The sequence below is a fragment of the Mus musculus genome, chromosome 8 (genome assembly GCF_000001635.26).
Source record: "Mus musculus strain C57BL/6J chromosome 8, GRCm38.p6 C57BL/6J".
Lineage (NCBI taxonomy): Eukaryota > Metazoa > Chordata > Mammalia > Rodentia > Muridae > Mus > Mus musculus.
This window is the reverse complement of record NC_000074.6, coordinates 26,647,613-26,719,701: the sequence shown is the minus strand read 5'-3', so window position 1 is coordinate 26,719,701 and position 72,089 is coordinate 26,647,613. Positions and strand designations below refer to the sequence as shown.

At 45.2% G+C, this 72,089-nt stretch overlaps 1 long non-coding RNA gene across 5 annotated transcripts; it reads left to right on the top strand.

The window, feature by feature from the left end:
• Nucleotides 1-21,067: 21,067 nt before the first annotated feature.
• Nucleotides 21,068-56,401, top strand: Gm32098. 5 transcript variants are annotated; one of them, XR_870280.2, is made up of 6 exons: nt 21,919-22,035; nt 22,423-22,489; nt 47,915-48,131; nt 49,319-50,267; nt 51,498-51,618; nt 53,554-56,401. It is a non-coding gene; the product is annotated as a predicted gene, 32098 (long non-coding RNA). The 5 variants fall into 5 exon arrangements; XR_870279.2 differs by having other exon boundaries at nt 47,915-49,086; XR_870278.1 differs by lacking the exon at nt 21,919-22,035 and adding an exon at nt 21,068-21,147 and having other exon boundaries at nt 47,915-50,267.
• Nucleotides 56,402-72,089: the final 15,688 nt, after the last annotated feature.

Sequence of the window (72,089 nt, the reverse complement as noted above, 5' to 3'; positions counted from 1 at the left end):
TTCAACCCCAAGCCTTTTCTCTTTAGAAGTTAAGCATCTCAGGGATTTTGTTAGACTGATGGAAGGTGATTAGCACTCACACCAAGCATTTATAGCTTCTTATAGATACAGAGAAGAGGGATAGATAGGAGAGGATCATACAGAGAATAAGTTCCTGTCCTTGGCCTCAAGGGGTTCTGAAAAGGATGAAGGAAAAATGCAGGTTTAGGGGGGATAGGGCATCCATTGCTAATATTTTATTGTTGTTGTTAAATGTTAGTTTAGGAATAGGATAGCTGACATGTGGCTGGTGCTCATCTACCATCCGTTGATTATTCATATAAGTTCATATGCATATACTCCTCGTGTTCACATGATGCAGAAATGGATCCGTGGTGATCTGTGAAGGTGAATACAAAGGATGCTCGGGTTGCATGACAAAGAAGGTGAGGGCTGAGACGAAGAGGCCACTGGGTGATGGCTTGGCACATCTCAGGGTGGGCCCAGGAGAGGGGCCATCTGCAGTGTTCTTGGCTGCCTGCCCTTCATGTCTCCTTTCCCCATCCCCTCCCCTCCTTGTCCCAGTGGCCAGGGACTGAAAATCAGCCAGAACAGCACTGGAAGAGCTCTGCAGACGAGATTAAAAGCAAATCAAAGAAGAAAAATTGTGGCTCAGTTTATGTCTTCCTAATTAAAACCCCGCCAGTCTCCCTTCTTTTTCTTTCCAGCTAATGTTACACTAACGAGCTGAGTTTAGTGGCATTTATGTAGATAAAAGTCCCAATGATTGATCTCAATGGCTTGTTAAAATTAGTTTCAGTCCACCATATTGATTTAATTCCATTGCTTGAAAGTGCTAATTAATAATGATAATAAAAGTGTCTTGGCCCATTATTATCAGTGGGCAGGCGGGGCTGCAGGGGCTGGGTGGGTGGGGGGAGACTCTCTAGATTTAGTGTCACTTATTCTGTCTCAGGGTGGCCTTTGAAAGCTGGCAGAGGGGACAGGAGACTGGAGGTGGGGGTAGATTCCTTGTTCAGATACGAGAGGTCCTGGTGGCTGTGTATGGGGCTGTACCCTAAGTGACTGTGAGCATGAATGTTAGTGGAGGATCCCTCACTCCCTCTAGGGCTGTAAGGGGGGCTGGAATCTGAGTAGTCCGTTAAGGAGGTCGACTCTGTGGGGAGGCAGGGTCAAGTGCACATTGTTAGGGGTCACTGGTAAATAGCAAAGACCAGACTGGACTACAGAAGCTGAGCCGTAAGCTGGGTCCTACAGATCCCATTCTGCAGGGAAAGTCAAGATGGAGGGAGTCCTGGCAAGAAGGGCAAGTGCTCAAAGGTCCAGTGGGTGGGGAAGGAGGCTGCACTGTTGAGAGCCGGTGGGAGGAGCCCACCGAGTCAATGAAGGGGAAGAAGAATCTTCTTCAATGTTAGCCAATTTATTTAGCTTTAATGGTGTCTCCTCACCTGAGAGAAAGCCTTGTGTTCCTGGAGAGATTTCTGTCAGACTCTTTTATCTCACTGAAGGGAAGAAGTTTCCGGGAGGAAACAGTGCCTAGAAGATGCCACTGTCCCAAGGTGGTGCCAAAGGCCCTGGATAGGAACTATGACTGGCAAGACTGAGAAGCAGGGATGGAGGCCAGCTGTTCTCAATCCCAGACCTTTGGAACTCTCCTCCAGAAGGCTTGCTAACACCTATGTGTGTACATATAAGATACAACATGCGTCATACATTTCCCTAAGTTCAATCATCTTCATATTGTTTGCATTTTTGGAACAACTAGAGGCCTGTAATTCTTCCTCTCATGAACTTTTAGCCATCCATGGAGCACAGACTCTATTCTCAGAGAACCAGGAAAGAGTGGAAGGGGATGCCCCAGGAAGGGCCCAGGAGATGTGGTGGAGAACGTGGGACAAGAGACAGGTTAAAGACAGACAGTCTCAGACTGTAGAGCTCACATGAGAGTCCTTGCAGAGGATGGTGAAGTGACCTTAGTCCTTGACTCTATAGGCTCTGACCAACTAAGAACCATTTTTTTGTGTAGCTATTTTCTATACTTATTCTGGGCTTGTCTGGCAGGCAGAATTCTGTAATACAGCTGCTAGCTTGGGAAAACTGAGGATCATAGTCTTAGATGAAGTATCCCAAAGGGTCCATCTGATGTGCACATTCCTGGAGGTGTCTTTTATTGAACGATATAATGAAATGCCCTCCTTACTCCCTCAAAAAAAATATTACTAACTGAAAATTCACACTACAGAGTGCAAACTATATGTGATTTACTCTGCTGTTAGCTCAAGCATAATTATATGCAATAATTATACTGTGAAGTTCTATATTAATTATAATCCATCCTCATTAAAGAATTAACTAAACCATGTGTAGCTGGTGAAGGGGATGAGTTAAGATGACTTACTTAGTATTTTCCTCCTGTTGGATTAGGTATCCTCTCCTCCTATGTTAGCTTTCCACAGGTGTAACAAATGTCTGGGGTAAATCAGCCTTTTATAAAAGCAAAGACTTATTGTAGCTCGTTGCTTTGGTGTTTTGGCTACTGTGGTTACTTTGAATCTGTTGAAGTAGCATACCACAGTGGGAGGGAAAGCTAGAGAAACCTACTACCATCATGCATTGCTATCAGGAAGCAGAGAGAGAAACAGGAAGTAGTTGGGGGCTCCATTATCACCTTCAAATACATTTTCCCCGGTGACTTGACTTTTTGCTAGGTCTTCCAGCATCTCACACTGCTAGCTGGGTACCCAGCCTTCAGTCTGCCGTCCTCAGGGATGGATGCCTATATCCAAACCATGGCTGGTGCTTGATTTGGTTTGGGTTGAGATTTTGTGTTTCTTGGATGAGGAACCTCATTACTGCCTTATTTAACTCTGCAAAGTTTACTTTATCTTTGCTGCCGATGCTCTGTAGGAGGGGTGCTTGCTCCAGTTTGATGGGCCAAGTGCGAATTGCCAGCTTTACTTAATATGGGCTTTCTGTTTGAATGCTCCTCTCCGCCTCCTCCCTGCCTGCCGCTCCTGGATTCATACATTTTGCCCCACAGTGTGAGGGGTTGAAAGCATCCGAGCTCAATTCATTTGGGGGAAAGCAATTTCCAGATTGAGTCCAAGCTTAGAATAGATTGCCTATGGTAAAAAATATGGGGATCCATATGCTTCCTTGTAACACTGTTAAGCATCCCCCTTGCTTCAGCTCGGGAATATTACCGTTAACTATTTCGTGCACACTTGCATGGGGTAATCGTGTGTTTAAGCTGGAACACGGATCCTGGTATGAAGTTTGAAAGTAACTCGTTCATTTCTCTGTTGGTAGATAACCACCACTTATGCTTTTTAGGGTTTAGAGATCCCCATGAAATGTTGGAAAACATAACATGCAACATTATGTCACCCCCTGACACACACACACACACACACACACACACACAGAGAGAGAGACACACATACACACACACATGGGTGCGCGCGCCTCCCATTGCATATTGTCATTTCACTCTGCTTTTTCTTTGTGAAGTTTCCCCTTCGCATCTTCTCTTCCCTTTGATCTTTCCTGGCAGATGTTGACACTTGACTGTGAGGTTGTCTTTGTTGACTCTAGGACAGAGACTAGGTGGGGAGAACTGGAAGAGCATGCCCAAGAGAGACTGTATGCTGGCGCAGTGCAAGTTTTTCCTGTTGAGACTCCTGACAGTAGGAGATGCAGGTTGTGCATGTTGCTCGTGACATAGCTTTGTGACGGCTGGGTTATTAAAGGTTCTTGTGACTCCCATGTGTCATCTTGGAACAGGCTGTCATGGCTCATCTCGCCTGACAGTTAGAGTACACAGCAAGACATTCCATCGAAAAGCTTGGCATGGTCGTCAGATAGCCTCGAGTCTGAGGTTAAGAATCTCTGACCAATGGCATATTAAGGGCACAGTGAGGACAATGATCCGGTGCTGGGAATGGACACTCTCAGGGCCAGCTTGTGGGGTTGCAGAACCATTAGTTCTCAGTGCAGATGGTGGGGGGTTAGGGAAAGGCTTGGAAGGGGCATCAGGAGGGATTGATTTCAAGACCACACCCACTGTGGTTCACTAATGTGGAAACTGTCCTTGTTATTAGATACATTGGGGCACTTACTGGATGGGAAACTGGAGACTAAACACAAGGTCAGGAGTGTGGTAAATACCAACAGAGAGAAAGTGTGAGTCCAGACAGCCAGTGCTCTGTAGCCAGAGCAGAAAGGATGGGGAGGGACCAGCTGCACAGCAAGGTCAACCTAAGTTGATGGCACAGAGTTATACATAGGTGGGCAAGGATAACTGGCAGTTGAATCCTATTGACTTCAGCGATGGGTGAAGCAGAAACCTCAAGGAAGCCTACAAGAAGAGGAGATACTTTAGCCTGGGACCCTATTTGGCTTTGGTTATGCACATACCCCTCTAATAATACTGCTCTTGGCAGGCTAATTATTTACCTGCATAGTCTACACACACACACACACACACACACACACACACACACACACACACACACACACAAAACCACACACACACACCTCACAAACAATGCATTCCCCAAGCAACCCCAGAAGCTCTTTCTGTCTTGAGCCACACATACTCTCATTTCCGAACAATGGTGTAGATTTCTCTGCTCCCAGTAACAATCAAACTAAGACAAATGTTATTAAGTATATTCTCAGTGTATCCGGGGTGAAGAATGGAAAACCTTACCAAGTCTAAACTGGTTTTGAGTGCATGCACAGTAAGGCAACATGTGTCCTTTAAGTGAACTTTTGGGGGAAATCCCCTATATACCATCTTGTATCTTTATTCATTATGGGAAGGGCTATGAGCAGTAGGAAAATGATTACATCTCCTAATCTATCAATCAAAAACAGAGAACCACCCAAACCACGCCCCTCATTTACCAGCCACTTTCATTTAGACTTCATAAAAGAGACCCCAGCTTGCAGGCTGGGACCCTTGCTGATTCTTGCTGACATGGCCTACCATGGATCTTGAAAGCAAATGTCTCTACAGACCTGCGCTGTCACTTTGCTGTGGATAGAGTTAGCTCGATTCTCCTGCAAAGTGGTGTGAACTTTTGTTTTCAGTGTTTTGGGTAAGAGGTCAAGAACATTAGTATTGGAGGGGTATGGCCAGTACTGCAGCTCAGCTGGTTATGTACCCAGGAAAGGCCTCTGTTATACTGACTAGGTATAGTTGGGTCAGGAGACGAATCTAAACAAGGTTAAGACGTTATGTAGGGAAGAGAGAAGAGAAACACAGTGTCCAGCAACTGGGGCTATGCCAACAGGCAGGCAGTGGCATATCATATTGTACATGTATCGCCCAACCCCTACTTCAGTGACATTATATTGGTAGGTTGCTAACTTGAACCTTCCCTCAACTGAGAGTACTCATACCACAGGAAAGTGACAAAGACTACAAACCACGGGCTTCCTCCTTGGAGTTTCTGTTAAACATTTTCTGGTCCTTCACATTTCTAGTAGCAAGATGGAATGTTGGTTGTGCTTTATTCCATGATACTATCAGAGACGTGGAGTAAACCTGAGCACAAGTCTGTGCCTCCTGAGCCAGGGGAGGGAGATGCAGGAGGGAGAGAGGAGAGGGGCTGGCACCAGACCCAGTACTGCCCGGAGTGTCACTGGAGGTGTGCTAACGAAGGCCGCTGAAAGGAGCCGTCAGCAGTCCCACTTTTAGCCCTTTGGCCCTTTGCTTCGCTCCGGTTGGACACTTGTCACAAGCTGTTGGAGAGTGAAAATGGATATGGACCTGTTGAAATACAAGTTGGGGCAGCGTGTGATGAACTTCAGCATTTCTGCCCTTTAGCATCTGGGGCTATCCTGAGCACTGAAACCTGAACACCTGCACCTCTCGTCAATGTACAAGGTGGAAGTTCAATGAAGCTTTGCCTTCCTTTACTGTCAAAAAGTTGAAGTTAACTGAGCATAAACAAATTGCCTAAAGGAATCTGGGACACGTCTTCTTAGTGGTTTGTGATGAAACAATTTAAAGACTATGAAAGAGTTCTATGAAAAAATGTAGACATACTTTCAATAAGAATTTGAAATCACCACCCGTCATGGTGACACATAGCTTTAATTCCAGCACTCTGGGGGTGGGGGTGAGGCAGAGGCAGGTGGATCTCTACGAGTTAGAGGCCATCTTGACCTATATAGCAAATTCCAGGCCAGCAAAGGTTACAAAGTGAGACCCTGACTCAAGCATACACTGACTCAAACTCAGACTCAAACACACACACACACACACACACACACACACACACACACACACACACGCTGTTATGGTTTCTCTATGTTCAGCCCAGGGAGTGGCACTATTAGAAGGAGTAACCCTGTTAGAGTAGGTATGGCCTTGTTGGAGTAGATGTGTCTCTGTGGCCTTAAGACCCTCATCCTAGCTTCCTGGAAGCCAGGATCTTGCTAGCAGCCTTCAGATGAAAATGTAAAACTCTCAGCTCCTCCTGCACTATGCCTGCCTGGATGCTGTCATGTTCCTGTCTTGATGACAATGGTCTGAGCCTCTGAACCTGTAAGGCAGTCCCAATTAAATGTTGTTCTTATAAGAGTTGCTTTGGTCATGGTGTCTGTTAACAGCAGCAAAACCCTAACTAAGACACAGGCACACACATGCACTCACTACACAGAGGGTCATGGACAGCATTTTCCTAAGTATGTGTTTATCCAGTATGGGAAACATGTGGTTTCTTAAAGGGCTTCCTATGCAGTTAGCACCAAGGTTCTGATGACCAGTGGTTTCACCTATAGACAACACCTGGAGTTCTTAATCCCCAACATCGATCACCATCCTGGTGTATTGATGTTCTTTTTTAAAGATTTTTTTTATTTTTATTTTATGTCTGTGAGTGTTTTGTCTGCACTAGATGTGTGTGCAACATGCATCCAGTGTCTATGAAAGCCATAAGAGGCTGCCAGATCCTCCAGAAATGGAGTTACCAGCAGTTGAGAGCTGCCATGTGGGAACCTGGAATTCAACACTGGTCAACTGCAAGAGCAGACGGTGCTCTTCATTACTGAGACATCTCTTCAGCCCCCTTTTGCGTTAACGTTCTATGGGATAGTTTTGGAAAATGGTAACACATTGAATGGATGTTAGGTTAAAATGTCCATCAAACTACACAGACAGGACTAAAAAAAAACAAAATTAAATAAATAAAGAAGATCGCAAGCCTGAACCATGGTTAGCAATGATGGCAAAAGATGCAAAAGATGATTCTATTTTGTGTACTTTCCAGAAAGGCTTCAATTTTTTTATATTAGTATATTATTAGTATATTAAATAATTTTACAAAGATCTCTGTATAAGAAAGTTTATAATGGGAGTTTCAGAGTGTGTTTGCTTTTCTTTTGATGGATTAATGTTTACAATTTGAGCCTTGCAAAGCACTGGGTTTCATTATGATATCGTTTTACACCATTGTGTTTTGATCTATTCACCCATCCCTGTTGTGCATGTTTTCTACAAGAGAAGAAAGTGTCCGTACTGTTGGATATATGATATGCAAAGAGTATGGTCCCTAATAATTCTCATAGTGTAATGAAAGTTTCAGAGTATGGACATGAACTTGGCAAAAAACAAAACACAAAAACAAACAAAGAACAAACAAACAAACAAAAAAACCAACCTAGATTACCACTTCCAAAATGGAACAGAATGTCCTCTCTCACTACAGATCTGAGTTTGTCATTTTTGACTCTGTTGTGACTGTAGGCTCTGAGACTAGAAAAGGAAGGAAAAGTGCTCCTAAGTAGGGCAGGGAGCTAACAAGACACATGTGGTATAAAAATGCAAAGGAGAATACTGGGCATGGACAGATACAAGGGGTGGGGAGGAAGTGAACAGGGAAGAGGAGGAGCAGCAGCAGCAGGGGGAGGAGGAGGAGGAGGAGGAGGAGGAGGAGGAGGAAGAGGAGGAAGAGGAGGAAGAGGAGGAGGAAGAAGAGGAGGAACAATGAAAAAATATATGACAATACCACAATGCAATTTATTACCCTGTATACTAATTTAAAACAAAAACGAACGAGCCAGTAAGTGACTAGGTAATATTTTAGGGTGGGCCAGGACCTCATCTCTGAGTGCTGTAGCTTCAATAATCCCCCTGGCAGCTCCACAGCTAGGCACCTGGTTATTCCCCATCTCAGAGCTGAGTGTACAAGCCCGAGAGCTCAGGTGACCCGTCCTCTGTCTCCAGAGCTGGGGTGGCACTCTTGGCATCTGTCTAGTGCTGTCCCTCCCTCAAATCCCCCTACTGAGGGAGTCTTCCATGACAGAGGTCACCTTAGACAAAAAAAAAAAAACTATTCCTGCCCATGAAAGCAACAGTTTGGGTTGGTAAGTCAGAGCCAAAGAGATCTTTCTTTCCTTTTGGCCATATTTTCCACCACGTGGAGAAGGTCAAGAATGGAAGAAGGACAGAATCTCCGCCCAAGGGTACAGGAGTTAGCCTGGCTTCTTGATCTCTTTATATACTCTGGCGAGACCTTTTATAGCTTCCTTTCAGTATATCTTTTTCTTATTTTTAACTCCTCTTTATTCTCCTCTCCTTTTGTGTTTCCTTTCAAAGGGGCTTTAGATATGTTTTTCTAATAAAGTTTTGCATTGCATTTATTTTTGTGTGTATATGTATGTGAGTCTGTCTGTCTATTCATATGTTTATCTGAGTGTGTGTGTGTACGTGTGTGTGTGTGTGTGTGTGCGTGCGTGCGTGCGTGCGTGCGTGCGTACGTGCGTGCGTGTGTGTGTGTGTGTGTGTGTGTGTGTGTGTGGCATAGGCCAGAAGACAATTTTCAGGAATAGTCTCTCTCCTACCACTTGTGTCCTGGGAATTGGACACAGGTCATCAGGTTGAGCAGCAAATGCCCTTAATTAACTACTGAACCCCAAAAGAGGTTTTACAAGGTTGATGGTAGGGTACATTTGAAAATATTTTTGGATGAGGTTCTATTCCAGGTGGGCTGCATCCTCACTGACAATGTGACCTGCATGAGTTACTTTTCTTGTCTGGATGACAAAAATGCCCGTGAGAAGAACTTAAGGAGAGTTTATTTTGGCTTTCTCCGAGGGTTAAATCCATGGCAGCTTGGCCCCGTGTGCATAGGCAGAACATCATGACATCAGAAGCAATTGTCAAGGAGTGTTTACTTTTGGGCTCAGAGGAGATAGAGAGCAAGCATACAGGAAGAAGCCAGGGCAAGTAAAACCCTCCAGTCGTCTCCCTCCTCCAACTCTGTCCCGCCCTCCCCTGCCTTTCCCTACATCCCAATAATGCCATCACACTGTGAAGCCATCAGGTATTAATTTGTTGATTTGGTCAGAATCCTTATGGTCCCACTGTCACTGAAAACACCCAGGGGTGTGCTTTACTGATCTCTTAGGCATTTATTAATCCAATCGAGTTGACAATTAAAATTAAGCCTCACACCAACCAAGCTTAGAAACTGGTTTTCTACAGCTGAGGTGCCCAGAGGCAGAGGGCTGGACTGAGAGTGTACTCGGGTCACTTCCTCTTGCTTTGCCTCCTAGGGTGTTTGAGATATCGCATGTCAAAAGCAATATGGCCAAAGCAAGTTGTTATGTAGAAGGAAGCTACTGCTGAGGTGTGAGAGACATGCAGATGAGCTCAAACAACCCAGAGAAGAAAACTGTTTTGTTTTGTTTTTATTAGCTTTAAAAGTCCACGATGCTGCTGAGACAGATTTGGATTTGGTGCGTTCTTGCTGCATTTTAGTGAGCACTGTGTGGGGTCTTCATTCTTCAGGGAACTTGGAGAAGAGCAGCGGGTTCTGGATCTAAATGCAGGGTGCCTCTCGCTGGCCTGAAGCTGATGTTTAGGTCTCCTCAGTTCTTGCTCCTTCCTCCCAGGCCCTCCAGCTCTTGGATTCTGATTCTGTAGGTCTGCACTTAGCCCTGCAGGCCGTGTTTCTGTCCGCATTATGGACTGCTACCGTGTAGCTGCAGAGCTCATCAGTGTCTGACTAGTATGTCATGGCACTGGGCACTTGCTGAATGCATGCTGTTTAACTCAGTTTCTCTTTCAGCCATCAGGCATGGTATCATATTGCACAGGACAGAGTATTGGGCTGTCTCGACTGATCTGCTTCCAGGGTGTGATTCTCTCTGTGTGTGCCAGCTTTTTCCAACTGGGGCATGGGTGTTCACCCCCTTCTCACATTTTATTTCTACCTGTGTTATTTAGTGGACCATATCTGACACTTTCTCTCCTCCTTTCTAGTAGGCTGAAAAATTTATATTGACGATACTACCGAGCTTCACTGGGTTATTTTGGATCAAGGGCACAATTCATGAATGGATCTTCATGTTAATCTAAAAACTCAGTTCCTGTGCATAACCTTGGATCATTGATGAGTTTTGTAGAATGTTCCCCCCCCCCCCCGGAAGCCAGAGCCTCTCTGAATGATAAAGTATCCAATGTGGTAGCTTGATCATTGGAAATAATAGAGCCAATGTTGTTGCAGAAGCTCCAACATACTCTTTGGTCTTATGGTCCAGTGTGCTTGCCATCGGTAGTTCCACTCTGCTCTCTCCCCTTCCCCAAAAGAGGAGTAAGAGGGCTACCAGAAAGGCCTCCCACCCAGCTGCGCAGCCTCAGCATGCAAGGACACCTGTGGCCTTGTCACCGATTGTGAGGTTCACCTGGTGCTGCTTACTATTGTCACCATCAGTGTGAGTGTGTGTGTGTGTGTGTGTGTGCATGTGTGTGTGCATGTGTGTGTGTGCATGTGTGTGTGTGCATGTGTGTGTTTGTGTGTGTGTGCATGTGCACATGTGCATACTTGGATGCACTTGAATGTGGAAACCAGAGGAAAACCTTGGGTGTTGTCATCCCTTGGTAACCTTGCTATTTTAGAAGGGGGCTCTCTCCAAGGATTGGGCTCATGTCCTCTTGATTGCAAGGCAAACACTTTACTGACTGAGCAGTCTCCCTAGCCTTGTTATAACTTTTAAAACAACACTACTGAGAAAAAGATCTGAAGACCAGGGGTTTTTCTTGACCACTGGAAAAAATGGCATGGTTCGAAAGTTTCTGAACCTCAGTGTCCTTCCTTTGTCCAACCATATGATATATGTAACCATATGATATATGTAACCATATGATATATGTAACCATATGATATATGTAACCATATGATATATGTAACAACCATATGATATATGTAACCACCATATGATATATGTAACCATATGATATATGCAACCATATGATATATGCAACCATATGATATATGCAACCATATGATATATGCAACCATATGATATATGTAACCATATGGTATATGTAACAGGGCATCCTGTAAAATCATGGGGTGGGGGTGTTGTCGAGAAGGCAAAACACTAATAGAAGCACTAGCTGACAGAAACCTGTAGCTTCAGGTATTAGTCTGTGTTAGGCAAATCATAATTGTGACAAGACTTGAGTCAATGCGGGGGTCTCATGACAATTTCTACCAAAATAATTGAGGTATCAGCTCTTCTGTCTCCTGTTCTCTCTCCTTTCCCAAGCCATATGGATTCTCTTTTAGGTGACTTTTTTTTCCTCTCTCTATTGCCATCCGGGTATTCTACCTTGGAGCTGCTATGCTTTCCTGGTTTGCATATCCCTGGGGGCTCTTTTTAATGTAAGATTCCCGCAGTCTGCCAACAGACTGGCCAGCTGAAGATGTCACCTTTTAAGACTCCTCCCCCTTCCCCCTCACCATTTCAAAATCATCTCCTGCAACCTTAGCATCTGGTTTAGCACTCAGGATGCTCTGTGTTCTGGTTCCCGATAGCCTTTCTAGCCAAACCCTGGCTGGTCCCTGGCTTGCCACAGTTCCCTACCATCCTGGACTGGCTCTGTATGGTCCTGCCTCCAGGGCATGCCTGCCAACTCCACCCACTTCTCTGCATCACTCACTCCATTATCCAGGTCCTACTTCTTTTATTTTTTTTTATTTTTTTAAATTTTTATTAATTTATTTATTATATGTAAATACACTGTGGCTGTCTTCAGACACACCAGAAGAGGGCGTCAGATCTTGTTACGGGTGGTTGTGAGCCACCATATGGTTGCTGGGATTTGAACTCATGACCTTCAGAAGAGCAGTCGGTGCTTTTACCCGTTGAGCCTACTTCTAAGGCTCTCGTTCTTACAGGATGCTTCCTGAGCACCTTTAACAACAATTACTTTCTCCACTCACTGGAGCAGCGAGCCTCCATTTGCCATCCTAAGTGTTGCAATTTACTGTTGGGATTTGACTCCTCTATCCCTCAACTAGATGGTTAAGTTCTGTGATATCGGAGGTCATTTTGTTGGCAGTACCCAACCCAGTATAGATTTCTAATAACTTTTTGATGGATGAAGGAAGGGTATTCCTACTTTCCCTCTCAAAACAAAGAGGAGAAGGAGGAGGAGGAGGAGGAAGCAGAGTGGACGATAAAGAGAACAAAGTATAAAACAGTAAGAGAAAAACCAGCCTTGGTCACAGTCCTTAGTAAAAGAAAATTTTTATGGAACCAATCTCTTTCCCTCTCCCTCTCCCTCTCCCTTTCTCCCTCTTTCCTTTTCTCCCTCTCTTCCTCTCTCCCTCTCCTTTCTCCCCCCCTTTCTCTTGTGTGTGTGTGTGTGTGTGTGTGTGTGTGTGTGCGCACGCGCACGCTGAGGATTGAACCCAAAGTCTTATGTACCCAAGGCAATTGCCTTATCACTGGCCCTTTACTGTAATAAAACCTGGGGCTTTGGTGTCCCATCTAAGATTTTTTTTCTGGGACTCTGGTTAAACAATTCAGATCTATGATCCCCAGATAGCTGGGGGAGATATCCAATAGCAGGGCAGCCAGATCATCCGGCTACAGAGAAGTCGTGCGGTATTCATTACTATTAGGAACAATAATAACGATTACAATGATGACATAATAATAACCATTACAGTGATGATGACCAGAATGATGACAAAGAACGAGGTGTCATCTGCTCGGCCTGTCTCCTGAGCAGCAGACACTCACTTTTTCTTTCTGCTAGAGCAAGCCCTGTGGCTGACAGTATGGCACATGGTCCCAGGTCCCTCAAGCCATAGAGTCTGCAAGGGACCAGTCAGCGACCAATCAGGAAGCTGGCAGACAGACTTTAGACTAACCCAGGGGCGGGGAAGTCATTTCCAGTCCCTTTGGTCTTGACTGAAAACAAAGAGAGGGGCCCTGCATTCTCCTATAAACGATAATGATAACACAATTATCATGCAAAACAAAAATTAAGTTTAATGGTGCAAAGCCAGTGTGTGCTGGGGAGGTAATTCATATTAATTATGTTTGGATTAAAAGCTTATTTCTTTTGTTAGCATCTGCAAGTAGAAACTTAGCTGTTAAAAAAAAATTCACATATAATTAGGGCCTCTTACGGAGGAGCAGTGTCGAACTTAATGGGGCATCCCCACTCTCTTCAAGCTTCCGGAGTATGGTAATATTTCACATTTTATGAAACACAGAAGAAATAAATTACAGGTTTAATGATAAGAACTACTTGGGCTCATAATGAAATCTGATTGGCCAGTTAATCCACTGAGACCCTCAGATGTGAACCATCCAAAAGGGGTAAAAATGATGAAAAATGAAATTAAATGGAAAACCCTCCCTGGCAGCCTCTTCCGTGAAGGCTGAGGAAGTGGAGCAGGGAGAAGCCCTGGGGGTGGGGAGGGGGGTGAGGAGGAAAAAGCATTTCCCCAGGTTTGGGAAGAGCAGAGTGGGTGTGTGTGTCGGGGGAGATATGGGGGTGTGTGGGGGGGTAGGGGGTGGGAGTGGGGGAGTGATTCCTCCCCTCCCCAGGTTTCCTGTTGTAAAGAAGCCAGGGAGAGCTGCTCAAAAGGAGGCTGAGAGAAGAGAAAGGAGAAAGGAAGGGAAGGATATCTCCAGGTGAAGAAACTCCCAGGACTCCTGCAGAGGCTAAACAGCATCAGCAGTCAGAAAGACAAAGGCAGAGTGAGAAGGCTCAGCTGGGCTGGGGCTGGGCTGAACTTATTCCTCCAACCCTCAGGAACAAGGAAATACTATGTCAGGGAGAAGGGAAAGGCCTCTTGGTTCTAAGTGCACAGGTAGATGTGGCTGTGGTATCTTTGAGGACTCAGCAGAGGGCATGAGTGTGTGTGCGTGCGTGCGTGCGTGCGTGCGTGCGTGTGTGTGTGTGTGCGTGTGCGTGTGCGTGTGCGTGTGTGTGTGTCCCCTTTATTCTCCACAGGGCCCTAGATGGAGGCTAGCCTCCACCAGGTACAGCTGCAGCGGGCTTTCCATGTCTCAGGGGCACAACAGAGAGATTCAGGTCTCCACTTCTGCTACAAGGTTACTTTGCTTGATAATCTGAGGATAGGGCTCTTCTCGAAGTCTGTTGTCTCATCTGCACACTGAGGTTGTTGTAAATCATAAATGAGAATGACGTATAAGAATTGCAGTCATACAGTGCTTCAGAAAATGGTAACTCTATCAAGGATGCTATAAGCATGTGGAAAGTTTGCTCTCCTGGGTCTTAGCCCATACACAGAGCCAAAAGAGGAGGTGGGTGGTGGGGTGGGGGGAGGGATCTGAGAAACAGATTTGTGAGACTCAGGTGTGTGTGTGTGTGTGTGTGTGTGTGTGTGTGTGTGTGTGTGTGTGTGTATAGGGAGCAGAGGATGGTGAGCATCACAAGTCTGAGGCCATTCTGACACTGTGTCAAAACCACAAAGAAAACACACACATTCAAATGCCTCCTGACCCTCAGGTCGGGGACCATGCCCTCTCCGGCCACAGCATACTCTTCCCATTTATTCAGGATGTTCATGAAAGACCCATATTTGACACAAGTGATGAACCATGTAGAAAGCAGGGTGGACAGGCTTTTGTCTCTCTTGGCACTCAGTTGGTTGCTTATCACCAAGCATATGGCTGATGTCTGCTGAGGTGGTCTACCTGGAACCTGGAAATAGCATTCATTTATGGGATGCTTCCTACCCGGTGAATAACGACAAGATTGTACATAGCACCAATATAAAAATGTGCATGCCTTATCAGTGAGTGCACACCATGTGTGTTCTTTTGTCACTGGGTTACCTCACTCAGGATGATATTTTCTAGTTCCATCCATTTTCCCAAGAAGTTCGTGAATTCATTGTTTTTAATGGCTGAGTAGTACTCCATTGTAGAAATGCACTACATTTTCTGTATCCATTCCTCTGTCGAGGGACATCTGGGTTCTTTCTAGCTTCTGGCTATTATAAATAAGGCTGCTATGAACATAGTGGAGCATGTGTCCTTATTACATGTTGGAACATCTTCTGGATATATGCCCAGGAGTGATATAGCTGGGTCCTCAGGTAGTACTATGTCCAATTTTCTGAGGAATTACTCAGAAAAACTGATTTCCAGAGTGGTTGTACCAGCTTACAATCCCACCAGCAATGGAGGAGTGTTCCTCTTTCTCCACGTCCTCACCAGCATCTGCTGTCACTTGAGTTTTTGATCTTAGCCCTTTTGACTGGTGTGAGGTGGAATCTCAAGGTTGTTTTGATTTGCATTTCCCTGATGACTAAGGATGTTGATTATTTCTTTAGGTGCTTCTTGGCCATTAAGTATTCCTCAGTTGAGAATTCTTTGTTTAGCTCTGTACCCCATTTTTAATAGGGTTATTTGGTTCTTTGAAGTCTAACTTTTTGAGTTCTTTGTATATATTGGATATTAGCCCTCTATCAGATGTAGGATGTAGGATCTTTTTCCAATTTGTTGGTTGCTGTTTTGTCCTATTGACAGTGTTCTTTGCCTTATAGAAGCTTTGAAATTTTATGAGGTTCCACTTGTCAATTCTTGATCCTAGAGCATAAGTTATTAGTGTTCTGTTCAGAAAAATTTCCCCTGTGCCCACGTGATTGTGGCTTTTCCCCACTGTCTTTTCTATTAGTTTTCTATTATATAAGTGGATATTAGCCCAGAAGCTCCAAATACCCAAGATACAATTCACAGACCAAATGAAGCTCAAGAAGAAGGCAATCCAAAGTATGGATTTTTCGGTCCTTCTTAGATGGGGGAACAAAAATACCCATGGGAGGAGATACAGAGACAAAGTATGGAGCAGAGACTGAAGGAAAGAAGACCATCCAGAGACTGCCCCACCTGGGAATCCATCCCATATACAGTCACCAAACCCAGACACTGTTGTGGATGCCAACAAGTGCTTGCTGATAGGAACCTGATACAGCTGTCTCCTGAGAGGGTCTGCCAGTGCCTGACAAATACAGAGGTGGATACTCTCAGCCAGCCATTGGATTGAGCACATGGTCCTCAATGGAGGAGCTAGAGAAAGGACCAAAGGAGCTAAAGAGGTTTGCATCCCCATACAAGGAACAACAATGTGAACCAACCATACCCCCAGAGCTCCCAGGGACTAAACCACTAGCCAAAGAGTACACGTGGCTCCAGCCGCATATGTAGCAGAGGGTGGCCTTGTTGAACATCAATGGGAGGAGAGGCCCTTGGTCCTGAGAAGGCTCAATGCCCCAATGTAGGGGAATGCCAGGACAGGGAAGCAGGAGTTGGGGTGAGGTGGGGAACATCCTCATAGAAGCAGGGGGAGGGAGAATGGGATGGGGGTTTCTGGAGGGGAAACCAGACAAGGGGATAACATTTGAAATGTAAATAAAGAAAATATCTAATAAAAAAAAAAGTGCATGCCTGGGTGATGTGGTTTGACCATGAAGACTGGCTGGCAGGTGGGGTGTGAGGGATATGGAAGATTACTAAGAGATCATATTAAAAGATACAACATCTGTAGGCTCAGACTGTGGCTGTTACATCCTGATGGAGCACTTGACTTCAGGGTCCTTAACAGTTGTATGGATCCCATGAGCTTCTGGGAAACTCTCACAGTCTGTGTTCCAGGTCGTCTTGGGCAGCTCTGGGTCTCCTTGAAGCAAGGTCCTTTGTTTCTCATGGGTCGGTAGTTTAAACTTCAGGATCTTGTGGGTTCCTCCACCACGGCACAACTGTGGAAGCAGATACAGCCCATGAAGAGTGCTCAGTGCAGGCACTGACGCATGTGGCTTTCTCCATAAGTGATAACTGTCCCTTCTCTCTAGGGAACTCGCCACGGGCTCAGCTAGAAATGCCAGGAGCTCCCACATTTGAATGCCTGATGCGTGGGAGGATGAGTTGATGGTTCTACGTGGTCTATCTTGTCTTCCTCTCCCACCGATACCTTTTTAGCAGGGGTCACTTTCCCTCTTAGCTGAAGAGGAAAAGAAGGGAAGACAGTGATCTTTTTGCTCAGGCAGTGGGAGGTGTCTGCTCCGTTTGGAATTCTCCCTTCTGGGATTAGAACCACAGTTTCCCATTATTTTTCCTTATAGGTAAACTTACCAACTGACATATGTTTATCTACCTTTTATGTATTTCTTCTCTAGGATACCTTTCTTGCTTGTTACACTCCAGTCAACATCAGCCACAGTGTGTGTGCGTGTGCCTGTGCGTGTGTGTGTGGCAGTGCTTGCAGCTCGAGGCTTTAGCACTTGAAAGGATTTCTTGTCTACCCTGATACACTCACTACAACATCATGTGGCTTCTGCTATCAATAAAGGAACACCCAGCCCTCTCCCCAGCCACTCTAGGTCTCACAATTCTGCTTTTCCTCAGAATCACCACTATCTGAGAGTCCCCCTGTTTGTTTAAGCATCTAAATTAAAAAAACATAAAGTTTGCCCTTCTCTCCTCTGTCTGTCTGTCTGTCTGTCTGTCTGTCTGTCTGTCTGTCTGTCTGTCTGTCTTTCTCAGTCCCTCTCCCTCTCCCTCTCCCTCTCCCTCTCCCTCTCCCTCTCCCTCTCCCTCTCCCTCTCCCTCTCCCTCTCCCTCTCCCTCTCCCTCTCCCTCTCCCTCTCCCTCTCCCTCTCCCTCTCCCTCTCCCTCTCCCTCTCCCTCTCCCTCTCCCTCTCTCTCCTTCTCTCTCTCTCTCTCTCTCTCTCTCTCTCTCTCTCTCTCTCTCTCTCTCTCTCTCTCTCTCTCCTTTCTCGCTCGCTCTCTCTCTCCCTCCCTCTCTCTCTCTGTCTTTTCTCTCTCTCTCTCTCTCTCTCTCTCTCTCTCTCTCTCTCTCTCTCTCTCTGTCTCTCTCTCTCTCTTTCTCTCTCTCTCTCTCGCTCTCTATTTCGCTCTCTTGTTCTCTCGCGCATGCGCGCGCGCACTCTTGCCTCTTGCTCTCTTCCTCCCTTCTTTCCTTCCTTCCTTTCTTGTCTCTTAGAGGGTGATTACCTTATTACTTAATTATATTTTAAAGTCTACACCTATGAATTAATACATGCTTTGTATTTTCACTCTGTCCCAGGCAGCCCAGGTGGGGATAGCAACCAGGATCAAGCTGTCTCCTGGTCAACTGCCCCCCTATGCCGGGAGGGGAGCCTGAGACGAGGAGACCGTTCGTGGAGTGACCTTTACTTCAAGGTTTCCCTCTTGAACAAACTTGTCTCTGATAGGACTTGGGAATTATAGGAGGCTGGATTTGAACCCTGGCTCTGGTTTCTTCTAGTCACATGACTCTGGGAGATTTACTTGAGCCCTCTGTGCTAAGTTCTTCATTTGAAAAAATAGCCCTAGAACAGACCGTACCTCAAAATTGTCTTAGAGAACAAGTTTAATTAATGAGTACAAAGTGCTTACAGTAGCGACAGACTCATGGTGAGTGGCACTGTAAGCAGCTTGTTAAATAAGTGAAAGAGATTGCTGATAGATTTCTCATATGAATTGTACGCGCCGTAGAACATACACAATATTCTCCCCATACTACACCTTCCTGCCATTTCCTGTGATATTGGGGACTTTATTTCTTTCCTCTTTGCCTCTCATTTCCTTTTCCATTTTCTCTCTTCCTATGGCTTCTCCCCTTGCCTTTCATCATCTCTTGTAAAGTTTCCTTTGGTCAGATCAAATAGTTGATGGGACACAGATAGAATTTGCCTTGAACCCCAGAGCTTCATGAGTCTCTAACTCACTCAGCTCTCATAATAAATGTGTAAGATGGACACTGTTTTCCCCATCTCATGGATTTGAAAAATATCAGCTTTTCCAGTACACGGCCTCCTGTTTCCATGGCTGTGTGGGGTCCTCTTGTGTCAATGCCTTGTCTTATAAGGATAACACCTTTGGCTTAACATGAACCCATATAAGTTAATTTAACATTATTTACATCTCTAAAGGCTCAGTCTCTCTACACAGCCACATTCTGATGAATTGGAGTTAAGCTTTCAGCACTTGACTCTTGAGGGCACCGTGACTTAGCCCATATGACTTCTCTGATTATATTTGTTTTCACAAACCTCTTTCTCCTAAAGAAACGAATCAGTTGATTTTTTTTTTAAAGTGAAAGACACTAAAATGATTTCTGTCCAAAATGTTGAGACTTCCTTGACCAGTTTTGAAGTAACTGATGATTTTCCTGGGCGTGCTGCAGGATCCTGGCTGAGAAACATCAGTTTCTGAGAAAGAGATACACTCAACACCAATCCTAGGGGAGCCAGTGGTGCAGTTGTTGGATGCTTCATATCTGCCCCAGTTAAATATATCACCAAAGAGAATAACGAATACTCCAGTCTTGCTAAAAATGCCATCTAGTATCATACAGGTCTTAAACAATAACATTAGGATTTGAACTCGGGTGCTGTCTGATTCCTAAGGCTAGATACGACCTACACATTAGGCTATGATGTGACCAGCATACAGGTTAGCATAGCTTGCTAACAGGCAACTCCTATCTGTGACTTTCTACCAGATTGTCTACTGTCATGAAGATAAACCAAGGCTGCCTTTTTGAGGTGTCACTCATGCCTTGAGGAGTGAGACAGCACTCAGATCCTGCTCTCAAGTGCCAGAGATGAGTCTTAGTTTAGATACAGCCAATGAAAATACCAGATCCCCATGACTACAGTAATTGTTTTGGATAGGAGTCCAAGCTTACAGTGTGAGCTGGGCCAACCTTGTCACTTTAAAGACATTTAAAACTGAAAGAGTGAATAGAAAGAATTATTTTCTTCTAGGAAGAAGGGTGTGGGTAGGCAGGCCAGAAGAATGCTTGGATGTAGATCCTGGGAGGAAGGCCATGTGCCCTGTAAAGAATTCAGCTTGTAGAACAGGATGGTACCAACACATGCAGACACAGGAGACGCAGAGAAAGAATCCTGACGTCATGATAGTCTGGCCTTTGTCAAGGTCAAGTTCTAATTTTTCCTAGGTGGTATAAATGGTTTCCTTTGCTTCTGTTGGCTTGGGGCAGGAGGGCGTGGAAGTCCTCACTGACAGGCTGCTCTCTGAGAAGGTCCACGTGAAGGGCAGCTGAATATGGTGTTAAAAATGTGAACCATGTAATCAGGTGGTCAGGTAGGAGTTTGCTGCTGCTAGTTTAGCAACTGTATACCTTTAGAAGAGATAATATCTCAATGATTTAGTTTATTCATTTGTACATTGAAGATAAGGGTGCTATGTGTTCTGCCTGCCACCTGGAGCTCTTCTGAGAATAAACTAGGGTGAAGCCCATGAAATAAATGTAGAATTTTAGGCATAAGTTAATACTGACCCTGTCCTGAGCCAGCAGGTTTATAACGCAGGAGAAACTTCTGCCATAAAAGATGAGCTCTGAATAAAAAACAAAACAAAATCCCAAACATCTGAGAAAAGTCATAAAAATAAGCAATGATAAGCAAGCTAGTTCATACGAAGAAGGAAACACAATTCATAATGAACTACCAGTGCAGGCCTTCAAAACAAAAGCAGCGTCTCTCATACCCGGAGAAACTTATATGAAGTAGGAACAGGAAGTGAATCTGAACAAGAACACATGATCTAACTAAAAAGCTGGGGAAGTAAACAGAATAGCTGCTGAGGGCAGAGTGGGACAGCAAGAATCCTTCAACGGGTGCAAGCCACGTGAGGCACGGTGACAGGGAAAGAAGCTGAGGTCTCTGGCCACACCCACTTCACTAACAAGGGAGAAAGGCAGTAAGGAAACCAACAGACTTGACGCTGAGTGTGCTATGACAAGGACTTGGGCTTTAGTTCTCCAGGGGGAAATGTCAACTCAGCTGAGAGCAGGAGGAAGTAGATGAAGAGGTAGGATGAGACTTCTAGGAAGGCCATTTTAGAGGGTGGTGGGGGGTTGGGGGGGGGGGGGAGAGGAGCTGGAACCTTATAGTAGTTGCCATTGGGAAGGGTAGTAGAAAGACCGACCACACCAAGGGGTAGTTTACATTTGAATTTTATAGAAACTTGAATTTAGAAGTTAAAACAAGACAAGACAAAACAAAACAAAACAAATCTCTTCTTGTGAAAGATCTTAATATTTCTCTAATTAACCAAGATTTAGAATTATTATTTTGTTGTCGTTGTCATGGTTTAAATATGCTTGGCCCAGCGAGTGGCACTATTAGAAGGTGTGGCCCTGTTGGAGTAGGTGTGTCACTGTGGGGATGGGCTTCAAGACCCTCACCCTAGCTGCCTGGAAGTCAGTATTCTGCTAGCAGCCTTCAGATGAAGATGTAGAACTCTCAGCTCCTCCTGCACCATGCCTGCCTAGATGTTGCCATGTTCCTGCCTTGATGATAATAGACTGAACCTCTGAACCTGAAAGCCAGCCCCAAATATGTTGTCCTTATAAGACTTGCTTTGGCCGTGGTGTCTGTTCATAGTAGTAAAACCCTATAACTAAGATAATTTGTTGTTGTTGTTGTTGTTGTTATCACAATGCAGGCTTCAGGCTTGGGATGGAGGCTTTTTACCACAATCAGCATTTTGCTGAACCAAGGAGGAAATGAAACCACCATTAGGAATTAAACCACAGTAACTCTGAGAAACTGAGCAAGCAGAGTTGGCAGAGAGGAACCAAGCCTGAGTTTAGCTACCCAGAGCCATGTGCTCATAGGAGTACAGCAAAGCAGGGCTGGTAGTGATAGAGAACATGACAAGCTGAAGAGAAGTGGGTACAACACAAGAAACAGGAAGGTAGGGGGGAGGGAGGGGGAGGGAGGGAAGGAGGGAGGGATGGAGGGACGGACGGACGGACAGAGGGGCAGAGGGAGGGAGGGAGGGAGGAAGGGAGGGAGGGAGGGAGGGAGGGAGGGAAGGAGGGAGGGAAGGAGGGAGGGAGGGAACACGCTTCTTGCCTATTCCAACAGTTCCCTATTCCAGTTCCTGTGAACTCTGACTGAAGGGGCTGGTCACCTCCTTGGGTTTCCAGAAACTTCCGCTAAAGGCTCAGCTTGTATCATTACAACCAACCCCAATATCACCAACTACCTGAGAGAAGAAAGGAAATCTAATAGAGCAACAACTTAATTCTTTTTTTTTTTTTTTTTTTTTTTTTTTGTGGGGAACCCTGATCCCTTTAAGGGAGGAAGAGATGTTCCTAGCAGATAAATTAGAGTTCCTTCGAGGCAGAAGATGATTTCATTTGCAGGTACTGATAAGCATTTTAAAATTTTTATTGTTGTATATCATTGCCCATATAGACTCCATAATGACAATTCTTTTAACTTTTTGATCATGTTCCTTGGTGTTCTCCAGCGCAGCAGGGTGGACATCATTCACAGTAATCTGTGGGATGGTTTATAAGAGTTAGGAAGACCAATTCTTAAGGGAGCCGCTCCTGCCTTTGAGCTAAGGAAGCAAGGTGTAGAACACTTTTCTGAAAGGCGCCCTGACATTGTGGCCTGAGGGTCGTGACAGGAGCAGGAGGAATCTGTGCCCAGACTGAATCACGCCCTGTGCTGGCTCTGAGTTGTCACCATATCCTTAGAGAAGAGCTGTCCTCTGACAAAACCTTTGTTGTTCAGTGTGTACCAATATAATGGGAAATCCGGGTACCGGGACTTTCTAGTTCTCACTACCAAATAAGAACTTAGTCTTTATCAATTCTCTCTTGATATTTTCTTCTAAAGTACTGACATCAGTAGGCATTTCCTTGGAAGATTATTGCTCTTAGATGTATAACAACCTATCATGGGTACATGACTGAAAAAAAAAAACAACTAGGAAAAAACTCTTAGATTCAAAAGCTGCATTAGTATTTCTATGTGTATAATGGGCCCTGCAAGGCCCTTTAGTAAAGAGCTGAATGGTGTTCAACGTAGCATCTCCTAAACACTTTGCACCATGAACCTTTCTTTCAGAAGAACCCACACTGAAATCCTTCCTGCTGCACACAGGGATGTGGGGAGTGAAGGTTAGGACACACTGTTGCTGCTCTACAAATGCATAAGCTGGGTGTGGTCCTATGAAAGATTTAGGAGGAGTGACATTGTTGGAGAGAACGTGTCCCTGGCGTGGGTTTTGAGGTTTTAGAAGCTCAGGCCAAGCCCAGAGTCTCTCTCTTGCTGCTGCCTGCAGATCCCCAGACATAAGGCTCTCGGTTGCTGCCATGTTTCCCTGCTATGAGGACAATGTACTAAACCTCTGAGACTGTAAGCAAGCCCACATGAAATGCTTCTCTTTATAAGAGTTACTGTGGTCATGGTGTCTCCTCACAGCAACAGAACAATGACTAAGACACATGCTAGTCAAAGCTCAGCCTTTGTTTGGGGCTGCTTCAAAGAAACTACGTGACTGTGATATTCTTATAAGGCTCAATGGATCTGCCAATCACTGTAAGACCTATACTGTTCCTAAATTAATTAGTGTTTTGACTAATCACTCTGATTATTTAAGATCAAAACACCCTCAAGAAAAACACATATAAATAAGTTTTTTTAATGATTCAAGTAGAAGAAATATGCATATAATCCAGAAGTTACTAGAAATGAGATTTATTTTAGGGGCGGGGACTAAAACCCACAGAAGCACATTTGAGAACCATCTAAATGTTTAATAATAGGTAATGTGCTATGATAATTTTAACAGACAACTCAGACGATTATGCAGTTATTACAAATAATAAATGCTGGCACTAGGCAGCAAAATCCATTTCTCTTGAACAATATGTATGAACACCTGGTAAGTGCCAGGCATCATAACCATTGATATGGATGAACCAAAGATGAAGGCGCTTATGTCTATAATCCCCTGGAGGAGACAGCCTTATAAACATGAGAAAGGGTTTACAAATTATATATGAAATTAGAACAGCAAATTTTTATGTATACAAATTTTTCTATAATGAACATGTGTTATACGTGTAATAAAAGTAGTAAATTCTTGTAATACAGTTTTTACAACTATGCAAAATATATAGTTATTGGAAGAGAACATGGCGAAAATAGTCGTATTAGGGAAATCCCACTGTTATGGCTCATTGTATGTCAACTTGGCCAGGCCGTAGTACCTAGCAATTTGGTTAAACACTAACCTAGGTGTTGCTGCACCAGTATTTTGTAGATGTGGTTATCACCTATAATCATTTAGCCTAATGTGAAAGTTGTACTCTGTCATGTGAATGGACCACAGAGAAAACAGTGAGGGTTCCTAGAAAATCGAAGTTCTGTCTCAAGACAGCAGGAGCACTTTCTACCCAAGTCCCCTGCTGCCTGCTTAGGGTTTTAGATGATCCATTTATCCTTCTCAGTAGTTTGAGCCAATTCAATAACCCCCCCTCTCTATCTATCTATCTATCTATCTATCTATCTATCTATCTATCTATCTATCTATCTATCTATCTACCTATCTATCTATCTTCCCTTAGTGGTCCTGTTTCTCTGCAAAACTTTGACTGATACCTCAAGTCCTATAGTTTGGATCTGAAATGTCCCTGAAAGGGCCATGTAGTTAAAACTTGATTCCTAGACTGGAACAGTTGGGAGGAGATGGAACTTCTTATCACTGGGGCCTTGTGGGAAGAAATAGATATGTGGGAGAATGTTCCTATAATTTGGGGATCCTGGGATATTTCTCTCTGTCTCTCTCCCTTCCTGATGAGCAGGGTAGTTTATTTTGCCAAGCATTCCCCACCATGTTGTACTGTGTGTCACTGTAGGCCTAGAGGTGACAGGGCCCAGCAACCATCAATAGAAACCACTGAAAGCATAACTGGCAAGAAACAAACCTTTTCCTTCATTAAATTGATAATTTTAGGTGTTTTGTTACTGTGCTGGCTAGTGCTATGTCGACTCGACACTAGCTAGAGCCATCTGGAAAGGGGGAACCTCAGGAATATGCCTGAACCTTACTAGCCTGTGGGTCAATCTGTGTATTTTCTTGATTGATGACCAGTGTGGATGGGTTGGTGGCCCTGGGTGCTATAGGAAAGTAGGCTGAGCAAACCATGATGAGAAAGCCAATAAATCGTGTGCCTCCATAGCCTCTGCTTCAGTTCCTGCCTCCAGATTCCTACCTTGAGCTTCTGTCCCTGTCTGACTTTCTTGGGTGATAGACTACAAGCTATAAGATGAAATAAACCTTTCCTACCCACGTTGCTTTTGGTCATGCTTTACCTCAACAATAGAAACCCTGACTTTCATAAAGACAATTTTCTGGTTCAGAAGAGTTTGAAGGCTTTGTGTCCTAATTATTGGGCCTAATCATTGAGAGGTGAGCAAGTGATGAAGGCTCTAATCCATAGAGGGGACAAATTAATGATAAATGGATAATTTGATAGTATTATTGGGGAATTACAGAAAAGTCCAGAGGCATGACTCATTTGGAGGAAGTGGGTCATGTCTTGGGACCTGTGTATATCCATTTCTTTCTCTGCTCTGCTCTCTGCTTCCTGGCTGTCATGAGATGAGCTCCTCCTGTCCTCTGTCACAATGCCCTTGCCTCATATCAGGTCCAAAACAATGGGGTAGCCATGGACTGCAAGCATGTGTCAAACACTGTTCCTTCTTTGGGTGGCTCATGTTTGTCCCAGAGATGAGAGGTGACCAACAGAGATGACTTTCAGACCACTACCCATATCTTTTAAAGATTGTCTTTAACTTAATGTTGGGATAATCATATAGAATTCCTTTCTAGGCTCTTCTGTGTTTCCTGTGATGAGGTTGCTCTGAGCATCTTAGCCTCTCATGCCTTCTCCCTACCATTGGTTCTGAGTGGTATGAAGGTTGTCCATAACGGTGGAAGCTTATGACAGGGAACATCGAGTGTTAGCTGGTGTGTTGTTTCTTTGCCTTCAAACCTGGGTTAGAACAACTCCAGAAGCTACTCTCAGTCACAAGTTCTATGGATTCCTGGAATCCTTTACTCTTTGTTAGATACCAAAGAGCTGTGCTCCTATCAAGAGGCACAAGAATCCTGGGGGCCTGGGTAACATGCTCCTTTTGTCTTTCTTTAAGTCCTTCCCCTACCCCTAAAGGGGACTTGTGACTGAAGCCTCACTGTCCCATTGCCCAGGCCAAAGGCTATATTTCTTGAGTCATAGTACTTCAGGTGAGCACTGGCTTAAGCAGCACAATGTGACTGCATCCTGACTCAGTGTTCTCAGATATACAACGGGAGGTAGGGGGAACTAGTCAACTGGACGTTCAGGATCGTTCTAAGGCTGTCCTGTCTAAAACATAAGGTTTCTAGTACACAGTAGACAATCCTACAGAAGGCAATCACTATTGCCAGTCTTCGGAAAAGTCTTTTGACCTATGTCATCCATCTTGAGACTTAGAGACAGGGACGAGGCTGGGAAAGAGCACCAAGTTCTCAGAAGGAGCAGATTTTTTTTATTCACGTAATAATGCCACTTCATTAGGAAGAATGACATATTAATCAAGTCTGCAAATAAGTAGAGGTCACTTACCACCATGCAGAAAATGTGGATTTGTATCTAGCCAAGAGCTTTTTCCAGAAGAAATGCAGGCAGTCAGTGGCACCTTCCTTCTACCTCAGCTCAACACTTTATTATTACATGAGTCGGTGGAACAACACTCATTTTCCAATCACATCCTTCCAGGCCCAAGACCTCAACTCGAGTCAGCTTCCATATACCTTATGTGGATTATCCATTTGATGAAGCATCTGCCAAGAAAGTTTTAATCTCCACCAAGTGTTCTAGCATCCCCCCTCGCTTCTCCTCCTCCTAGCCCTCAGCTGATGTGTGCTTAGGAAATGCAAACTAATTTTAAAATTCGCTGGAGCAAAACATGATTAGAATGGTTAAGTCTGCTGCCAAAAATAAAATCAGCTAATGCATTCCATATATTTAGATTTCCGAAATTAAGTTGAAATCATGCTTAGTTCATCCAAAGTTTGGGTTGAGACATATCACCCCAGATCGCTGCTAGAGGACCCTAATTTTTTTTCCTTTCTGGCAGTCATAAATTTGATCGTCTTGTAAATGGAACCACAGTTCTCGTGTCCCAGGGCAGTGTTTTTGCTCTGTCATCCTGCTGAACATGGGGTCATATACCCTGTTCACTTCAGAGAGGAAAACTCTATAGTACAGAGGAGAAGCAAGAGGCAGAGGACACTTCTGGCTCTATCTAAACTACAGCTTTCCTGCTTTTTTATCTCCTTCTTCTCAGCAGCACTAGATGCAGGAATCCATCTGAGGGATGCATCCCCTGCCTCAGGTGTTAGCACTGACAATGCTAGGCTCATTGCTGCCCTTCACAAACTCACAGGTTTTTGTTTGAGCAGGGGAGACAAGGTTAGTATCATAATACAACATACATTACAGAATACAATTAGTTGTTAAATGCTGTTTTATAGATTATTTAAGAGAAACCCAAGGGAGAGATAATTAGCAAAGGCTGGAGCAATTTCCAGGAGGCACCCAAGACAGGCAGTGTTGATCCTGGGAAAGAGAGAGAGAACATTTGGGGTAAAGGGACATTGAGAATATAGGCCCATCCAAGGCATGGTTGTGTGATGCAAAAGAAATCAGTTTGGGTGGAAGAGAAGAATGGTGCTAAGGACTTGTAGGAAACAGAGGTGCTCCAAGACTAAGCTACAAGAAACAGAAAATAGAGAGGTTGCTTGAAGAACAAAATGTGTGGCCGGTGCAGTAGCTCAGTGTGAAGAGTGACTATTGCTCTTGCAGAGGTCTGCGTCTGGTTCCTGGCACCCACCAGGGATGGCTCCCAATTGCCTGTACCTCTAGCGCTGGTTGATCCGACGACCTCTTCTGGCTTCCACAGGCATCTGCATTCATGTGCACACAGCCCACGTAGGCACATCATTTAAAAAAATCGTAAAAACCAAAGCAATGAAGGGTGGTTTATTTGAAAGACCCAAGGTGGGTCCTAAGAACAGGAGTGTATGGAAGACTGCATCGGGGCCCAGGAAGTCCTTATTGCATCTTTTGTCTTCAGTCTTTCACATCTGCCTCTGCCATAGCATCCCCGTTTTGTGTTCTTACAGCATTTTGTAGCCATCTCATGTCTTGAATTCGCTCATTCTCTTTCCTGCCCATTAGCTGCTTTTCTCCCTCTGTTTCGTATTACCAGTAGAAAAAAAATCCTGATGAGCACATGTCCGGTCCCATCAATTACCAACTAAGGCCACAAAGTACAGCCCAGACTACAAACACAGGTGTCATGCCCTTCTTGGGTGAGAGGGCAGATGGCACCCTAGAGGGGTGAGATGGGAAGCAGTGGGTGAGTAGGTAAGAATATGTAGGTCAGGGCTGCTCTTTGGTCCTTCTAGTATCGGATGAAGATACTTCAATTGTCTGGAATACGGTTACCTCATTTGCAGCAAATTCTGAACAATCTAGGTTTTTCCATCAGAAAGACTGGATTGTGGTCACTCATTGTGCTTTGACTATTTTCCCATCACATTTCTAGTTATGCTCATAGAATCAGCAATGCTTCTGGTCTCTGTGATTGAAGAACCTTCCTGTTGTAGGGATTTCTCCTTGGGTTGACTCCCTATCTGGTACCCTGAGTGCCAGGAGGTGGGAAAGTGAGACAGGCTCTGTAGTAGGCCAATGGGTATCCACAGTCTAGAGCAGGAGAGATTTTTCAATTCATCTTTTGCATGCATGGTATCTGTCAAGTATGTGATATTTAATGAAAGCCTTTTGAGCAGAATAAATAAAGTCAGTTTACAGATGTAAGCAATTCACAGCCAAGGAGCAGCTCAAAGAGACTTTAGCTTTATTATAAATAAGAGAAATAATCATAACAATATGTTTCTCCTTGCTCAGACATTCCTATGACACCGTTTCTTCTGTTCCTGCCAGCGGTGTCTCCGGGGACTTTGATGACCTCACCTCTTGTTTAGTTTTGTGGTGCACCTCAAACAATAGCTTGCAACCTTATTTATGTCCCCTGCTTACAAGGCAGGCTTGGGTCAGTCAACCCAGGTGCTGCTGATCTTTGGTAAAGGCAAGAAGCTGGCTCCAGTCACCAGAGAGAAAACCCGGACTTCTTCCACAGTGGTGTGGTAAGGGTAGAAGGGAGATGGTCACCTTCTTCCTGCTAGCCCCAGGCTCAGCCCACTAGGCAGGGCTGGAGGCTAATGCCAATCTGGAAGGTGGCCCACCCCTGCGAACTAGAAGGCAACAAATGAGACGAAATGAAAAATATAATGATGCATATTATATTAATCATCCTCCCTTTTTCTGACACAATAAATCTTCTCTTTAAACTCGTGGTAGCGATTGCAACATCTTCCTCTCTCCTCGAAACAGCACAGATTAAGATGAAGTGATAGTGCTGTGTCAAAAGAGAGCTTTACTGCCACACTTGGGATACAAAGAGAGAGGTTAATTTATCATCGCTGGGGAGAGCTGACAGGAGAGAGATATACAACCGAAAGGGGATTTAGCACAGGGCCAAGAAACTTCACACTATTTTTACCATCTGTCACATGCTCTAATAAAGCAGGGCAAAATATGAAGAAAGGAAAAATGAACTATCAAACACTGATGTAATGCAGCCCATAAATCTAATTTAATTACTTTGCATGGAGACAGGTCCTCGAGTCTGTGTGAATATACTGGATTTTCTTGGCAACTTAACAACTAAGTGTTTTAATAACATCACACTATAATTTATTCTGCTTGAAACACAAAACCCCTTTTGTGAGAGTTTCATTTTTGAGAACTGTTAATTTTTTCGGCTAATGTCAAAACTGGCATAAATTCACATGTGAACTTGAAGCCTGACTGTGAAAAAGGCTTAGGTTACCGCATGCCTTTTTATTGTTCCACACGTCCCCTGCTTCTGCATGCATTAGAAATAATTGGTCTTTGTTGATGACTTAGGTGAGGAGAGTCGTCTTGCAATTAGATTTTAATATAATGACAAAGGGTGTGTGAGGGGGGAATCTTTGTAAAATAAAAGGAGCTAAGAAAACCCAGTGAGTAGAGGCCCTGTTCTCCAGTGAAAAAGAAAAAAAAATTCAGTGCATGATACTCTTAGAAGCAGAAGTAGGCTGTGCCCAGAATCATGAGAATCCCACACAGGACAATGTAAGATCTCAGGGCTGACCAAGACACTGGGGCTGCAGGTCTGCCCTAGAGGGAGCCAGTGGGAGCAGAAAATAAATAAAAAAATACAATTAATATTCATCATGTGTCCTCCCGAATTTGGATGCAGTTACAGAAATTATTGTTAATAATGAAAGCCATATATCAAAGGCTATAAAACTCATCTGGGCTAGGACACTATTTTTTTAGGCTCTGTTCTGAACCATTAAAGATGACATATTGCATTTGTGCGCCTCTGTGTATAATAAGATACATTTAGGTCTGATTCTAACCTAAACTGGCAATTTTGGTATTGAACTTGAGTCCTTAAATGGGGGCTGTGACATTCCAGTCCAGAGGAGGTCAGCAGAACCCATCCATTCTCCCATGACCTCACTCAAACAGGGCAGGATGGATGGGTAATTAATTTGTTAGATCATCAGTGATTCATGTTGGAAAAATACAACACAGAGGCTCTTGACAAATTCAATTGAAATACAGTGGGGGAAAAGGATACGCATCCCCCCCCCCCCCGTAAAACCTCAAACCTTAAGCGTAGAGCAAGACAGACTGTGCAGTTCATTTATCTATTCCTTCAGGATACTTACTTTATAGAAAGCCCTGTAGGGTATATACGGGGAGCACACGCAGTCTGGTAACAGAGATACAGGGATTTGGACACTCCCAGAGCTTAGAAGCCATCTGTGGAGTTTGTGGAGGAACAGGGCTGGAGGTGTTTGGTCGTGATACCTGATCTGGATAAAAACAAGTGCCTGAATTGGAAGATTCTAACAAGTCTAAGTCCCATCAGGAACTTGACCACAATGTCTATACTGTTGACTCTTTGCTCACTGCCACCAGCGATGTGGTGTATGCTAAAAGTCCCAAGCTGTTCAAAGACCCAGAAGCCTGGAAGCTGAGAGGTTACGGGGTTTTGTTTTGTTTTGTTTTGTTTTGTTTTGTTTTGTTTTGTTTTGTTTAGAGAAGTAGTTTCAAATATATTTCTCCTGGTGCTTGTTTCTGAAAGTTCAGACTCCCCAGATCAGACCTGGAAAACACTCAATTCCTGTGGTTTCTCGTTCTGTTGAATTTGTGTGGGAGAAAAATGTACAGCCTTGAACTCTGAATGAAGCCCAGTGTGGAAGCAGTGGTTTTCAGTGGTGCCATTTCCAAAGCTCTCATTGCTGTTTCTAAAGACTTCCCACGTATTCTGTTACTGACCCGCAGCTTGGAATAGTGAACATTAAAAATTAAAAAAAAAAAAATCCAGGCTGCCAGTATTTACTTATGAAATGACTGGGGAGAGCCTGGCAAACCGGCTGCCTGGAAATTAGTGCACAAATTGAAAGTTTGAAGGCTTTTTGTTCCTGGCATTTTGACTTCCTCATCTGAAAAATGGGGATATTAATACCTACCTCCTGGAGTTGTTGTGAAGATTAAGTGCCGCTATGTATGTAGAGCATGGAGCACAGGAAAGGGATGGCTGCAATTATTATTTTATTATAATTATTTAGATTTCATACCCTCCTCTTCCCCTGTCTTCCTAACTTCCCCATTTCTCTCAGTGACTCTCCTCCACTCCTCCCCTCCCCCTACTCTTCCCCCTCCTCCCACTCCTCCCCTCCTCCCACTCCTCCCTTTTCCCCTCACTCCTCTCCTTCCACTCCTCCCCTCCCTTCTCCCCCTCCTCTCCCTCCTTTCCATCCCCTTCCCCCACTCCTCTTTCCCCTCACTTCTCTTTCCCACTCCTCCCCTTTCCCCCCCTTTCCTCCCCCTCCCCCATTCCTCCCCTCCTCCCCATCTCCTTCCCCCACTCCTCCCTTTCTTTCTATGTATCCCCCAACTCTTCTACCCTCACTACCTTCCCCCTCCTCATTGCTCTCCCCCAAGCTGATTTCCTCACAGATTCTTAGGAATCTGCTTCATTCAGTCCTCCCCTCTCCTCACTCTTCCCCAGATCCCCTTATTCCTCCCTCCTCCTTTTCCAAGTTTCTCCTCCCTCCATATACAGGAATCCTCTTCCCTCAGCCTCCCCCTTCTGGCCCAGCAGCAGAATGCAACCAAGCCACTTTCAAAAATAGAAAACAAGAAAACAAAAAAGCCATCTTCAAAAGAGGAAATACAAACAAACACCAAAACAACCAATGCCATACATGCCCAAAGATGACTTAGGCTATTGTTCAGAGATGGCCCTTCCTTGGGAAGCACTTAGCAGAAATAAAAGGAGTACCACACTGCTCTGGGGTGTGAACGCAGATGCAAAGGAATTTGAATTCCCCAAAGCAGAAGAGGAATGCTTTTACAATCAAAGAGCACAAGGAGTAGGAAGCTTACCAGGAATGAAAAAAGCCAGCAAAATTGATTGTGTGGTCTCCCTTAATCCATAGCTATTAGCCCAGGTGCCCATATGAGGTGAACTTTGACCTCTCATAGAAAACACTTGTGCTTGAACTCTTGGTGCTAACCCTGCCACTTGGCACCTTTGTTTTAGCTTACTAGTAAGGATGGCATCATTTATATGAGCAGATGACAAGGGCACTCTAGACCTAAGTTGCAAGTGTCCCAGCACCTTGTGACATGGGCAGAAAGGAGATAGAAGAGACACAAAAGGCCAGCACACTCCTCTGGAAGGTGTGGGGTTTTCAGGAAACACCTTCAAATGTGCACTGGCCCCAGATGCCTCCCCCGACTCCCCAGTGGTGTTCAGACATATTGAGTCTTCTTGGTTCATCTTTGCATTCTCCTCACTTGCTTGCTAATGTGTCACTATTGAGGAACACTCCAGGGCCACCATCGATGGTTCTTGCTACTTCATTGAATCCTCATAGAAAACCTTTAGAGTAGGTTTCTCCTCTCGTACATTTCACCAATGAAGGAACTGCAGCAGCCCAGAGTGGCAGGTGATGACCTAAGCCTACCTAGCTCACAAGTGGCCAGCCTCTTCTATCTGTCCCAGTGGCTATAATCATGACCACCATCTGAGGACAGGCGACATCTACCAGGCAGGGCACACCGTTAAAGTGTATCATCTCAAGCCAGTCTTGACACCCTGACTCTAAGAGACAGGTATTGCTTTCGTTTTACACAGAAGCTCAGAGAGATACTTAAACAGGCGGTAACTGTTGGCTATGATGTGGAATTAGATGGGCCTGGCCTCCACTCATGTTCTGTTGCTTCTGTTAAATCTCTAAAACAGAGGCTCAGCAGAAACCTGCCACTCATTTCACTTGACAGCTTCTGCCCTAGTAAGTGATGGTCCGGGACCTCTCTACTCCCTGAACAGAATGAAGGGCTTATTTCTACTGCTACAGTGGTGGAGTCTGAACATAGAGATGGTTTTGCCACCCAATTAGGCATGGAGCCAAACCTCAACTAACCTCATCACTGTGGATGGGAGTGACTGATAAACACAGGGATATCTCATTTTAATAGAACCCCAAAGCCAAAGCAACCTGGAATTAGAGAAGACCTTGGGGAAGGTATATTTATGGGTTTATATTGAATGTCTGTCTGTTTGTCTGTCTGTCTGTCTGTCTGTCTCTGTGTGTCTGTCTCTGTGTCTGTTTTTCCTAGTCTCTCTCTCTCTGTCTCTTTCTGTCTCTCTCTCTCTCTCTCTCTGTCTCTCTCTCTGTGTCCATCTCTAAGACAAGGTTTCACTATTATAGCCTGAGTTGGCTTTGAGCTAAGTATCTTCCTACATCAGACTCCCGAGTGCTAGGATTGCAGGTATGTGTAACCATGCCCAGCTCTGAGCAACTGTTCTAGTATCTTCAGAACCAGGGTCAACAAATGTTTTCTGTAAATTCTGTAAATGGTGAAAGAGAAAGAGAGAGAGAGAGAGAGAGAGAGAGAGAGAGAGAGAGAGAGAGAGAGAGAGAACTTTATGCCTTTGTGGTCTGACAGTCTCTGCCACAGGTACTCAGGTATGGTGTGATTGTGTGTTAGCAACCACAGCCAATTCCTGCATATGCCAGCCAGGCTATATTCTAATGAATCTTTATTTCCGATTGCTGAAGTGTGAACTTCACGTCATTTTCATGTGTCACAAAGGTCATTCTTCTTTTGATTTCCCCAACTACTTAAAAATGTAAAAACTATTTTTAGCTCACAGGCCACATAAAAATCCACAGTAGGCTGGATCTGCTTTAGGGACAGAGTTGATACACTTTGGCTTAAAACATTCAATTATGTGTCAGTCATTAGAAAATCTACTGTATAAATCAAAACACAAAATAGTAATCTATGTTTTGTGGGGGAAGGAGGGCCCCAGTGATTGAGATCTCCAAATACATTTTGTACCCTGCACGAAGAAAGAAACATTCTGTGTTGAGGGTAGCTACTAGACCACAGGGAAACTAGACCAAGGGCCTACAGGTAGATTTCTGGCCATTTGAGCAATGTTGATCTTTTTCTGCCTTTCTTCTTTGGGATGTTTTTTCTGATATGATCCTTGCTCTACAAGGTGCTGGCTGCCTGATCTTCTGACTGGTTGCAATCTTCTCACAACAAGCCCTCTGTTCTCCTACAGAGACCCCATCCTGACTCTCAGTGGCTTCCTCTGCCTATGTCATCCAAAACTGGAAAAAGAAAATCTTGTCATTTCTGAAAGTCCCTAAGGCTGCGACCCTTTATTACAGTTCCTCACATTTCTGTGACCTTCAACCATAAAATTATTTCCTTGCTTCTTCGTAACTGTCATTTTGCTATTGTTATGAACAATGTAAATATCTGATATGCAGGGTATCTGATATAAGACCTCTGTGGAAGGGTTGTCTGACCCCAAAGGGTCTCAAACCACAGGTTGGGAAATGCCACCCTAAGTAGTTCTTGGGGGACCTGAAGGAGATCTTCAAGGCCCATCAATGTAAGATACTCAAATGTCTGAAGGAACCAGTTATTTTTTAATACATCATTTTTGTTAATTCTTTGACAATTCCATACAATATTCTTTGATCATCTTCCCATGCCCTCCTCTAGCTCCTCCCAGATACACCTTCTCAGGCCCTTATCCTCTCCTGACTTCCTGTCTTCCATTCACTGGAGCATGGCTAGCCACCAGGGCCTCACTCTGAAAGAAAACTGGCTCTCCTTCTCCTAGAAGCCATCAAGTGTTAATACCTGCTTTGGGTGGGGCCTCACAGACCCCTCCTTCCTACCTCTGTGCTCGGATGTTGACTAGCTTGACTTTGTGTAGGCAACCACAACAGCCCTGAGTTCATGAGTGCAGACGTTGTATTGGGTCTAAAACTCTCTTTCTAGTGTTCTCCACCCCGTGGCTTCTGCACGTTTCCACTCCTCTTTTGAACTGGCTCCAGAGCCTTGATACAGGCTCTGTTTCAGGATCTATGGGGGTGATACAGACTGAGTTCACCACACTGATCCTCATACTCACGGAGTCCCTGCAATTGGGTCAGCTGTAAGTTTCTGTGTTGACCACTGTCCACTTCATAAGGAAACTTCTCTGATCTCGAAAGTAACCTATTGGTATAGTCACAAATTTCAAGGGCAGTCTAATGCTATGTCCACTTAGTAGAATAACAGACTGATGCTATGAGTCTACCCATGGGACCTATGAGACCCCCAATTATGTGTCCTTGGCCAGATGTACCATACCAGGTATGCATCTCTTTTGGTGGATAAAGCCTTAAATTCAACCAGAAAGTGGTTGGTTACACCCATAAAATCCATGCTACTACTCTATGGAAATTCCCGTTATTGTTTTACTTCACAGGGTTCATAAGCAGATAAGAGGTGAGCCCCTTTTTCCATCAGCAGACTGCATAGAACCCTCTAGTGCTATGAAAGCTAGCCAAGAGATAGAAGGGCTTTCTGCACAGTACCAACTTGGTTTCCTCATTCACGTCCTGTGACCAAAGCCTGTGGTGACTTCAGCAAGAGGCTCTTACCATCAAGTTCTGGTAGGTGACAAAGTAAAGTGGAAATGGCCTGTATTGTTGTGGCGGGTCTCAGGGTTGCCCCTGACAAATGACTTGAGGGGCAGTATCCCACACCTGACACTGTGGCTTCTGAGAGGAGCAGAGAGAAACCAAGTGGGTACTGTTCAAGAAGCTTCCTCCAGTTGGCTTGCTATATAGGCTGCACTAGGGTAACTCCATTTAAACACACACACACACACACACACACACACACAGAGAGAGAGAGAGAGAGAGAGAGAGAGAGAGAGAGAGAGAGAGAGAGAGAGGGAGGGAGGGAGAGAGAGAGAGGGCACAAGATGCTTTGGAGCCAGGTCTTGAGATGGTTTAAAGAAAAGGCAAAGATGCCATCGATTTAACAGAAATTAATTTCTTAATAGTTTTGGAACCTGGATGCACAAGAGCAAGGCTCTGGAAAAATCTGTTTTCTTGAGGGACATCTTCCAGCTACCTTATCGTTGTGTACCCACATAGGAGAGCGAGAGAGCACTCTGGTGTCTCTGAGGAGACGTCGAATATGTTCACACCAGCCTTCACTCTCACAATCTCATTTTTCTTTAATTACTTCTGTAGAGACACCATCTCTTAACACAGCCACACTGGAGACTTCAAGTGTTAGCTTGTTAGGGGTCTCAAGCATCCAGTTTATATGGTTGTGAGATCACAGCCCTTCTGAGGGACCCCATGCCATTTCCGTCTCCTCCTCCTGTGGCAGAGTCTGGTTTCTCCAGCTGTGATTGTCTTGTTTGAGTGACACGTCTTTCGTCTGCTCATCTCCTCCCATATTGGTCTCTGTCTGTCTTGCCCTTACACACCTTACTCCTCTCTTGCCTTTCTTTTGAGACCATTTTTGTTACTCTTTAAAAAATAGGAAGGAGAGAGCTTTTGGGGTGTGTGGTATCCCTGGCATGGGTTTCCCCTTGACCTTTTATATGTGGAAGCTGAGCTGAAAATACTGAGACATTGAACCCAGGCATAACCTTAGGAGCCCTGGTGTCCTGAAGAGCTGCCCTGGGTTTCTCTGAAGATTGCCTCCCGCCCTTACCTGTGTGCCTTCCCCTCCAATCAAAGGCTCTCTAGCTCATCAGATGTAGGTAGAAGGGACCTTCTGGTCTGCTTTCCTGGGAATCCTGTCTCTGTTGTAGAGTGCCCACTCTGGTCTTCTACAATAAAATCATTTTGAAATCTTAATTGCAACCCCACACAAACCAGAGCAGGGACTGGCCAGGGGACTCACAGCAAGTAAAAACTGGGGGTTGTGACTTGAGCTCCTTTGTCTTTTTGGTTCTGCCCTGTCTCAACCCTTAGGTGGGTCACGTTGAGGGGCAGGCAGGTGTGGCCTTGGTGCAATAGGACCCATTGGCAAGAGTTTCTAGTCAAAGGACACACAGGCATTTAGGGTCCTCTATGTGGAGGAAGATATACCAGGGTCCACTGTATACACACACAAAATCCAAGCCCCTGAATGCGTGGGGGATGGGATACGTCACACAACTAGATTCTGGCTCTCTGTGAGTCATGTATGAAGTATTGAAGCTAGAAGTATGAAAGAAAGATTTCCTTACCACAGGCCCTTCTCTCTCTGGGTATCCAGGGTCTGCTTGCTACTGTTCTTTTCCCCACTGCGAGACTTCTGGAAAATGAACTCTTTGAAGCTGTCTCATCTATAGGAAGGTAAAATCCTGTGTTGTATGTCTTAAGAGATGGCTGAGGGTCCTTGAGTCTGTTAGCCATTGTCCTCAAAGTGCTGTACCACAGCAAGTACCCATAATGAGTGAAAAGAGCAACCATCCCTTCTCACTGCCTTGCAGATCAATCAGATGGTTTGGGCTGTGGGTAAGCTGACCCAACTTCGGGTTTTGTGGGTCTCCTCCTGGGACCAGTGGACTAAAGTACAAAAATCACAAGTGGAAACAAATTGTCCAATCTAGATCAAAGCAGATTGCATGTCCAAGTCAAGAGTCAATAGGATCCACCCAAAGTAGGGAGCCCTCTTACCAGCTATGAGGCAAAAAACCACGGCGAGAAGGAGAAGATGGATTGTAACACAGTGCTGAACTACTCAACACCTCCTGGTAGTTAGCCAGCAGACCAGAAGGGGAGGAGTTGGCTCAGGCCAGGCTTGTTCTGCAAGGGAAGTTGGGCTACAAGAGGCAGGCAAAGAGTACACTCTACTCTTCCCATCCCAGAGTCCTCTGTCCTCGTCCACACTTGCTTCCAGCTTGGTCAGACCGAGTGTCTACAGAAATGCTTCCTGTGCCCAGAGGAGCACAGATTGTTTTAATGCGGCTGGAAACTTCCAACGTCAGAAACACAGGGAAGACAGCCGTTAACTCTGCAGGAAGCACAGCCCGGCTTCCCAGTGATGTCAGAATGTTTGTGTCTTTGTGTTTCTGTTTGGGCACATGGAACACGTGAGGATGGGTGGGCGGCTGAGTGGGAGCGCGGAGGTCTGTGTTTGTGTGCATGTGCGCTGTGTTCATGTTTTTGCCAATATGCCTGTCTCAGTCATGCTCAAAAATCTGTCTTTGTAGGCTGGGAGCAGAAAGAGGTTTTCAAAATTAGACAATATTATCACCAAATAGTTTTTGTTTTTTTAAAGAAATGAATTAAAAGGATCAGACCTCTTCCAAATGCTCTAAGTCAGGGATATGTGTGTGTGTGTGTGTGTGCGTGTGTGTGCATACACATGAATGTATGTATGCATACATGCATCTATCCCCTGGGCTGTATTTGGAGGTAGAGTATAAATAGATTGATGTCTTTCACCTCAGTTTCTCTGGTTCTATTTCTGCTGCAACTAAAATGATTTTTGGTAAGTTATCTTAGAACTCACACAGATGTAGAAAAACTGCTTGTCTTAATTAGTTACACATTACTTCTAATAATAGACTTTATCTATCTATCCATCTGTCTATCATTTTTAGGCCATTTGAGGATCTACTTTTCCATAGGTAGGGAGCGGGGAGTACAGGTTGGCCAATGCTGTTGTTGTCTTTCTGATGCAGTCTCTGGGTTTAAATCCTGCAGCAATGCACAGTTGGGCAGATTGGTTCTTGGTGAGTACCCCACCCCTGGTGCCATCCCTTAAAAAAATACCTCAGACACACATATGCATAAAGGAGATGGTAGATTAGGTTACCTGGGAAGGCAATACACAAATGTACCTTCACCAGAAGATTAACGGATGGTTGCAGGGAGTTGCTGATGAAGGAATTTTGTGTAAGAGCAGGCCCTAGCTGCTGGGGCTCATCTGTCTCTGCTGTCACTCTCCTGGTGACTGCCTGTGCAGCAGGGAACTATCTGGGCTCCCCATATTTGCCTCCCTCCTCTGCTTTCCCTCTCTGCAGGAATCCCACATCACTGAGACCCAGAGGCAGAACTCTCTAGCGGAGGGGAGCCAGGAGAAAGGCTGTTAAGGTCAACTGTTTTTCTGTCTATCTGTCCTGTGCCCTTGTCTGACCTCTTAAAGTCACCTTCACAGTCTTTGGAGATTTAGAGCTATACCAAGGCAGGTCTAGCAAAAGTGAGTAGTGCCTTTTTTGGCAACCACTCATTGGTGACCAGCACTTCGATCAAAATCTCTGCCTAGAAATCTCATGTTCCCATGTGATGGGGAGCAAAGGGGCAACACACACACACACATGCACACATGTATACACATACATGTATACATACATACACACATGTACACAAACAGGTATATACATACTTTTATAACTCCATACTTTCTTCTTGAACTTAAAAGCAACAACTACCAACCTCTCCAAATAGTTTTAAGATAATGGGCACTCACCTTTTATACCACATTTTATCTATCTTTGAACAAAGTCAATTTCTGACTTACGTTGGTCCCTATGTCCATTGAAATATCAGACATTAAAAATGGGTTGGAAACTCCTAAGTTGCCAACCATTCCAGCTGAGCAGCCGTACAGTAGAGTATAGAGTATACATAATGTTCCCCATGATCACAGGGTTGCCCTGAGCTACACTATATGCAGCCACCCAGCGTGGATCTCACTGAACACTGTAGCTTGGAAAAATACCCAAAAAAACAGAATACACCTTCCACTTAATGTTATCACTTTCACATCATGCAAAAGCAAAAGAATCCTAAGTGGAACCATCACCAGGAGACCCAGTGTGCCAGGAAGATGGACAATGTCTGATGGCCTTAACTTACCGCACAGTAGAGACTTGCTTTGCCTTATCTGTGTAGTGGGACCCCTGGCAGCAAACAGGTTCATAACTCCTTTGTGCTTAGTGCTGTGACTGTCCAAGTCCAGGGAGGGGACTCAGCTCTTCCAGTGAGTGGAGCTCACCAATGATCAAGAATACTTATTGAATAAACAAGTATATCCTAGGAGAGTCACTTTTCTTATCAGTTACAAACAGGGCCCCAGTCTATTGTGTTTCTTGTAGGACCATCTAGAAAGCCGGCCTTGTCCTTCTATCCTGGTTTTACTGTCTAGGAGCTATTTCTGCTTTTTTGTTTGTTTGTTTGTTTTGTTTTTTGGCAGGTCTCATCCTTTATAGGAGGACATCATAGTTTGACGGACTCCACAGTCTTCGGTGTCAGTGTGCTGGTGGGTGAATGCTTCCCTTAGCTCAATCACTGGAAAGTCTAGTGGGGAGAAAGATGACATGTAGTAGAGATGCAGGCACTTGAAAAAGTTTTGCTTCCTGAGAAAACCACTATGCCCATTGACACCTATGCACCATACACAGATGGCTTCAGCCGTTCAAGGATTTGACAAATCTTGGATCAAACATATCGCTAGACCTTTGATGGTTGTGCCTGTGTGGGGTGTGGCTAGACTTTTCACCTTGCTATCATTCTCTAAGTTGTTCAGCATAAAAAACTACTTACATAGTATTTACACATGGGGTACTATAATTAAGGGAGAGATGGTTTACAGAGGAATGTGTTCGATACTATGCCGTGTTCATAAGGGACTTGAGTAGTAACACACTGGGCATCGTCAGAGTGGGACTATCCATAAATCACCTTTCTTCAGTTTGATACAATCAAGTATGGTCAGTGGCAGACCCCAGTCACTAGGCCCCATGATCCCACACACATCCAACTCTGTCTTCCAGACCTGGGATACAGAAAACTATGAACATGGGACTCTGAGACTACTTTGCATACGAATTTCAAAACACTTCATCAGGGCTATGCTTGCTGCCATCTCTTCTGTGTGTAGACTTCTGTTTTGATCCCAGTGTGAGCAAATAAAACAATGGTTGCTAGTCCACCGTCCATGAAATCTCGTTCTTATTTGCTGAACACTCTCCAGGAAGCGCATGCGTGCACCCACTGAAGCTTGGGACTATGAGCATGTGCGCACACACACACACACACACACACACACACACATACACACACACAAGTTTTCATATTAGTTTCCCGAGTTCATGGATAAAGTCCAGAGCTGCCAAAGCTCCCACTACTTTGCCATGTCACACTAATAGCTTCCAGATCCCATCACATATTAAATTCATGCGGCTTCAGCGAAGCCATCTATTTAATGCAGTTTGCTAAATGCCTGCGCAGCCCCGCTGACAGTGACATATTAGTTTTGCAGTCTTTTGCAATCTGATATCTCTGAATTTGCCACCGTACTAAAGATTTGATTAATGTGGTTCCATTTGGATGCAGTAATTGGCTGCGACTGTTGTAGAAAATAATCAGGCTTTCATTCCTTACAAGCGCACGGACATGCTAATGAGAGAGTGGGTTAATTAAGCCCGCGGCAGAAAGCGACAGTTACTGATGACTGTTGTGACAAACCACCGACTCGGCATTTGGGAGCAGGACAGCAAATTTGCACTTTATGAAATTACAGGAAAACTAGGACATAAGGAATAAATAGTTACATCTGTTTGGTGAAAGGGGGGAAGGGGCGGGGAGAAAGAAAAAGGGGCGCACAAGGAAAAAAAAACAGGCGGAAGACAGCTTCCCCAAGACAGGGCTTGGGCTGCGGAACCCAGAAGGCCTTGAAGAGTTGTGTGTCTTAGTGGCTACATTTCTTGACCTTGTAATGACAGGCAGAATGTGATGAGCCCAGACAATCAACTGAAGTTCGGACTTCACAAAGGACCAACTACCTTGAGACAGACAGACTTGGGCAGAGAGGGAGGTTTAGGTCAAGGTTGGGAGGAGAGCAGATTGATCGGGGATCGTTCACCTGTGGCAAGTGGCTCTGTGGAAAAAGCCCGGGGGTCAGACTGTGAGGGTGCAGTCAGCTTCAGCTCTTGGGAGAAAATGTCAGTAATGTCCAGGGTGACGCCACCACCTGTTTCATTCACTTACTTATTTTCAGATCATCGTTTCAACTCACCTGTGTTTCTTAAGTGCTTCATGCGTTTGAAGTTGAGTCTTGCAGTCAGTGCTAGGCTCCTTGGGAATGGTTTGCTAAGCTCTTCCCGGTCCCTTGGTTCCCTACATTCTCCTATAAGGCTCTGAGAAGTTATTGTCCCTTTCTTAGAGGCATGCTCAACATGTGACCCATGGGCTTCGTGGACCCCAGGACAGCTATGGATAAAGTCCCACACAAAATCACAAACTTACTTAAGATGCTTTGAGATTTTGTTCTGCAATGTTTTGTTTTGTTTTGGTGATTCAGTTTTTTTAGTGGTTTCGAGCATGGACTTTGTAGCTAACAATGTCTAAAGGTTAGACATGCCTGCAAGACATTTAAGCATCGAGGGAAGGGGATTCCTGTTTAGTCTTCTGAGCACGGATTCATAATCACTTTTTCTCCCCCTGTACTGGGTCCCCAGGACTTCTGTGATGAAGCATAGCCTGACCTAATAACCCTTCATGTCAGTCTGAATTCAGCTCCACCCCAAAACAACGAACATCACCAAGCACAGGTTAGACAGTACTATCAGGGACACCGAGGAAGGAACAAAGTCCAGTACTTTATCCATACCCTTCAGCAGCTTATAGTCCAGTAGCTATATAGACAAGACATTAATTGTGACCAGTGCTTTCCGGGACTACTCACTTCTGTCTGCTGAGGCCCTGAGGGTCTGATGGACTGAGCAGGAGGAGACAAAACGGGCTCAGGCACCTGAGAACAAATGTCAGAGACCTCAATGTTTCAGTGTCCCTTAAGGAGCATGGTAGGTGAAGGGCATTATGGGGTTTGTTTTTATTTTGTTGTGTGAGGCTAGACCTGTTCCAGGTCTTGTTGGAGGCACGAGAACAAACTGGAAACCAGAACTGAGGTTTAAGACCAACCTAAGCTGGGTGAGGAAGGCCATGGGACTCTGATCAGGCACATGGTCTGGAGGACCAATGGGGTGGATCCTTCCCAAGTGGCGTTGCAGTTCACCTGGAACCACTTTCCCAGCCTTCTCCTGATCTCAGAGGTAAGGGCATCAGAGATCCTGGAGGGAACAAGCTAAAGGGGGATAACTGACAGTCAGAGGACTTGCCTCTGTGTGGAGCCTCCTCAGCCACACCCAAGAGATGCAAACATGCAAAACAAGGGGAGTGCTCTCTGCTCCCTTGCTTAGGCAATGACACTGAGCAAGACTCACTTTTAGTCACAAGCTTGTGGAATGTGGTTCCATTCTCCAAAGCCAGTCTGTGGGTACGAGTGCTAGGAGACCTGTAGCTGCAGCACAGGCAGGGTGGGAGCTCATGGGGAAGTCATCAGTTCCTTAGGACCATCAGTCCTTCCTTGCTTCCCACCAAAGCCCAGAGACAGTTTATATGTATCAACTGTGGTTAGCCAGTACCTCAAGCTACAGGAGAGAGAGGAAGTCTGTTGGTTGGGGTCTTCTTTGGTCCTTGTCTGACACATGCTGCTTGCTGTAATTGTCCCTTTGATGACAAGGATTTTAGAGCACAGAGATGGGAAATAGAAGAAGCCTAAGTTCACATAGCTGGTGAGTAGTAGCACCGCGTTTAGAAAGGAGATCTGCTAAATGCCAAGTCAATTCTTCCTCTTGAATCCTTTAAACTCCCTTTATTTTATAAGATGGCACTGAATATATTTCTGGGTTCTGGTTGAACATGTGTGTATCTTCAGGCTCTGATGTGGGCTTGCCTAGTTCCAAGCCTCTCTCAGGTCCCCAGCATAGCAAAGCAGACCTGTCTGAAGCAGGGATTAGAAGCCGGTGGCCCACGAGTGTCTCAATGTTTGTGTTCCAGGCACATAATGCCAACACATCCAAAAGGTTCCATGAGCAGGGCATGGTGGCACACGACTTTAATCCCAGCATTTGGGAGGCAGAGGCAGGCCAATTTCTGAGTTCGAGACCAGCTTGGTCTACAGAGTGAGTTCCAGGATAGCCAGGACTACACAGAGAAACCCTGTCTCGAAAAAAAAAAAAAAAGGTTCCATGGCTCCAAAGTAGATATATTTAGAACCAGATCCCCTCTTATTCCTTTCTTTCTTGGCTAGAAGGGGATGGAAAACAGAGGGGAGCTTTTGGCCACCATAGCTGATTATTTGGGGGTTTCCAGTAGCCTAACTGCCTTCTAAGAAGAGTTCCAGTGCAGAATGCAGAGTAATGGCACATTGGTCTGTGAGGTGAGCAGGGGCCTAGAGAAACGGGGAGCAGAGTCTCCTCCCTCCCCGCCATCACTCTTGCAGGTGAGCAGAGACTCCCAAGCCTGCCCTTACCAGTCATGGAGGCTCCGCAGCCTGAGCACCTGGCTTGCCTGGGACCTGCTGATTTAGAACAGAAGATTTTATGGTCGGAAAATGGCTTTCGAATTTGTTTGGAATCACCCAGAGCACATTTTTAAATGCTCCAATTGCCATCTTCATTTTTATTTATTTATTTTGTTGTTGTTGTTGTTTGTTTGCATTTGCAATTTTCCTTAGTACAGTTCTACCGTCTTTCCTGGCATGCCTCAGTCTCTTGGACTCCTTTCCACTGGAAAGGCCCCATGCAGCAGCTTTTCTACAGCAGACACCAAGAGGCTCAGGAGCACACTAAGGGACAGAGTGGCCCCATGATCTCTGCTATGTTACACGGTGGACTAAGTTCACGAGAGTTTCTCGGAAGACTTGTAACTGCCTAGAAGCTCTGAATGTAACCTTATTTGGAAGCAAGGTCTTTGGATGTAATTAGCGATGAGGTCATCACGGTTACGGTGGCCCTCGGTCTAATTCCTAAGAAGAGCCTAAGATACACAGAAGAGATGGCCACGTGGAGGTGGGGGACAGCAGCTGGGAGCTGATGAAGCTTTGAGTTGGGGAACCTTAGGATATCTGGTGATAGCAAGAGAAGGCTTCCCAGCAGCCTTCTGATCAAGCAAGTGCAGTGACATCATTTGAGCCCACGGCTTCTAAACCTGGAAGAAAACCAAACACCTTTCTCCTGAGGCTGTCAGCCACCAGTGTGAGGTGATGTGCTGTGGTGATACTAGGAATGAAGCACACCCTCTCGGATCACTTAGGACTCTGCCAGCCTATTCCCATGGTCTAGAGCATGCTTTAAAAGAGACACCCTTCTCACTTCTGAGACTGTGTTTGTTTAAGAGCAGCCCACTGCCAGCCAGTGGCTCATTTCCTTCATTATTCTGCTGTCCATTTATTTCTAGGTTCATGCCCTTCAGTGAACCTGTGAGATCCAACTTCCCAGAGAAGAACCAAGCAGAACTGTGTCGTTTCTATTAAGTTGGCACATAAGTAGTAGGTGCCGGGCCTTTCATGATCACTTAAGTCATCTGTTCACACATAAAACGTTACACATCTTAGATGTCTGACCCATACTTTAGGCTGCATACTTGCAACAAGAGGAGACTTGGTATGTTTAAAAGAAAAAAAAATCTAGCCCTTTCTCTTGTCCGTCTTAACACGTCTGAAAGTTCTACATGAACACTCTGGGACTCTCCAAATGAGATGAGACCCCCGACTCCTTTCGCATCCAGCATCTTGGCAGCTCTTGCCACCCCCTCCTTTAATTGTGGGAGCCCTTGCCCCTGTGGGCTGTCAGGGGGTTCTGCACATTTCATACCTGACAGGACCTCTCCCAGAAACCCCGGAGGGAGACACCGTTAAAATGTTTTATGTTGGGGAATAGCTTGGTTTCTGTGCAATAAAAACCAAAGCCATTGAACAAGCAAGCTCCTGGGTAATTACTAGGACGGAGGAGATAGCTTCCATATGCCGGTGGGTGCTGGGGCCCAGTCTGCATCTGTTCCCTTTGTTCTGTCAGAGAGCAGAGCCAGGAGGAGGGCTGACCTCTCGATAAACCCTGAACCAGAACCCTCCTCAAGCTTCAGGAGGTGGGACAAAGGTGGTGGAGGGAGGTCAAAGGGCAGCTACATCTGGCTGGGGTTGGGGGGGAGGCCTGGGTTGGGGGGGAAGTGTAGAGACAAGGAAGGGGGCTGGGGCTGCTCACCTCTAATCAATAATCCTGCTACCAGAGATCAGAGAACCATTCATTAGCGAACTCGTTAGGTGATTGATAGGCTTAATTTTCCTGTCAAATGTGGACTTCCCTTGTAAACATGTCAATTGGGGAAAGTTCAGGCTTGTCACTTGGATTTATGGCTGGAATAACATGTAGGTGGAAAGAGGGCCAGCTCCCCAGCAAGAGAGAACGTGAAGGGCAAGGGAGCCAGGTGCGTGGAAGCAACCCCCTTCCTTCTTCATGCAGCTGAGATAACAACTCTCATCCTCAGAGAAGTAGCCCAGGTGGCTCCCACTACCCCATCTAGTTGCTCCCCTGACCCAAAATCTCCCTCCCTCCACAGGGACTCAGTTATCACTCCACAAAGAAACCCAGAGAGACCACCAGCTCTTGGAAAGGCTCTCCTAGGCTGTGTCTCTTTTTGAGTTGCCCAGGGAGAGAAGGAATAAAATCAGAGTTAGCAAGTACACACACACCATGACACAAACAAGCCATAAGTTCCTCTGTGATCTGGAAAATTGCTGGTGGCACTTGGGGGACAGGCTAGAGGAGAGGTGGGCAGAAGAAAGCAGCTGCTCAGAACAAATGGTGGGACAGCGGAGGGTAGCCAGGGTCCACAGGGTGGTCTTGGGGGGCACGTTTGCAACAGGCTTTAGTTGATGCTTCTCGTTAAGCTGGCCAAGCACAGCCATTCTCCCCAGATGGGCAAGAAACTCAGGCCTCATACAAGTGAGCAGTGTATAATTGAAAATCCTGTTCAGAACTCATGGTCACCATGAGTGTTAGGATCACAGAACTAGCTATGTGAGGGGCTTCCTGGGACTGAATCCCTGGTCAGCTTTGACCAGCAGGTCATGGATAGAATTTGCATGAAGTAGTCTCACTTTGGTATCAAAATGCACTGTGTCTTCCATCATACACTTTTCCTGTGTCTGAACCATCTGAGAATACAGGCATCTGTCTTTCCTGCCCCTGTGTTTTGGGCTGTTCCTGGTGGGACCCCCAGTGTCAGCAGTTAGAGCAATAAAGGACTTAGGGGTCAGAAGAAACCTCCTAAGAAGACCTGTTTCTAGCAGCACTGATCAGGGAGTAAGTGTGTGTGTGTGTGTGTGTGTGTGTGTGTGTGTGTGTGTCCACACACACATTTGTGTGCTCACATGCATGTGCATAGCAGTGCTTAACTGAGTTACAGTTAAATACAGACCCTCTATGAGCCCTCTTGACCTTTATAGCACAACTCGTGTCTGGTTTGGACGTACTGTGCCCTTCGTGACTTGGTCCTAGACTGTGCTGATGAAATGATGAAGAATGGACAGACACATGGACAGAAAAGCTGGGATCTGCTGTGTTCGGCCAGAGATGCATCAAGAGCAACCTAGAAACTCACCGTGTTTACTTCAAACACCTGAACGGAGGGGGCAGGTTTATTGTACACAGCTGGGCAGGGAGGTAGGCTTAACTAATCTTCTTAGGCGGTCTCTGGAAGGAAGGAAGGAAGGAAGGAAGGAAGGAAGGAAGGAAGGAAGGAAGGAAGGAAGGAAGGAAGGAAGGAAGCAAGCAGTCTCAGGGCGCAGTCATCCTGGAAGAGGAAGCTATGATTGATAGTTCACCGTCACCATACACCCTCAACATTAGCACTCAAAGCAGAGGAAGGCTTTGCCACCCCTCTGAGCCCAACCTGGGGAAGGCTTTGCTGTTTTCATGACTGTAAGTCATCAGGATCCGTGATATGGCTGTGACCATGCCAACAACCTATGTTCACTCAGGGTGACATCAGGATAATCACGTGGGCTTCCTCAGTCCCCTACATGGAGGTATGCCACCCTTTACAATGTAACCTTCTACTGCCATCAGACTGGGCAGGCTAAATCCTAAGGCCAGAAATGAGAAGGGAGCTGTAGCTAATCTGATGGCTGGTTTCCCTTTGTGCTTTTCTCTGTCCCACAGTTGAAAATTTGGTTACTTATATGGGTTGCCTCAACCTCAACATTGTTGAAGAGGAACTGTTTTAGACTGTGACAAAATACCCGAGGAGCTGAGCTTATTTGGAGGGAAGGTTTATTGCCTCTCTTTCAGTCTGTGCAGATTTGAGATTTGGATAATTTGAGCCTGTGGTAAGGCAGTACGCTATGGTAAGAGCACACACAATGGTCTAGCATCCTTCCACAAGGTCCCACCTCCAAAATGTTCCAGTAGCTCACAAAAGACCACAAAACGGAGACCAATCTTTGTTACTTGGGCCTCTGTGAGGCACAGAGGTTATGAACTATCGCAATAACAGAAATCACAAAGCTGCCACTTTTTGAACACTTAACATCACTCTACAAGGAACTCCTCTCCTACTTCCACGACAGACATACACTCATGCCATCCACACGCAGGTGGTTTGGGATATGTGATCAGTGTAAGTACTGCAGTGTGTGCAAGGGGGGGGGTGGCTGGGGATGCAGACCCTCTGCTGCATGACTTTAGCGAAGGCTATGTTAATTGTGTGAAATTGGAAAGGGTTTGGGGGACTGGTCAGAAAGTCAGTTTTGTCCCTATGGCTGGATCTCTGGGCACCCAGTGGTGGCATTTTCCTGATGTATTTTTAGGTTTTTCTTCTATATCAGAGAACATTTTTCTTCTGTTTCAAGCTGTGGCATCCATGAAGAACTGAACTACCGCCAGAATGTTCTATCAAGCTGAGCTTCTAGAAAGGCTGTAGAGCCAGGTTTGGACACAGACACTCCACTGGATGGAGTTAGAAGTGAGATATGGATCGGAATGTCCATCAATTCATCCCGGAGGCCTTTCCAAGGTGGCAAGAACCTTAACACACAGCTAAGGCCATTGATCCTGGCCCAGGAAGTTCCTTCTATTGCCTTCTAGCTTGCAACTATTAATTAGTGTGTGTGTGTATGTGTGTGTGTGTGTGTGTGTGTATATATATATATATAATTTGCTGAGCACCTACTAAGTGCCAAGGGTAGGTCCCAGTTGTAACTTGCACCTGATTTTTCTTTAGTCAACACAGTAACCCTGTGTTATAGAACTACCATTGTTTTCTGCTTTCAGGGAAAGAAGCAGAGGCCTAGAGAGAATCCATTAGTCTCCTGAGGCTTGAAGGAGAATATTTCTCAGGCCTAGAGGCTGCCAAGTCTACCAACCGCAGATCCCCACTGTTCTTAGGTCTGCCCAGCACCCATTGGCTTCTCCCATCGCCCTCATCCTTTCTAACCCTCCTCAGCAACAACAGCCTTCCAAAGACAACAGTGACTCTTTCCTTATGGTTAAATATCTTCTGGCCTCCTGACACTTGTGGTCAGGAGAGATAAAGGCTTTTACAGTGCTGGGATATGAGGAATGTGGCCTGTGCTCAGTCTGTGTGTCTGTGGAGGACTCAGGGCAGGATTTCCCAAGTAACGGAGGGGTTCCTCTTATCCTGGGTGGTCTAGCTGGGAGGAACCAGACATGCTTCAGCTTCATTAACAGCTCCCTCAGACTGCAGGAAACATCCTGAGGTTTCTACACTGCAACTTCCAGGAGGCAATGGCCACTTCTTTTTGGTTCCTGATGGTGTCTGGATTCAACCCTTCTTTTGAGGTACTATTTTCTCGTATCTCTTAACCTTACTATTTTTGGAACCGTTCCCATGATTTCTTTTTAAAAAATTAATTTGTGTGTTATGTATGTGGTATAAAGGTGTGTGTGTGTGTGTGCGTGTGTGCATTTGGAGCTCAGAGGTTGACTTTGAGTGTCTTCCTTTCTTGCTCCCCACCATATTTTTTTTGAGATAATCTCTTTCACCTACATGAAACGTGCCGACTTGACTGAGCTAATTGACCAGTAGATCCTGGGATCAGCCCACGTCTATGCCCTGAACACTGGGTTTGTACACACACTGTCACCATGCCCAGCTTTCACTCTTTGTGCAGGGGACCTAAGTTCAGGTCCTCATACTTGGGCAGCAATTACTTTCCTCACATCTTTCCATAGCTGTCCCTTGCCCCGATCTCTTTTATTGCTAAATTTTAGTAAGACCGTGTGCCCTTGGTTTAGCAAAATGTTGCCTTTTAACCTGCTCAGCCAGCTACATCCTTGAATCCCCGTAATTTCATGACAGGCAAGACTTTGATGAACTATCCCCATTTCAAAGAGACTGGGAGGCTCTTTAGCGTATATGAAGCACAATCTTTGTCTGCTCTGGAAAGTCCCCAGCTCCACTACTCTGGCACTAGCCCCTGGGAACTGCCAAGTGAGATGAATTAGAAGCCTGAAGCAAAATATTTGGTTTCATGCAATTTACTTTCTTTCTACTACTTACTTAAAATTCTGTGGAACAATTAAATCTTAAAAGTGTCTTGTGGGCGCTTTGGGCTCCCTTTCCTTTCAAGTTTATTGATTGTATTAGATATTACTCACAAAAGCAAGGGCTTTTTTTTTTTTAAATCCTTTTAAACATTTAATAACAACATTTGGTTGAAACCCAGAAAGAGATAGTCTTCAAAGAGGCTGAGTACCCAAACTGCAGCAATGAAAACCTTGTACCCATGGATTAAGAACCTTGAAGGTGCGCTTGAATTGAGGGCCGTGGGTGTGCCCAGTGGAGAAAGAGCTGAAGGATGGCTTGGTAGTTCCATCCTTCAGTAGCAGAGGGAGTCACTGGAAGATGCCAAGACAAGGAGGCTTCAGTACCTTTATGAAGTCAGCTGATCAACAGTGAGGACCTTCTCTTCCTCTGCAAGTGCTGGGTCTGACAGCTGCTTTAACAGGGTGTTTGTCACCTGGGGTGATTGAGTTAAGAAGAAACAAACAATTGATCTTGGCTTTCAGTTTTGATGCTTTGGTCCACGATTGGCTGGCCCCATTGCTTTGGATCTGCTCACTCATGGCAGAAACGCACAGCTGGGGAAGCTGCTTGTCTCCTGCTAACCAACAAGGACAGAAAGAAGGGGTGAGTACCACATCCCTTTTAATGCCAACGCCCCCAACAATCTCTTTTCCCTCAACTAGACCTACCTGTTAAAACTTCTACTCCCTGCTCCATCCCACATCCCTACATTTCTTGTAGACAGGATAAATTTGAGTTGAAAGTTTTGTGGGTGGGTTGGTGTCTCTATCGTTCCACTGGGGTTCTTGTGTGGATACAGGAGGTGGTTTCTTCAGGTTCTGTATCCTCAGTGCTGTGAGTCACAACTAAGGTCATCCCCACTGCTTCTTGAGCACCTCTTTTCCCTTACCTCAGGTCTCTGTCTCCTCCTGGAGATGCCCCAACCTCCTCACCCCCATCAGCTGCAGCTTTCCATTCATTCTCATGGCCATCTGGCCATCTCTCTTGTCACTCCCACACCTGATTCCAAACCCTCTCATTCCCCTTCCCATTCCATCCCCCATCCAGTTCCTCTCTCCATTTGCCTCTTACGACTATTTCATTCCCCCTTCTAAGTGAGATTCGAGCATCTTTCCTTGTGATCTCCTTCTTGTTTAGCTTCTCTGGGTCTGTGGAGTGTATGTTGCATGTATTTTATGGCTAATGTCCACTTACAAGTGAGTACATACTATGCATGTCCTTTTGGGACTGGGTTAACCTCACTCAGGATGATATTCTCAAGATCTATCTATTTGCCTACAGAATTCATGATGCCTTTGTTTTTAATAGCTGAACAGTATTCCATTGTGTAGATGTACTATATATTTTCTTTATCCATTCTTCACTTGAGGAACGTCTGGGTTTTTTCCAGTGTCTGGCTATTACTACTAAAGCTGCTATGGACAGAGTTGAGCAAGTGTCCTTGTGGGATGGTGGAGCATCCTTTGAGTATATGTCCAGGAGTGGAATAGCTGGGTCTGGAGAAGTCTAACATGGCTGTCATCTGAAAGGCTCCACCCAGCAGCTGACTCAGACAGATGCAGACACCCACAGCCAAACAGTGGGTGGAGCCTAGGGACTCCTGTAGAAGAATAGAAGGAAGGATTTCGAGTCTGAAGGGGATAGGAACTCCACAGTACGACCAACAGAGTCAACTAACCTGGACCCTTGAGTCTCTCATAGTCTGAACCACCAACAAAAGAACATACATGGGCTAGACCTAGGCCTCCCACACATATGTAGCAGATGTGCAGCTTGGTCTTCATGTGGGTCCCGAACAACTGGAGTCAGGGGCTATCCGAAAAGCCTATCTGTGGGATATATTCTAGCTGGGCTGCCTTGTCTGGCTTCAGTGGGATAAGATGTGCCTAGACCCACAGAGACTTGATGTGCCACAGTAGGGGGCTACCCAGGAACCCACCCCCCCCCAGCTCAGAGGAGAAGGGGAGGGAGGTATGGGGGAAAGACTGTGGGAGGGGGTGACCTGGAGGGGGGCAGTGAAAGGATGTAAAGTGAATAAATTAAAAAATCTTCAAAAAAAAAATAAAATTCACTCCCTCCAATAATTGGTCTCTAAGCTGGGAATCAATCCTTTTATTCATGGGTCGTTATTGGGAGACAAGCAAGACCCAAACTGTAGCAACCAATAAACACAGGCAGCAAATTTTGAATTTAATTCGGAACTTTTTTCTTTCCTTCTCCCTCCCTTTGCTTGTTTTCCTTTTCTTTCTACAAACACTCTTATTTATGAGTTATGTACATCCAGATCTGTAGGGGAAAAAAAGTTAAAACTGAGATTTTATTATACAACCCAGGGTAGCCTTAAAATCACGATCCTACCGACTTAGCCTCTAGAGTACCAGGATTACAGGCATGTGCTACCCACTGGGCTTAATTTGTGACTTTCTGAACCAGGGAACCAAACAGAATGTAATTGCAGACATCTGATAAGCAAAGGGGTCGCGGAAGGCAGGAAAACATCAGAAGCTGATATCTGTCTTCTAACGGGTTGCCTTCTAGGTACCACAGCGAGAGAGAACCTGAATCAGCCACCGTCAGAGAGGCCGATTAAGCCAAACTACTGCTGCCTAAGCTGCTTCTTGTTATTTTTCTCTGGGCCAGGTTAAAAGGCACTTGAGAACAATGGGCCATCAGCTCTGCCTCCTGTCTGTCTGGGAAGATGGCTGCCACGGCCGCCAGTCCCATTCCATTTCAGCAATGAGGTGCCACAAGAGGCTCACACACATAACCCCCGCAAAGATGGAAATGAGTGTATCTCCGCAAAAGGGGAAGCGGAGGGGGTGAGGTGAGGGGGCGGAGGAAGGAGCGCCACAACGCTGTGCTTTGATGGCCTTATATTTCCAAGCTCTGGGAAAGAAGAATTGGAGCCGCAGAACTCAATATAGAGCAGCGATCTGTGGTTGGGGGAAATGCGGCACATCTGCCTTTTATAGGTTTGGAATGAAAAATGTTTTTAATTAAGGAGTGGAATTGGGGCTTTTAGTCTTGCTACATGCTATGTACCTGTCAGACCTGCTGGATGGGAATTTAGCTGTGACCTCTCACCCCCCACCCCCACCACCTACATTAACCAGAGGACTACAAGAACTCAGAAGAACTCTGAGCACCCGAGATCGCCTCTGTGCCCTCCTCTGAACAGAATGGACCTCAGCATAGAAAAATCTCTGTTCTACCTGGCGTGGGCCATTGCAACAGGATTCCAGCTGCTCTCGGGAGTGAAAGCGAAAGGTGGTCAGTGTCACCATTGGTCACAAACGGACTCTGCAAGTCAAGAAGACTTAGGGGAGCCAACATAGCTATAATGACTATAAAAACCCAGCAAGGATTTTTTTTTTAAAGCTATGAAGCAAAACAATCTCAGAAATGGTAATGTTCTGTCAGCAAAACAAACCATCTAAGGAAGGAATCTTCATGCCCACCCTGTGGGTCCGGCTCTTAAGATGGTGGCCTGAGATGCCATTTACAAGGGGCTGGGCTGCTCTTCCTGGGATCTCTACGGAGGGAGAAGGACCTGCACTGAGATGCCCCTGCTCTCTCTTCTCTCTCCCCATGGTCAGGTCAACCACACAGTTATCCCAACTGGGTTTCTGGGCTCCTTTATTTTCACAAATGCCTCCAGCTCTAAGGTATGACATCAGGGCCCCTTACTCTCTAAGGAGTGGACCAGCGCTACTCCTTTTGGATCTTCCAAGAGGAGGGTGGTCTCCTGTTGGCATCATTCATTGTTAGGCCTTAACATCCTCTGCATTTTTATCCATCCTTCCCTGGGCTTTTCTTTCTTTCTTCTCTATCCTGGAACATCCCATCTCGGTCCATGAAGATCCAAGGGCAGGGTTAACGCTTTTTAAGCTCAAAGTGTTGATCTTTACCCTTTAACAGGCTATGAGAACTTGTTCATATGACCCTTGTGATTTTTTTTTTTAAAGCAAATTTTGGAGTTAGTCTACCAAAGGGAAGCCATTCTGTCTTTTCTCCCCTTCTTTTTCCCTCCTACCTTTTCCTCTCCTCCTTTCCCCTCCTAGTCTTAAACCTGCCTTTAACCTCCACATTGGTAAAATAGTTCAAAGTGTCTCTTTTCGCTAAGCAGAAACAGCAGTTTCTGTGTCCACTGCTGGCCCTACAATGGGGCAGCCTCCCTCCCTGGCTGCCACACCCTCAACTCATAGCCTGTCATCCTTGATCTGTCGGCCGGGCCACCTCAAAGCAGGAAAGCTGTGATCTTCTTTGTGTTTCTAGCACTTAGCACAAACCCTGGCCTGTTGCAAATGCCTCCTGCCTGGAGTTAGAAGGAACTGAGTTCAGAGTGGATGAAGGGAAAGAATCAGGAAAACCATGGTAGATTCTGGAAGGCCTGGTGGAGAGAAGTGGTTCTCGTGGAATGAAGAACAATTCTTTTTTAAACAAACAAACAAACAAACAAACAAACAAACAGATATTCAGAACATTTCAATGGAAGTGTTTCAAAAGGTTTTGTGTGGAACATAATTTTCTTTCCTTTTTTTAATAGCCTTTTCTTTTTTCTCTGTTCTTCCCTCATGTATTACATCTCAGCTGAAGTTTCTCCCCCTCCCCCTCCCCTACTCGCTCCCCTCCCCACAACCACACCCCTTCACCTCCCCTCAAAAAAGAACAAGCCTTCCTGGGGCGTTAACCAGACACAAAATAACCAGCTACACTAAGACCAGGCACATATTCTCACATCAAGGCTGAATGAGGCAACCCAGTAGGAGGAGAAGGGTCCCAAAGGCAGGCAAGAGCCAGACGCAGCTCTGCTTCTGCTGTTAGGAGTCTCACAAGGATACTGAGCTATACAACCATATTATGTATGCACCCATACAGGCTCCTTGAACTCACTTGAGTCCTAGTCAGCCGATTCTGTTCTTGTGGCATCCTTGGTCCCTGCAGTTTCTCCAATCCTTCCTACCCCTCCTCTGCAGGAGTCATCCAAGCTCCATCTAATCTTTGGCTGTGGGACTCTGTATCTGCTCCCATCAGTTGCTGGATAAAGTCTCTCTGACTCCATGACAATTATGCTCGACTCCAGTCCTAGCACAACCTTCAGGCCTGACAAACTGTAGGTCAGAGGTTTTGTGACTGGGATGGATGGCTGGTTCAGGCTCTGTGACTCCCATTACTAGGAGTATGAAGACCAATTCTTGGTTGTCTATGATGGCTAAAGTCAAGGACAGTTATAGCTCATCAACTATATTAGGCTTCTTGTGTAAAATAAAAACACATACTCATACACACATCACTCATACATTTATGTATATATACCCCATGTAGAAAAATATTTACAATTTAGAAAGTTGCTTTACATATTAAATTATATTGCTTTTGTTTCTATTGCTGGGGTTGTTTATTTCTTTTATGATTATATACAGGAAACGATAGATTTTTATCACATTCATCATTAGGTATTGCTTAATAGTTAACAGTGGTAACTGATAACACATGTGGTACTCTTCCTACTTGTCAGGCACTCTCAGAAACACATTACATACATTAACTCATTTACTTGACAGAGTGAACCTAAAGGAAGTTAAGCATGAGTCATAACTGATAGCATCTTGCATGTTTACAGAGATGAAATTTCATAATATCCCATATCCATATAGACAGCAGAGCAATTGGAAGTGTGCGCATTAGACGCAGGGCTATTGTTACTTAATGCAATTGTCTATATAATCCATACCATCGTGGATTTTGTTTGATGACTTAAAGAGATGTTGATGGTTTGGCTTGTAAGCATTAGAACTATAGAAGAAGGCTCCCTTTTGACTACAGTGAAGCTGGTGCCTAAGCAGGAGAGTCAGGGTGAAGTCGGGAAGAGGAGCCCAGCCTTCCTATCAACTGGATTCTACACATCTGGTTCATTGGAGTATGAGAGACCCAGGCCTCAAAGGTAGATGCAGGTCTGTGTATCTAAACCATGACAATATGGTTAGGTGGGTTCCTGGGGCTTTGTTTCACTGAGCCGTGGGGAGGAATCTTTCCCCTTGTTATCTTGAGAGAGTGATTCTTGCTATTAAATTGAACAAGAGAGGTTGAAGGAGTCGTAGATCCAAAAAATCTCTTTATATCTGGGGGCCAAATTAATCATTGGAAAGGAAGAGAAAATAAGGCATTGTCTCAGTGCTAAGGACAGTGGGGCATGAATACATGCTTGTCGAGTGAATCACCAGATTTCTCTCTGGCCTACACTGGGACTGAGATAGCAATTTCCTATCTCATTATGTTAGGTTCACACCCTATTAGTATTTATTTTGGTTAATATAATACAATTAGAGTATAATCATATCAGCAGCTTTCAGATCATGTAAGAAAAATAAAAGTTATTGAAACACTAATGCTAATGGAAAGTGATGGAAAGTGGTTAGTGCAATGACATGCATGCATTGAGTTAGGCAGGAAACTGGGGGGCAGAAGAGGGTGCCTGGCTTCTTCAGAGAATCTTTAAATGCCTAGAAAGGGGTGTGCTGACTCTGCCTTTGCTTCCTGATAAGGCTGTGATTGTTATGCCATTTATGGGGAAAGGTTTCCCCACGTGGATCTGTTTAAAAGGTGGTCTGGAGGTGCTAATAGAAAACAAAGACCAAGATCTAATCCTAACTCCTCTTTAAATGGCTGTGTGATAGCCCTTTGCTTTGCCTCTACAGAGCAAGGCGGAGGGTGTCTGTAATGATTGTAAGGTCCTCTGCTCCATCATTGCATTTAATAGCACCGAGACATTCCAGAGCCTAAGCCAAGCAATGAAATATGCAAAGCTGCCCCAGCTATGTTTGCTTGCCTGAAACAAGCAGAGATGCAAACTCCAAAGCCTGGTGCCTACCAAAGATGGCCTTCAGCATCATGTGAGCGGCTGGATAGCATCTGGGACTCACAACTCATCATTGCAGGCCTCCTGGGGCCTGGGTGGTTAGGCTGAACAGGTGAACATTGCTCTAGAGTTCAAAACTTGTATGATGTTGGCTTTATCACACTTCCCATCCTTCTACCTTTCTCGGAGCCTCCTCAGGTAAGTGGAGGATGTAAGTAGGAAAAAATCCTAGTAATAAAGCCCAGGGTAAAGAAAGGAGCAGTCTTAACTGGGTACCGCCTCTCAACACTGGGTTCGTTTGGAAGGTCTGAGGCTATCCGGGTGGTATCTTCATTCCTGGCTTTCTCTTGGGATGGGCACAGTCTCCACCTAAGACTCAGGTTGGGCCCAACTTTTTGACTCATGGGTATCCATGAAACACATCCCAAGAAATCTAATCTTTGGACTGGTGGGGTATGGCGCTGTGCCACGTGGTTCTGCGGAAATAATTAACAATTATTTCAGAGCAGAAGCTTGCGGCCGGAGCCGCACCTTGTGGTGGCTCACACATCTCACAAAGAACTGTTATTTAAGCAATAATCCTTGAGAAATTGGTCGTTACCCACATTAAACGACTCAGCCCATTGCCAAGGATGGTTAACGCTCTAATAAACTGGTCATTAACTGCAGTAACAATGAATTTCGAGGGGATTATTGCTATTATAAACCTTAATCAATGGTTTATAACAGCAATAATGTGGTCCTTTCTCTTAATGGTAAGTAGGGCAGCTTGCACCATTGCCTTGGAAATGTTTTTGTGGTGGCTGATAATTCTGAGGGGAGGTGTTGGAAGGACTGCCCACTCTGGGAACAAACCAAGGAAGGTAAAGGTCACATGGGACAATCTTGTTGCCTGTGTTGCATTGTCAGGGGAGCAGAGATGATCATGGAGCAGGGCATTCTCTTCAGCTCCCTTGGACCTCCTGTCCTTCAGACTCAGTGAGATTTCAGACTTCACATCTATCACGAGGCTCTGAATTATGCTGTAAGATGGCCTGGCCATCTTTATGTATGGACATCTGTAGACAGATGTGGCAGGATAGACAGTGGACATATATGCTCAGTTCTGTCACATGTTTCCAGGTGACACGTAACCTCTATGAGCTGCTGAAAGGTGAATCTGGGGTTAAGTCATTTCTCAAGTTCCTTCTTGTATAACATACTAAGGGTTTTCTAATCATCTTGGCATCTTTTGTCAGCGTGTGGTTATAGGGCAGCTGTTCATAACCTGTGGGTTGTAGCCATTGGAAAACACATATTTCCAAAGGTCTTAGGGACTGAGACATGCTTAGTAGCAAAATCACAGTTATGAAATAGTAATGAAAATAATGTTATGATTGGGGGTCACCACAACATGAAGAACTAGATTAAAGGGTTGCATCTTTAGGAAGGTTGGAAACCTTTGTCGTAGAGAGATAATATAGATAACTTAAACAATGATTGGTATTGCTCTTAGTTGTTTACATATATATTAACTTGATAACTCTTTGAAATAGTCTCTTCTGCAGTAGAGGACCCTGAGGCAGAAGAGATGGAAAAACTTAACTGAACCACGGAGCTGATAGGAGGCAAAGCAGGGTCTTGAACAGAATCATCCTTCATTGGTAGGTTCTGAGACCACACCCCCCTCCAGTGGATGCCTGAACCTGCAGATAATACCAAAACCCTCTATATGCAAAGTGCTTTCTCTTGTACATGCATGCCTGTGATAAGTTATTGAGAAGAAAATTAAGAACAACAACTCATGATGAGATACAATGATTATAACGATGCTCTCATACAAGTGATACGACTATGACTTTTTCTCTCTCTCTGCCATATTGTGGGTAGCTTATACAATGTAGATACACCATACACAGTGTCCTTTCATGCCTTAAACAAGATGGTACTGGAGAGCATGAGAGTTCACTATGACTCAGAGTGATGCACAATTTAAAATATGTGAATTGTTTGTTTGGGATCTTTCTTGTGAGTATTTCAGGACACAGTGGGCTACAGGGCCCAACATCTGTGCTCCTATACTCTCTTTGCATTCTCCCTCTTCATGCATAGCCATCTTCATGTTCACCTGGACTGCTGCATCCTTACAGGTAGGCAGGTTAAAGCTATCTTCTTGGGTCCACAAATGAGGAAGGCAGAGCTCTGAGGAATGTGGGGACCTACTCAAGCAGATGTAATTCGGTTGAGTCCTATTGGATGCACTCTCTCCTTTTGCCAGTGGGTGTGCTAGTGAGCCCTAGGTCTAGGAGCTGTTATCTCCAGTTACCTGAGTTGGATGCACCCATACTACTTCTTTCTCCCATACTGCAGGGAGAGGGAAAGGTCATCCCTCCCCATACACCACTAGAAGTGTATTTCAGGACACAGAGTATATATATGATTGCAGTTGGGCATTGCATAAAATGTGTTGAACAAGAAACCCTGAGAGCCTGGATGACTACTTTTAAATTTTCTTTATTAAAGGCTATTTGCAGCATATATAGGTATAGGAATAATACATTGGCCCCTCTTCTCATGTACTACTGGTTTTAAAAATACCAACTCCTGATTTATTCATTTCATCCAATGCCCCCTCACTCTGCCCCTACCTTGGGTCATTTTGTAATAAGCCATGGAAACTTCATCTTTCCATCTGTTTTTAATACACACCTGAAAAGGGTAGTTAAAAGACCACCATCAGGCGTTTAAAAATGTAGTAACAATTTCTTAGTAACATCAAATATCCCATTACATTGAGGGTTTTCTCAGCTCCTTTATGAAATGTATTCAGGTACTTCTCCAGCCACCTGCATGCTCTGTGGTCAATGACAAATCCCATCTGCCCATCCATAGTAGGGAAGGTTGCACTCAGCGTCCCTTCTCTCCCGTCACCTGGTAGTTGAAGGAAGGCCTCTGAATTACTGGATGCCTCTGAAAGCAACAGTGTTTGTTATCAGGCCACATTGTCCTTTGCAGATGTCCACTGTTACAGCACCCAGCGGAAACCCACAGTGTGCCTTTTTGAAATTGACTCTGTCCATGCAGCTTCAGAGGACAGTTCATTCTTGATGTGGAGAGAATGCAGTAGCAATTTTTTTCCATGAGTCCTTGCAGACTGCAGCCTGTCTGTACAGGGAAGAGATACCCGGTGACCTTTCTCAAAAGCAGAATCAGAGGTTACCCATCGTTGACTACATGATACAGTCTGCCCAGAGCTTATCGTGGGGTACTGTGCTCATGGAAATGGAAAATGTCCCATTTTGCTCCCCTTGTTTAGCCTGGTTAAGTGGGTGACAATCTCCTCTGCCACCACCTCACTGACCCTCCATTTAGATACATCATGAGATGGCTGGACTGGATAACTTAAAAGTCTCTAGGGACATGTACAAATTTCATATTTTCTTCCGGAATGTGTACATGTCCTGGAGTAGAGTTGTTTGTATAGGAATGGCCCTCATCCGCTCAGATTTCAATGCTTGGTCATTAGAAAGTGGGGCTACTTGGCAGGGATTAGGCACTATGGGCAGCTTGTCGGAGGAGGAGTGTCGCAAGGCTTGGGCTTGGAGGTTTCAGATGCTCAAGCCAGGCCCAGGGTCACTCTCTCTTCCTGCTGCCTGCAGATCTAGACATAGAACTCTCATCTGTTCTCCAGCATCATGTCAGTCGTGTTTCCTGCCATGCTGATAGTATACTAAAGCTCTGAACTGTAAGCCAGCCCCAATTAAAAGCTTTCCTGTACGAGAGTTGCCATGGTCATGGTGTCTCTTCACGGCAATAGAAACCCTGACTAAGACAAGGAGTTAAGCCTCTTCTTCCATGATATCTGCCATGGTTCCCTTCTTTTGCATGGAAGCTTTTCATGCGAAAGGGCATTTCATTTTCTTCGATGTGCTAAACTTTGTCTTAGCTAAATCTATGTGTTCTTGTCCTTCAGGACTGAGAGATACATTGCCATTTGAGAGCTTTGGCCAGTGGCTCTGGGAGTAGAGAACTGCCCTAAATGGCCGTTGGTAGCTCCACTTTCTAGGCCTGTCCTGGAGCTTCAAGCTCTATCTGTAAAATTTATTTAATCACAGTGATTTAGCCAGGCCTGGTGGCACAGGCCTGTGATTCTAGCACTTGGGAGGTTGAGGCAAGAGGATCATAAATTGGAGGCCAGCCCAAGCCACTTAGTGAGACACTATCTCAACACAAAAATCCTTCTAACCCAACAATCAACAGCACAATGCCCCACTGAAACCCCACAGGGATATTGTACCTTATGAACACTGCTGTGGGCAAATTAATAAATGCCTGGACCAGGATTTTGGAAACAGGATGCTTTGACAATAGAAAAGCTGTTCAGTGGCCGCTTGCCTAGTCTCTTCTGTGCTTGTAATCTAGCTGTGGACCAGGAAAATCGACCAGTTTCCTTATGAGCCAACATTCACATAGAGTTTGAGCCTTGAAGACCTTGCCAGCAGGTGCTGCTGCTGGCAGATCCAGCGTCTGTGCCTAGTAGCTAAAAGGTAGGTCTTAGGAGGGTCTGCCATCTCAAAAGTCTTCCAGTGGGGCAGGAAGCTTAACTGAGTTATTTCAGGCTCATTCCCAGCTGCTTGTCACCTTGTCCTGAGCTGTGTGCGGGGCATCAGGTCCTATCTGGAAGCCTCTCAGATTCCTGTAACCCCTCTGTCCCAGCATGAGTGAAGGGGAGGCCTTGAGGCCCCCAGGCACAAGATGGGGGCATGGAAAGACTGATCCGGGAAAAACGGAAAAGTTTACTGTAGGCAGCACCGAAATAAAAAAGCTCATTCAGAAAGTTAATGATTTATTTTATAGTTTCATTATCAGGGTCACATTACTCAATAGCATTTCAAACATGTCATTTGTACAAACTATGGTAATTAAAATTTATAACATACTTCATCAGCAGCATATGAATCTTTTAGCCGGCACTCTGCTGTCATATAAACAGTGTAATTTCAGCTGCAATTCACCCTTTATTGGCTCTCATTTGTGATTTAACAGCCATCAATGGCTGTGCTATAAAGAATAAATTAACCATCCGTAAACCTTATGATGACAGGGACAGTCAAATAGACTTCAGCGCCTTCCGCCAAGCTTTTGGAGCCAACAGAGGGCAGGTGAAAGCCAGGTATGAGCTCGACCCCCTCATGGAGCCCCTTGGTGATTCTCGCTACCTCCTCTTGGTGGGATGCTTTTAGCTGAATCCCAGGTCCCTCTGGCTGCCAGCAGTAAGAATTGTCTGCTTCTGTGCTCTTAGTATGTGAATGGACATGGAGCAGCTCGTTATACACATCCCTGGGATGTCTGTGTTTGGAGGGGGGGTGGGGTACCTCCACCATCATTGACCAGTAGTCGCCACGTGAGAGTGTGTAGACAGGACAGTTTTAGTTAATCTGGTAATGGGGAAGAGAAAAATGACAACCAGTAGCCGAGATCAGCACCACTGACCAATCTTGCAGTGAACAGGACTTGTTCCCCTCCAAACACTTGGAGAGACCAGAGAGTCCAGGAGAGCTGGAGACGTGAAGTCTTCAGCAGGCCTGCCTGCCTCTCAGGGAGTGAGTGACAGCCTAGGCTGGGAATGCTGCTTCCAGGAGCCACATTCAGGGTGCCCTTTTAGAGAGGTAGTTAGGTGATGTGTCTTATCCCATAGATGGTACTACATCCAGCTCATAAACGAAGTGGATTGCATTTGTTATCGAGGCATCTCCAGGGAGCCTGGGTCACACAGGCCAATAAAATTGGCCTCATAAATTCATCTTGACATGCGGGATTACTCCAGCCCGCTGAGGTCACCTTCCCGCCCTGATTTATCACCAGCCTATGGGTTAATAATACTGTTTACCGAGTGTTCCCTTCCTTCCTCCTCGCCCCTCCCCTTCTTAGAGTAGATACTGATCAAAGCTTTCTTCTGCCAGGGTGTGGCGGGAGCAGGAATTCATGGGTTGGGTGTTGAATTATGTGCTGTTCTAAAGCAATATCTTCTTTTTCTTCCTGAGAAGTTACCTGGAGTCTCTTCAGTCCACTTTAGTGCAGAGAGGTGGGGAGGGGGGAGGACAGAGGGGCAATCTTCACTGTCGTGTGTGTGCATATGTGACTTTGGATAAGAGGCAGATTTCCTCAGTGATGTTGGTCACGTCCATGTCATAGTTCATAAATGAGGGTCACCCCTCTCTTTAGCGATTGCTTTGAACTTCATGTTTTAAACAGAAAACATGGTAGGGACCAATTGCGCTCTCCTCCTCCTCCTCCTCCTCCTCCTCCTCCTCCTCCTCCTCCTCCTCCTCCTCCTCCTTCTTCTTCTTCTTCTTCTTCTTCTTCTTCTTTTTCTTCTTCGAAAGACCAAAGGGTAGGTGGGTACAATATGGGAATAAGCTTATGTGGAGACTTGCAGTGTCTCCGAGTGTATTTCTTACTTTCACAAGCTTCCCAGTGTTAATTGGGGTTGCTTTTAAAATAGTTCCTACATGCAAAACGAGTCTTCCCTAGCCCTAGCTCTGGTGGCAGCATTACTGTGCTTAAACTTCTGGGAAGACCTTCGGAGTGAACTATGCTCTAGCTCAAAGCCTGGACCAGTACACAACAAACGTAACATAGGAGACCCTGAAGCATCTCCCTTCTGCAGTTTCCCTCCGGACATACAGTTAACCCTTATGGTAAAAGGCGATAAAAGGATGGATGGCTTTGACCTGATCTTAATGTCCCAAGGAACCTGAAAGTCTGAAAACAGGGGCAGAAAACTAGTGGGCATGCTGTCTTTAATAATCAAATCAGCCAATGGTCATGGAGCAATCTCATTGTGAGTTTCAAAACGCTAGGAACTAAGCATTCGACAGTCTCTTGCCTTGGAGGTACTGATAGGCTACCAGAGAATCATGACAAATGGCTCTTCATCTGATTTTGGCAGGCCAACAGAGGCACAGGGAAATTTAATAAAATGAGAGAAGGAGTTAGTGAGTTCAACTGTGACAAATCTTTGAAGTGGCTTAGGGTCTGGGTGGTCATGTATTCAATCAGCAACAGCTTGGAATGCTGGCTTCTTCCTAGGTGTCGACTCCCAGGAAGGCAACATCTTCTCCCTCTGCTAGTGCTTTGGGGCTGATCGCTGCACAGGAGGACCTCTATCTTTTCCCATTCAACTGACCTTCTCTCCTCCCTCTCTCCAATCTCTTTCTCTACTTTCGGCTCTCATCCAGCCTCACTGAAGACTGATGTGCCCACAGGGAACATTAAGAAGACAAAGTCACATTTAGAGATGCCGGGCCTGCTTCCATGGCTTGGAGGCTGGAGAAACTAAGTTGAGAAAGTACCTAGCTGTGGAAGAGATGCTGCTGTTACTGGCCAAAGCTGGGCCTGGGGGGAAGCACCAGCTGCCTGGCCACAGTCAGAAAACCAGCTCTGTGCTTCCCAGGAGCTCGAGCTGGTGATTAGTGACCCCTGAGTATCTGTCTTTGCAGACTCTGCCTGGTCCCAGAGGAGGGAGAGCAGAAATGAAGGAGAATGGGACTTTGTAACGAGAGTAGCTGGGACAGTCAGTGGTTCGAGCACCATATCTGGTACATGTATCCTAAGACATTGGTTGTAAACAACCACCCCTTCTGCCTGCTCCATGCAAGAAGATAAGCCAAAGCCAGGCTAGGCTATAGGTACCTGTGCATATGTGACCTCATTGCCTTATACAGAACCCTAAGAGGTCAGTAGACAACATCATCTTTGTTTATAGCCCTGGAGAGAGCCCCTTAGGGAGGAGAACAGATAACTCCAAGGTCACATACTTAATAAGTGACTCAGAGGAGGTCTCTCTTACCTTCAAGCCATACTTTTACGAAATCCCACCAGACTGCTTTTCTGCCTCTGTGGAAGCTGGAAATATGTCATTAAGGGGCTTGGCCAGTGGGTGTAGTGGCACAAACCTGTAATCCTCCCATTCTGGAGGCTCAAATAGGGGGGCTGTGACTTCAAGGAAAGTCTGGGTTACATAGTGAGACCGGATCTTTAGCAAAGAAAGAGGCTTGACCAGTGTCAGGGTCAAATACCTGCAAAAGTGGGCACAGAGCTTGCTTCTCTACTCCACGGTGCTGTTTCCCACTCGACTCAGAAAAACCATAAAAAGTTTCTGTCTACAGAACACCTACTCACTCTGATGACTCAAAAAACAGTGGGGAATATTGGGATAAATAGTGTCAGAATGGAGCTCTAGCCATAACCTGTCAATCAGTTAGTCTGTCTGCCTGTCTGTCTATCCATCTGCCTACCTACCTGCCATTTATCACCTCTATTCCATCTATCTTTCACATCTATCTACCATCTATCATATGTCTTTCAATCTCATCTATCTCTATCTATCTGTCATCTGTCTATCATTCATCTACCACATCTATTTATCATCATTATCACCTATCTATTTATCAATCAATCATGCAGTCTAGCTATCTATATGTAGATATACCTGTCCATGTTCTGCTTGGAAACACACAACGTGGCCATGGCCCCTGGAGTCAGGTGGAAGAGAACCCCATTGGCTTACTAGTACCATTTTCTCCAGGAGCTTTGATGCAAATCTCTGTTAGCTTTTCATGGTTGTCCTCTTAGTCCATTAGGTCACCAACTTAAGTTACCTTCTTCCCGAGTGTGTGCAGGGAGCACAAAAGTTCTCTTTTATCTTTTGTTTCATTGTGATGTCTGCATCTGACAAGGTAGGCACAAAGAATCTTCTATTTAACAGACCTAAGCTGCAGGGTAATGATTCATTTAAGTTTAGCATGGGGAAACTTCCCAAATCATCAACAGTATCTTCCAGAGGCCACTTGGTGGGTACCATTTACTGTGTCAGACAAAAGGAGGCAAAGAGAGATGGCCAGACAGGAGGCAAACCACATATAACCACATATGACATGCTTTCTCTACACATCGGATGCAGTAACCAACCTGCCCCTGTGAGCATGGTGCTTGTAGAACTGGCAAGCACCCATCTAAATCAACAGTTTTTCTGGAAGGTGAAAGCTGGGTTGTCTCAGGGATAGGGAGACCTTAGGATCTCTTCCTATATTTCTAAGTTCTTTTATTTCTTAAAATTCTTCTCTTATATATTAATCCTGACTATAATTTCCCCTCCCTCTACTCCCCCAAACCCTTTACCCACCCACCTCCCTTCTCCCTGAGACAGCCTCCTCTTCTGTTTCTCTTCAGAAAAAAAAAAGTAGGTTTCCCAGGGATATCAACTGAACACAGCATGGCAACTTACAACCAGACTAGGCACAAACCTTTACATCAAAGGCAGGACAAAGCAACCCAGTAGGAGGAAAGGGATCCTAAGAGCAGACAAAAGAGTCAGAGACACCCCCAACCCCACTCCCACTGTTAGGGGTCCCACAAGAATACCAAGCTGCACATATATGTGTAACATATATACTGAGGACCTAGATTAGGCCCATACAGGGTTTGTGATGGCTGTTCCAGTCTTGGTGAGCTGTTATTGGCCCCACGTAGTTGATTCTGTGGGCTGTGTTTGCATGGTGTCCTCAGCTTCTCTGGATCCTACAATCCTTCCTCCCCCTCTTCTGCAGGGTTCTCAGAGCTCTGCCTAATGTTTGCCTAATGTTTGCCTGTAGGTCTCCGCACCTGCTCTCTTTGGTTGCTGGATGAAGCCTCTCTGAGGACAGTCGGACTCGGCACTGGTCTATGAGTATAGCAGAATATCATTAGGAATCATTTCAATGACTTTTGGCAGAGAGTAAGTTGAGTTCTTGTCACAGTCAGGGAAAGAATTCAGAGATGAGACAAAATATGGAATTGGGAGAAAGTTTTATGAAGCAGTGAATATGGGCTCCTTAAGAGACGTACATGCAGGATTTTGGTTAGCTGGGCTGACTGAAGGTCAAGGGGGTGGGGGTGGGAGTACTGAGTCTTGAGTTAAGCAAAGAAAAAGAGGGGAAATTCTATGAAAGGGATCCTGGGATGGGTTGGGATTTTCCCAAATGGAGTTTACTCAACTTTTCTAGTGTTCTGTGGGTTTGGGGGTATGCCCTTGTACCAGATGCATGATGGAAGCATTTTGCAAAACTATGGATTTAGTGATACCATTAAAATGAGGCAAAGGACATTCAGTGGCCGTCTAGGCTGACTATGTTAGTTCCGGCTGGTTTTGAGCGCTCTCTCTCTCTCTCTCTCTCTCTCTCTCTCTCTCTCTCTCTCTCTCGATGTAGTACAGCTTTGCAATTACATTAGCCTTCTGTAGTTATGCAGTGTGTCTGTCTAGCCCATGTCTGTAGTACTGAGTCACCATGGGGCAACCTTCTATAGTTAGGCTGTGTGTCTATACAGTCTATGTCTAGAGTTATCCTAGGGTAGTTGGGAGTCATACATTGTGGATCTAGCTCTAGTTCTCACACTCACTTTCTGCAATCAGACCTTAAGACCCTTCTGTGCTCTTACCCCTCAATTTTTCCATTATACAGTTGGGGAGTGGCAGGCAATGACCATGACAGGACTCTAAAAAAAAAAAAGAAAAAGAAAAAAGATTTATTTATTTACTTTATGTATATGAGTACACTGTCGCTCTCTTAGACATGCCAGAAGAGGGCGCTGGATCCCATTACATATGGTTGTGAACCACCATGTGGTTGCTGGGAATTGAACTCAGAACTTCTGAAAAAGCAGTCAATGCTCTTAACTGCTGAGCCACCTCACCAGACCCCATGACAGGACTCTTCACAGCACTCTCATGACACAGACTACACTGTGGTTTTGGTGATGGGGAGTCTCCCACTGTTACTCTGACTTTGAGATGCCCTTGAAGTCACACATTAACTATTGCATGATGCTACAGAGAAATTTGCCTCCCTCTTTACCTCTTCCAAATTCAAGTGTGCCTTAGTATGCAACTACCTGGTGATGCAGTCCCTAAAGGCTTGACAAAGTAAAAAAAAACAAGACTGCCCTGTGAGCCCTAATCCAATAAGAAGAGGATACAGATGGCTAACAGGGCAGAGTGTCACACAAAGTCACAGAAACCACATGGCCATCTGCAAGCCAATGAGACAAGTCCCAGAGGAAACCAGCCCTGCCTACATTGTGATCTTGTGTCCTCAGCTTACAGAACGGCAAGAAAATAAGTCTCCATTGTCTAGGCCTTTCAGCAGCTGTTGCTTTATTACATCTGCCCTGGCAGACCAATACACATGGCAGACAGACTTACTCATCTCGTTTACAAACACTTTAAGGAATTTCAGAGTGATCTGGAAACAATGGGGTATAATGAAGGGACTGTCCAACAAAGGCCTGAGGTAGGCCTGTAATTGGGCACAATTGCACAGATTTCAGCTACAATTTTCTAGGTGTGTGGGAGGAATCTCATTTATGCTTCCTTGTTTAATCCTCCCATATGCCTCAAGAAGAAGAGATTGTGATTTCCAATTTGCTGATGAGGAAGCAGGCCTGGGAGCTCCAGTGACTTGGCTACACAATAAATTTCAGTGGAGCCAGGGAGCTAGGGAACCAGATTTGCTTGACTGTTTTCCTTTAGGGCCAGCCCAGGAAGCAAGTTGAGGGCTGAGTCCAACCACAAAGGTGACTGGCCGGAAGATCAATTTCAAAGAAAGAAAATAAAAGCAAGGCACAAGGAAGACTCTGAAAGCCGTTTCCTAACCAGGACAAATGGCTGGGAGCCTGAGCTTTGCAGAGATAGCTTGCCATGTCTCCAAAAGCAGCTCTTGACGCAAGCCAATGCCTCGCTGCCTCTGAAATTTATGCTGGAGTTTAGACAGGGAACACAAATCATTGTAATCTCCCAATGAAAGATCACTGTCTCTGCAAATGCATTACCTGCTTGGAAAGCCACATGTTAAAAATACTGATAATGTATGGGCACAGGGAGAGAGATTGCCATGCCCAGGCACCTCCAGCTAAAATGTACGCACCTGCACAAGAGGCAGCAGATGACAAAGTAAGTCACTGGGGCCCAGGAGCAGCTTCTGTGTTGGGCTGTGACTCTGACACTTGGAATAAAAAACAAAAAACAAAAAACCCTGGATGGTCCTGTCTGGGTGTTCTCTCCATTTCCAACGTGAGCATCAGGGTGGAAGAGGCCTGAGGAGGAGAAGGTGCCATTTATCTGTCTCTTGCCTCCAAGAATCCAAACATTCTTTAGATTTATGAGAAGAGAGATGGGGATGAAAAGCGAGTCCTGTGCAGAAGAGCAACTCTTTGCTGCAAAAAGCCTAAGTGTCTCTCTCCCCCCTTTTGTCTCTCTGAACTCCTCTTTCCACTAGCCCCATTAGAGGCCCTCTCCTTGATTCCTTCATCCATCCATAAGATGCAAAGGGAGCCTTTAGGATGGGGGAGGGGAGTTTGTAGACCCTTCTAGACTTGCCATTTCATCTCCTTCTTCTACTCCCACCCTTCTCATTTCTTAGCTGCTTCTTTCTATGACAAGATGGAGCACAGTGCGGCTTGAGAGACACTTATGCAATCTGTGATCGTAAGTCCAGCTCATAACTGACTGGCAGTTTTACCTTGGGCTGGTTCCCCCCCCCCCCCCCATCTCTCAGCCTCAGCCACTTAGGTTACAGCTTGAGATTGTATCTTGTGTGGCCTTCTTTGTAATGGTCTCTTCTGCCGCAATGTGTGTTGAGTGCCAAGGCTAGTTTTCCTCTATGCCTCCGCTCAGGAGAAAAGCAATTCAGAGTCTAATGGCCCCGTTGAACAGGTGCATGCATCCCTCTTGCCGAAATGATTACTGGGTAGTAAACAAAGCAGAAAGAACCCAAACTCAAGTACATTGTCCTAAAGGGGGAAATAATACTTCAAAACGGTCAAAATGTTTGCCAGCCTAAAGAGAAGGAGGCTGTAATGATACCCCAAGACTCGGTTTTTTTTTCAGTTGAAGTGAAAAAGTCATCCTCTGGCGGCCAGTTGTCCACCCCAGCTATGCTCTTCTCCAGAAGGATGTCCTGGTAGAAATAGAATTTGACAATATTTTTTCACCATTTTTTTCACCTTCTTGACACAGATGAGAAAGAACTTATAAATCAATGTCTGTGGGGAGCCTAAAAATTTGTTTTTAGAGCAGTATCAGGGCTGATGTAAAGGCAGAAAGGGGTAGAGTCAGAGATGGTCCTGAGTGGTTTCTCAAAGACCTGTCTAGAGGACCTGGCTACAACATCAGGCAGCAAAGGATGTGGCTGGAGGGATGTCCAGGTCGGGTCTAAATAAGTATTGGTGAGGGATGGTTTAGCAGGTAATGAGAGAACTATGCAACAGGTCTGCTCATGTCTGCCCCTCCCTTTCCTGGAGGCCACTTCCCATTCAACAGCATCCCTCCAAAATGGGTTCCAGCCCCATCAGCTCAAACTGCATTTGGAACACAAAACCAAATACCTTTCACAAGGGCTTCTTGGCATGTGTTAATAAGACAGAATCCTAGCTGCCTTGTGAACTAGGAACTGGCTTGTTTCTACTAATCTTCTTGGATGGCTTTTAGATCTTGGTTCTCTTGATCTTACCCACTTTCTCCCATGAGATTAAAAGTTTCTCAAGCAAGCATGTGGGCACTAACTTCTTACATTGGGCCAAGGTCAGATTATAGAAAGCACAAGTGCATTTTGTAAGAGGCTGAAGCAAGGCAGTGAATGTGCGAGACAGAGAAAAGGATGGGTTAAGTGCTTGGCTAAGACTGCAGTTTAAACAGATGTGAAACAAGGCATATGCAAAATGCAGCATTTATTTGTTCATCTAAGAATATTTATTGGGCTAGGGTGTATCTCACTGGTGGAACATGTACTAAGCATTTGTGGGGCCCTTGGTTCTCTCCTTGGCACCAGGAAACATGTCAGGTGTAGTAGATTAAACTGTAAGCAAAATATAGATGCATCTTTCTCTCTAAGCATGTCCCCAAACCATTACCAGAATACACATGTAAAGATCAGAGCTGGAGAAATGGGAAGAATCCCCTGGGTCCATGAAAACACAAAATAGCAAGATTCAATAAAATTGGAGAAGCCAGAGGGACCTGTCTGAGGGAGTGATAGCGGAGCAAAGATCTGAGGATCTTTTTACGTGACGTGGGGAGGGAAGGGCATCACATCCAGGTAGGATGTAAAGGCCTGTAGATTGATGGTTTCTAACAGCCACAAACTGCAGTTATGAGCAGAGTCCATGAAGGACTCTCATAAACCAATGGAAAAATGCAAGT